This window comes from Salmo salar, chromosome 10 (assembly GCF_965601325.2).
Source record: "Salmo salar chromosome 10, fSalSal1, whole genome shotgun sequence".
Taxonomy (NCBI): Eukaryota; Metazoa; Chordata; class Actinopteri; order Salmoniformes; family Salmonidae; genus Salmo; species Salmo salar.
In genome coordinates this window covers 63,265,602-63,337,690 of record NC_138300.1, presented here as the reverse complement: position 1 = coordinate 63,337,690, position 72,089 = coordinate 63,265,602, and the positions used below count along the sequence as shown (strand labels likewise).

At 41.9% G+C, this 72,089-nt stretch overlaps 1 protein-coding gene across 1 annotated transcript; it reads right to left on the bottom strand.

The window, feature by feature from the left end:
• Window positions 1–38,942: 38,942 nt before the first annotated feature.
• rbm41 (RNA binding motif protein 41) lies at window positions 38,943–65,459 on the bottom strand. Its single transcript, XM_014123924.3, has 7 exons — window positions 65,353–65,459; window positions 58,732–58,848; window positions 56,785–56,986; window positions 56,076–56,280; window positions 44,248–44,780; window positions 42,229–42,376; window positions 38,943–39,372 (listed from the first exon to the last, which is right to left on the bottom strand). Exons 1-7 carry the CDS (start codon window positions 65,358–65,360, stop codon window positions 39,158–39,160), a joined length of 1,428 nt encoding a protein of 475 aa, XP_013979399.3. The 5' UTR covers window positions 65,361–65,459; the 3' UTR covers window positions 38,943–39,157.
• Between the last annotated feature and the right edge of the window lie 6,630 nt (window positions 65,460–72,089).

Below are 72,089 nucleotides of genomic sequence, written 5' to 3'. Positions count from 1 at the left end.
CAAACACCCTTCTATAATAACCCCATCTTACCCAAAGCCCTGAGAGATGGTATTACATGTTCTTGGTTCAACAAAGGAATTAAAACATCTGGTCATCTGTATAGAGAAGGTGAACTACCATCCTTTCAACAACTGGCATCTCATTTTCAGTTACTTCAAACTCATTTCTTCAAGTACCTACAGGTTAGGCATTATATTGCCACTCATCAGGGAGGTAGGATTCAGCCCATGAGTAAACATATAACTGATAAAATGTGGCTGGAAATGAAAGAGGTTAAAGGTTTTATTTCCTACATGTACTCTGGTCTTCAAGCTCTGTTAGGGAACGATGAATCTCTGAAGGCTTGCATGAAGTGGCATGATGACCTTGGTTGTCACAGGGGTCATAAAAGGGAGACCAAGACGCAGCGTGGATAGTTCTCATTTTCAATGATTTTAATGAACACTTGACAAAATAACAAAAATGACCAACACAGTCCCGTCAGGTACAAAGACTATAACGGAAAACAACTACCCACAACCCCCAAAGGAAAACAGGCTGCCTAAGTATGGCTTCCAATCAGAGACAACAAAAGACACCTGCCTCTGATTGGAAACCATGCCCGGCCAAAACATGGAAAACAAAACATAGAAATAGAATACTAGAAAAACCCACATAGAAACAGAAAACCCCAAATACATACAAAAAAATACATACAAAACAACCCCCCCGCCACGCCCTGACCATACTACTATGGCAAATTACCTCTTTCACTGGTCAGGACGTGACATTGGTCTCATTGTTGAGGATGAGAAATGGGGAAAGCTCTTTTTAGATGCTCAGCATCTTTCATTTAACACAAGGAACAAGTTGATGCAATTCAATACTTTACACAGGGTCTACTTTACACCAGAGAGACTGTACAAGATCAATTCTAAATATTCAACATTTTGCCCAAGGTGTAAAACGGGGCTGGGCACACTTATGCATGTGTTTTTGTCCTGACCTGAACTAGGCTATTATTGGGAAGACTTTATTCAGATCTTATCACAAGTCACTAATATGACTGTACCACTAGATCTTTCCCTTATTTTTCTTGGAGATGACTCTGTTCTACCAGTTAATATTGGTAGCAAAACCAGATTCATTAAATTGTCAGTCATTGCAGCCAATAAATGCACAGCTATTATATGGAAGAGTGACACTCCGCCAAGCAAGCAGATGTGGCTAAAATAACTAACTTCCTATATTCCATCTGAAAAAATAACACACAATTTACGTAACAAACCCTTTGAATTTACTGATGCCTGGGGGGACTTTCAGCAGGTTCTAGAGATGTCACCTTAGCTGTCTCATTACTACTTTCTTCATTAATGTATTATTATTATTTGTTTTTGCATTTAATTATTTATTTTCTGGCATGGAATGTGAAGGCCATTCTGTTTCTCTTTTTGTTGTTTATCAGTGAAGCTAAGGGAGGGGGGGGGGGGGGTTCATATGTTGGGGAGGGAAGGTGCCCCCATGTAGCTTGGTGTTTTGGTTAGGTGGATGGAATAACGGGGCATTATCTGATTGTTAAATTGTAAAAACAAATGCCAATAAATATATTGTACATTTGTTTTTTAATAAAATAAATAAATAAATAAAAAATACTTGTTCACAGGGGGGATTCTGAAAGAGGGGGATTAGAACCCCAAAGTAATAGTGGTCAGAAAGATCATAAAGGTCATTTCAGATTCAGGTTTAGGGGGGTATTAACATTATGGAAACCACTATTCACATTATGTGGATTATAAACATGTATAGACATAGAGAACCATTGCATCAAGAAGGTGTAACAGGGATGAATGGCTATTCAATGAACAACAGTAGTCTTCTGTAACAAGCAATACGTGTAAAATATGTTTACATACAAACATGACTGAATGGTTTCACAAACTCTTAAAGGTTTTGTAAGCAAGTTGTAACAGACCTGATTCAGCAGTCTGAATGATCCTAGTGACACCAAAACATCAATGTTTAGAGAAGCATGGAGATTATTACACAAGTAAGGGGCAAAGAGCTTATTTACCTAACTCTGTACACACCAAAGGTTTTTCCAGAGCTAGCAATCCCTGAGACTGTGTCGTCGGGATCCTTGTTGGAGAGTTTTTGTCCTGTTGGAGAGTTTTTGTCTGCGTTCTCTCTCTCTCGGTTAGAATGGATCTTTCAAAGCGACATTCATTAATGTCGTTATAGAATGGATGTTTCGTCGGTCTTCGCGTTCAATGATAGAATTTCTAGTTGCAGACTATTAATTAATATCAAAGACTTGTTATTATTCTGTCGGTATCGATAGCCTAAACGTTTAACCACGTGGTATGGTTAACCTGTTAGGGCTAGGGGGCAGTATTGACACGGCTGGATAAAAAACGTACCCGATTTAATCTGGTTACTACTCCTGCTCAGTAACTAGAATATGCATATAATTATTGGCTTTGGATAGAAAACACTCCAAAGTTTCTAAAACTGTTTGAATGGTGTCTGTGAGTATAACAGAACTCAAATGGCAGGTCAAAACCTGAGAGATTCCTTTACAGGAAGTGGCCTGTCTGACCATTTATTGTCTTTCTTTGACATCTCATTCAATTACAAAGGATCTCTGCGGTAACGTGACAATTCCCACGGCTCCAATAGGCTCTCAGAGCCCGGGAAAAACCTGAATGTCGTCATTTCAGCCCCAGGCTGAAACACATTATCGCCTTTCTCAAGTGGCCGATCAAGGGACTGTGGGCTTAGGCGCGTGCACTGGTTGCCCCCGTCTTTGTGTTTTTTCCTCTGTTTGCCGAAAAGGAAATTCCCGGTCGGAATATTATCGCTTTTTTACGAGATAAATTGCATAAAAATTGATTTTAAACAGCGGTTGACATGCTTCGAGGTACGGTATTGGAATATTTAGACATTTTTTGTCACGATTTGCGCCATGCGCACGACCCTGATTTACCATTTCGGATAGTGTCTGGGACGCACGAACAAAACGCCGCTATTCGGATATAACGATGGATTATTTTGGACCAAACCAACATTTGTTATTGAAGTAGCAGTCCTGGGAGTGCATTCTGACGAAGACAACAAAAGGTAATCAAACTTTTATAATAGTAAATCTGATTTTGGTGAAGGCTAAAGTTGCCGGGTTTCTAAATAGCTAGCCCGTGATGGCTGGGCTATGTACTTAGAATATTGCAAAATGTGCTTTCACCAAAAAGCTATTTTAAAATCGGACATATCGAGTGCATAGAGGAGTTCTGTATCTATAATTCTAAAAATAATTGTTATGCTTTTTGTGAACGTTTATCGTGAGTAATTTAGTAAATTGTTAGTAAATTCCCCGGAAGTTTGCGGGGGGTATGCTAGTTCTGAACGTCACATGCTAATGTAAAAAGCTGTTTTTTAATATAAATATGAACTTGATTGAACAAAACATGCATGTATTGTATAACATAATGTCCTAGGGTTGTCATCTGATGAAGATCATCAAAGGTTAGTGCTGCATTTAGCTGTCTTCTGGGTTTTTGTGACATTATATGCTAGCTTGAAAAATGGGTGTCTGATTATTTCTGGCTGGGTACTCTGCTGACATAATCTAATGTTTTCCTTTCGTTGTAAAGCCTTTTTGAAATCGGACAGTGTGGTTAGATTAACGAGAGTCTTGTCTTTAAATAGCTGTAAAATAGTCATATGTTTGAGAAATTGAAGTAATAGGATTTTTAAGGTATTTGAAAATCGCGCCACTGGATTACACTGGCTGTTACGTAGGTGGGACGATGACGTCCCGCCTAGCCCATAGAGGTTAAAGTTAAGTAGAGGGATGCAGGGTCAAACCTATTGGCCAACTCGTAATGGAGTGGAGGCCTGGTCTGGTGATAGAAATTCTGGGTGGGGGTTTTATACTGGACATAGCAAAGCTGTCACATGACGCCTTGTCCTGTCTGTGTCCCTGGGGGCGTGCCGATGACTGAGTTAAGCTTTGAACAGAAATACAATTCTATCACATTAACATCAGTACATAGCATCAACATATTCCAAATAGCTTTATCCTTATTCATACATTTTATACAACCAGTCAACCAGACATTTTAAACAACAAGTCTCATCGCTGAGGCTATTATATAAACCTTAGTATGGTAATATAGCATAATTGTTTCTAATGAGCCTCACAAAATTGTACCAAGCGGACCAGTTCGTAGATGGATTCTTCACCGATCTTTTATACCTTCTCCAGAACATAAATGTAGTTCGGTTCCCCAATTCTGTGAGTTGGAAGAATTTCCTTTGTCTCTCTATGAAACCCCTCTCTGTCTCAACTGGGCCATGCGGCAGGACATTCTCCTTTAGAATTTTACGACCGCCTTCACAGGGCCTGGGTAGGGAGAGGTAGTTAGGGGGATGGTGCAAGGGGGAGGGGGTCAACTGTGTTCTCTGTTCCCAGAGAGAGGGCAAAGTCATGACATACCCCCCTGGTGGTTTGGATCTTGTTTATCCTGCAAGTTACAAATCAACATAAAATTATGACCACGTGATGTCCCGTTTGTAGATCATCGTTGCAGTCCCCTCTGGTGGTTGAACTTGGTAGGCTCTCTGAAAGCGGAGCAGTCCACCACAAGGATGGGCAGTTGATGTCCGGTTGGTGATCGCCGTTGCGGTCTCCTCTAGTGGTGTACCTTGGTAGGCTCTCTGACAGCGGGCATGCCGCCACAAGGATAGGCCGTGGGTGTCCGGATTTGGGGTCGCCGTTCCGGACCCGTCATCCAGACTGGAAGATCTGGGCAGTAACTTAGGCAGATGTTAACAACGCACTCACACTCATGAAATATATATAATTACATTCATTCCCCAATGAGCGGCGTTGTGGCACTAAGTGATGGTTGTATGGGGACTTTGTTTATGGCTCTATCACTTCCTAAGTGTCAAAGGAACTGAACCGAAAAGGAATGAAAGCATAAACAAAAAAATATACAAAATATAGTTCTCACACAAAAGTCATCTAATTGGACTGTATTCTATATACGTCCAATGTTCTGGCAAAATGATTATCATGGCATTGTCTCTAATGCCATATCTAGGGTTTCCCTACTTGGTGTGTTGCTTAGGCACTATCCTAAGTTGATAACTATATGATAAGTCTACAGCTGTAATGCACTAGTTTTGAGCAGTCTACAGGGATGACCTATGGACTTCTGGGAAGAAAACCGCTGAGTGCTGTAGAGTCAAAGGCCTAGAAGTAAATGTTCAACTTTACTAAGGCTGGTATATTGCTTGGGCCCTTAAGTGGTCCTAGCATAAATCCTAATTGGATGTTCCGTTGTGCATGTGCGTTTATGCTTACACAATCGCATATGTCAAGGGAAGAAAACCAAGTATCCGGGCAGATTACAACTTGTTCAGAATGAGTCTGACGTTGTCAGGTAATTTTCAGGTCAATGCCTGGAGGTCAGTCAAAATTGGTGTCAAGGGAGTCTGTAGTAGTTTTTCTACAAGTCACTGTGTCTTCCACTATTGTAGTGGCGATAAGTATGAAGTCTATTTCATAGCTATGTTATCCACGGAGGAGCTAACCTCACGACGGAAGTACTCTTTAAGTATTGGACCAGTCATACGTAGGGTGATCATAGTTCATGACTTCTAATAATTTTCCTACTGAATGGAGGGTCCTATTTATTAGTGACATGTGTGTTAACCTCTCTGGGCTAGGCGGGACAAATTCGTCCCACCTACGCAACAGCCAGTTGAATCCCGTGGCGCGATTTTCAAATACCTTCGAAATGCTATTACTTCAATTTCTCAAACATATGACTATTTTACAGCATTTTAAAGACAAGATTCTCGTTAATCTAACCACACTGTCCGATTTCAAAAAGGCTTTACAACGAAAGAAAAACATTAGATTATGTCAGCAGAGTACCCAGCCAGAAATAATCAGACACCCATTTTTCAAGCTAGCATATAATGTCACAAAAACCCAGAAGACAGCTAAATGCAGCACTAACCTTTGATGATCTTCATCAGATGACACACCTAGGACATTATGTTATACAATACATGCATGTTTTGTTCAATCAAGTTCATATTTATATCAAAAACCAGCTTTTTACATTAGCATGTGACGTTCAGAACTAGCATACCCCCCCGCAAACTTCCGGGGAATTTACTAACAATTTACTAAATTACTCACGATAAACGTTCACAAAAAACATAACAATTATTTTAAGAATTATAGATACAGAACTCCTTTGTGCAATCGAGGTGTCCGATTTTAAAATAGCTTTTTGGTGAAAGCACATTTTGCAATATTCTCAGTAGATAGCCCAGCCATCACGGCTAGCCATTTAGACACCCACCAAGTTTAGCCCTGACCAAAGTCAGATTTACTATTACAAAAGTTTGATTACCTTTGTTGTCTTCGTCAGAATGCACTCCCAGGACTGCTACTTCAATAACAAATGTTGGTTTGGTCCAAAATAATCCATCGTTATATCCAAATAGCGTTTTGTTCGTGCGTTCAAGACACTATCCGAAGTGTAAATAAGGGTCACGAGCATGGCACAATTCGTGACAAAAGATATCTAAATATTCCATTACCGTACTTCGAAGCATGTCAACCGCTGTTTAAAATCCATTTTTATGCAATTTTTCTCGTAAAAAAGCGATAATATTCCGACCGGGAATCTGCGTTTAGGTAAACAGACGAAAGAAAACAAAGCATTCTGTCGACGCGGGCACGAGCCTGAGTCTATCAGTACTGTAACCAGCCACTACCCAAACGCGCTACTTTTTTTCAACCAGAGCCTGCAAAGCCACGATTCAGCTTTTTGCCGCCTTCTGAGAGCCCATGGGAGCCGTAGGAAGTGTCACGTAACAGCAAAGATCCTCTGTAATGGATAGAGATAATCAAGAAGGGCAAGAAATTGTCAGACAGGGCACTTCCTGCATGGAATCTTCTCAGGTTTTGGCCTGCCAAATGAGTTATGTTATACTCACAGGCACCATTCAAACAGTTTTAGAAACGTTGGAGTGTTTTCTATCCAAAGCTAATAATTATATGCATATTCTAGTTTCTGGGCAGGAGTAATAATCAGATTAAATCGGGTACGTTTTTTTATCCGGCTGTGAAAATACTGCCCCCTAGCCATAACAGGTTAACAAAGCATTTGACCTTTTTCTTTGCAACCTTTGTAGTCTATAGACAAAGCCCGGGGGCTTGTTTCTTGATCCAGCGGGGCCTGGATAGGGTCTTGAATGAGAGCGGGAGAATTTTTAACTTTAACGTCCTTGCTATGGGTGTTAATTCCTGCGGACCTGGTGTCCGGTAATTCCCCGCCTAGTCCTTGTGACTTATCTTTTACCCTTTTCTCAAATTTTTCTCGCTTAACCTGTTGGGGATAGGGGGCAGTATTTGCACGGCCGGATAAAAAACTTACCCGATTTAATCTGGTTACTACTCCTGCCCAGTAACTAGAATATGCATATAAGTGTTTGATTTGGATAGAAAACACCCTGAAGTTCCTAAAACTGTTTGAATGGTGTCTGTGAGTATAACAGAACTCATTTGGCAGGCCAAAACCTGAGAAGATTCCAAACAGGAAGCGCTCTCTCTGACCATTTCATGGCCTTCTTGATCATCTCTAACCAAAACAGGGGATCTCTGGCATAACGTGACATTTTCTAACGCTCCCATAGGCTCTCAGAAGGCGCCAGAAAGATGAATGGTGGCTTTGCAGGCCCTGGCTGAAAAACATTAGCGCATTTTGATAGTGGTCGATCTGAGGACAATGAGACTGGAGGCGCGTGCACGAGCCGACACCATGTTTACTTTCTCTCTCTTTGAACGAAAACAACGACTCCCGGTCGGAATATTAACGCTTTTTTACGAGAAAAATTGCATAAAAATTGATTTTAAACAGCGGTTGACATGCTTCAAAGTACGGTAATGGAATATTTAGAATTTTTTTGTCACGAAATGCGTCGGGCGCGTCACCCTTCTTTACCCTTTGGATAGTGTCTTGAACGCACTAACAAAACGCCGCTATTTGGATATAACTATGGATTATTTGGGACCAAACCAACATTTGTTATTGAAGTAGAAGTCCTGGGAGTGCATTCTGACGAAGAACAGCAAAGGTAATCAAACTTTTCTAATAGTAAATCGGAGTTTGGTGAGTACCACACTTGGTGGGTGTCAAAATAGCTAGCCTGTGATGGCCGGGCTATCTACTCAGAATATTGCAAAATGTGCTTTCACCGAAAAGCTATTTTAAAATCGGACATCGCGAGTGCATAAAGGAGTTCTGTATCTATAATTCTTAAAATAATTGTTAGGTTTTTTGTGAACGTTTATCGTGAGTAATTTAGTAAATTCACCGCAAGTGTTCGGTGGGAATGCTAGTCACATGCTAGTCACATGCTAATGTAAAAAGCTGGTTTTTGATATAAATATGAACTTGATTGAACAAAACATGCATGTATTGTATAACATAATGTCCTAGGATTGTCATCTGATGAAGATCATCAAAGGTTAGTGCTGCATTTAGCTGTGGTTTGGGTTTATGTGACATTATATGCAAGCTTGAAAAATGGGTGTCTGATTATTTCTTGGTGGGTACTCTGCTGACATAATCTAATGTTTTGCTTTCGTTGTAAAGCCTTTTTGAAATCGGACAGTGTGGTTAGATTAACGAGAGTCTTGTCTTTAAAATGGTGTATTAATAGTCATATGTTTGAGAAATTGAAGTAATAGCATTTCTAAGGTATTTGAATATCGCGCCATGGGATTCCACTGGCTGTTAACTAGGGTGGGACGTTTAGCCAGAGAGGTAAAGTTCGTCCCATAGTGGGACTTCTGGAGAACATTGGTCTACGTTTTGATCGTCCTTCAACCTTTTGTTACCCTTGTGCTCTGACACTTTTTGTGGGTTGGGTGCAGGAATGTAGCGAACGGGTCGATTGTAGCGGTAGTCATGTTGATAGCGACGTACTTTACAGTTATTTCGACCGCGGAGGTTATTGGAATCATGGTTTCGTGGTAGAAACTGTTGTTGTGCGTCATCTCTCGACGCTCCAATACCTGATAATGCACCCTCTAACTGGAGTGAGTGCTCCTGGACAATCTTCAAAAGCGAGTGGTCAGGGCTCTTAGCGTTGTGAACTTTTGATGCCTCAAAAGCTGTGCTTGCAAGCTCTCTGTGTTGTAAGATAGGCAAGCCAACGTGGGCAGCAGGGCACAAGTAGGTACTGAAGGTGGGATACATGTTCAACAGAAACATTTGTTTGAATGGTAACCGCTCTTCCATTCCTGTTTCGGTGAGTAGGCCATCATTTAGCACGTGTTGCTGTTGTAGACGAATGAACCTCGTCACGTGTCTATTCGACGTTCGCTTCAACAGGTAAACCCTGTCAGAAGCTGTAGCGTTCGGGAAGCCATCCAACGCGACCTCTATGTCAGCTAGGACCCTGATGACCCTGATGACCTAAACCTGGTCCCTGATGACCCTGCTGACCTGAACCTGGACCCTGATGACTCTGCGGACCTGAACCTGGACCTTGCTGACCCTGCGGACCTGAACCTGGACCCTGATGACCCTGTGGACCTGAACCTGGACCCTGATGACCCTGCGGACCTGAACCTGGACCCTGATGACCCTGCGGACCTGAACCTGGACCCTGATGACCCTGCGGACCTGAACCTGGACCCTGATGACCCTGTGGACCTGAACCTGGACCCTGTGGACCTGAACCTGGACCCTGATGACCCTGCGGACCTGAACCTGGACCCTGATGACCCTGTGGACCTGATCCTGGACCCTGATGACCCTGCGGCTCTGAACCTGGATCCTGATAACCCTGCGGACCTGAACCTGGACCCTGTGGACCTGAACCTGGACCCTGATGACCCTGATGACCTGAACCTGGACCCTGATGACCCTGTGGACCTGATCCTGGACCCTGCTGACCCTGTGGACCTGAACCTGGGCCCTGATGACCCTGCGGACCTGAACCTGGACCTTGGTGACCCTGCGGACCTGAACCTGGAACCTGCTGACCTGAACCTGGACCCTGATGACCCTGCGGACCTGAACCTGGACCTTGATGACCCTGTGGACCTGAACCTGGACACTGATGACCCTGTGAACCTGGACCCTGATGACCCTGTGGACCTGAACCTGGACCCTGCAGACCTGAACCTGGACCCTGCGGACCTGAACCTGGACCTTGATGACCCTGTGGACCTGAACCTGGACCCTGATGACCCTGTGGACCTGAACCTGGACCCTGATGACCCTATGGACCTGAACCTGGACCCTGCGGACCTGAACCTGGACCCTGATGACCCTGTGGACCTGAACCTGGACCCTGATGACCCTGTGGACCTGAAGCTGGACCCTGCGGACCTGAACCTGGACCCTGATGACCCTGTGGACCTGGACCCTGATGACCCTGTTGACCTGAACCTGGACCCTGATGACCCAATGGACCTGAACCTGGACCCTGTGGACCTGCACCTGGACCCTGATGACCTGGACCCTGATGACCCTGTGGACCTGAACCTGGACCCTGATGACCTGAACCTGGACCCTGATGACCCTGCGGACCTGAACCTGGACCCTGATGACCTGAACCTGGACCCTGATGACGCTGCGGACCTGAACCTGGACCTGATAGAAAAAAAAGAGGACATGAACATTATGCAACTTTGTTACAATTAGCTATTAATGTCTCTGTACTTCAGAATGTATCAGATTGTTGATGTTTTGGATTGTTACCAGACAGTGCTGAGACTATGCCATTAATAGCTATACCCCTCTGTACTTATGAAATATTGATGTTGACCAATGCAGGTAACCTTAGAGACAGAGAGCTTGATTGGGTGGAGGATGAGGTGTTTTAATGAGAAGATTTGATTTTAATAGTCCCACCTCTCTGCCCAAGCAACTCATCACCCTGGCCTACTCTTCACCCAGGTTATTTGTGTTATATAGAAAATGAAACAGGTCTCCAGTTGGGGGAAAGTCATTGTAAGTATAACCTTTCTGTCTGCAATAACATAACCCTGCCTTTACTGTTGAGAAATGGAACATTCCACCCTAACATGTCATTGGGAATACGTTATAAACTCAAGAATGTCAGTGTCTATGCTAAACCCACTTCCTCAGTAAGTGAAACAATGTGTGTGGGGGTAAAGCCTACTATTATCCGCCTTCAAATTGGTCAGGATCCTGCGATGCTGCCTATGTTGTTCCTGCTGTGTGTGCCACTCAAGTACACCCAAATCACCCTTTCTCCCACTTGTATAGGAGGACCATTGTAGCTGGCCCTCCAAAAGTTTTTTCTCTGCATTAATTCTCATTTGTGGCATGACAACGTGCTTGATTCCATTCGAGAAAGAATTGGTAATGCTACTGCTACTGCTTTGGAAGAATGAACTTCTGAACTTGTGGCTATACGTACCATGGTCTTACAAAAATAGAATGGCTTTGGATATTCTCCTAGTGGCTAAGGCATGGGTTTACTGAATACATTTCTTTAAACTGACAGTTCTGTGTCAATTCAAACTGTCTTGTGCAAGTTTTAAATTGACACAATACCGTTTTGCAACGGTGTCAGCTAGAGATGACGTGCAGGACTTGCAGGAATTTATAGTTTTGCATGATTTCTACGTTGATGCTAAACTTGTGATTTGTTGGGAGAGTTGTCTGTCTGAAGGGACCCTCTCCCGGAATTTTTTTCCTCCCCTTTATGAAGTTACCAATAGACTTTGAGACTACCCAGATGGTGACTTGCACTCTACTCAATCAATACTTTAAATAGCTTGGAGTACAAAGCAATAAGTTACTTTACATCTCATAATCATAACAAATTCCTTAGCGAAGCCACCATCACACCTAGCATGGGGGAGCCCGTGGAGTGACGCTTGGGGAAAGATACAGTGAGGGAAAAAAGTATTTGATCCCCTGCTAATTTTGTACGTTTGCCAACTGACGAAGAAATTATCAGTCTATAATTTTAATGGTAGGTTTATGTGAACAGTGAGAGACAGAATAACAGCAAAAAAATCCAGAAAAACGCATGTCAAAAATGTTATAAAATGATTTTCATTTTAATGAGGGAACTCACTGTATACAAAAACAACGATAGCCGACAACCCTGAATACAGGGCAAACTACACTGTGTACAAAACAAAACCTGCTCTTTCCATGACAGACTGACCAGGGGAATCCAGGTGAAAGCTATGGTCACTTATTGATGTCACTTGTTAAATCCACTTCAATCAGTGTAGATGAAGGGGAGAAGACAGATTAAAGAAGGATTTTTAAAGATGCACTATGAAGAAATTGCTCCGGCATTTCCTGGTTGCTAAATTCTAATAGTTTGCCTAATTTAGGTTAATGTGACAAAATAAGCAAGTATAGTGTAGAGCAGGGTTTCCCAAACTCGGTCCTGGGGTCCCCCATGGGTGCATGTTTTTGTTTATTCCCTAGCACTACACAGCTGATTCAAATAACCGACTCATTATCAAGCATAGATTATTTGAATCAGCTGTGTAAAGCTAGGGCAAAAACATGCACCCGGGGGTGGGGTGGTTGTGCACAAAACTGAATGTAAAAGATGCCAAAACTAAACTTAATGGGAAGCATAGAAATAGCGTACATAGAAAAGATCTACTGCTTCTTAGATTTGGCTTTCAATGGGAATTACAGATCTATTAAAAAGCATGAGCTGGCGCACACCCAGAGAAATTATTTTGTGTCATTAGCTGACAAAGTTAGTCAAAAATAGCTAGCAATGCTAATGGTGGCTAGCTAAAATCGGAGTTGGTCTCCCCTCAATTTTAGCTAGCTAACGTTATACTGCATCTTAAGTCAAACTGGTGACATCCAAATGATGACTAAAGGTTTTCCTACTAATTATTTGACTCCTTTTGCAATGTTGTTGTATTTCCAAGCCACTGTAATGCACTTTTGATGAAATCAGCGCTCATTGAGAATGCTCGATCAGTCGGACATGTTTCTCAGATAGGGGCGTACTTATTCTTGAGAATAGCCATAGCTAGCTAGCTAACATAGTGATCCCCTCAAGAGTATATAATTTCAGAGCATCATTCAGATATAGCTTGCTAGCTAACTAGTTGGTTGTGCTACAAAATATATAATCATGCTAGCTAATTGTTTCAATAGACCTTCCAAATGTGAAATTATAAGACAAAAAGGACACTTACAGTTGAAGTTGGAAGATAACATACACTTTGTTTGGGGTCAGTAAAACAAATTTTTCAACCACTCCACAAATTTCTTGTTAACAAACTATAGTTTTGGCAAGTCCGTTAGGATATCTACTTTGTGCATGACACAAGTAATTTATAGAGACAGATTATTTCACTTATAATTCACTGTATCACAATTACAGTGGGTCAGAAGTTTACATACACTAAGTTGACTGTGCCTTTAAACAGCTTGGAAAATTACAGAGAATTATGTCATGGCTTTAGAGGCTTCTGATAGGCTAACTGACATAATTTGGGTCAATTGGAGGTGTACCTGTGAATATATTTCAAGGCCTACCTTCAAACTCAGTGCCTCTGCTTGACATCATGGGAAAATCAAAAGAAATCAGCCAAGACCTCATAAAAAAAGTTGTAGACCTCCACAAGTCTGGTTCATCCTTGGGAGCAATTTCCAAATGCCTGAAGGTACCACGTTCATCTGTACAAACAATAGTACACAAGTATAAACAACATGGGCCCACGCAGCCATCATACCGCTCAGGAAGGAGACGTGTTCTGTCTCCTAGAGATGAATGTACTTTGGTGCGAAAAGTGCAAATCAATCCCAGAACAACAGCAAAGGACCTTGTGAAGATGGAGGAAACAGGTACAAAAGTATTTATATCCACAGTAAAACGAGTCCTATATCGACGTAACCTGAAAGGCCGCTCAGCAAGGAAGAAGCCACTGCTCCAAAATCGTCTTAAAAAAGCCAGACCACGGATTGCAACTGCACAAGGAGACAAAGATCGTACTTTTTGGAGAAATGTCCTCTGGTCTGATGAAACAAAAATAGAACTGTTTGGCCATAATGACCATCATTATGTTTGGAGGAAAAAGGGGGAGGCTTGCAAGCCGAAGAATACCATCCCAACCGTGAAGCACGGGGGTGGGAGCATCATGTTGTGGGGGTGCTTTGCTGCAGGAGGGACTGGTGCACTTCACAAAATAGATGGCATCATGAGGAGGAAAAAAATTATGTGGATATATTGAAAAAACATTTCAAGACATCAGTCAGGAAGTTAAAGCTTGGTCGCAAATGGGTCTTCCAAATGGACAATGACTCCAAGCATACTTCCAAAGTTGTGGCAAAATGGCTTAAGGACAACAAAGTCAAGGAATTGGAGTGGCCATCACAAAGCCCTGACCTCAATCCCATAGAAAATGTGTGGGCAGAACTGAAAAAGCATGAGCGAATAAGGAGGCCTACAAACCTGACTCAGTTACACCAGCTTCGTCAGGAGGAATGGGCCAACATTCACCCAACTTAATGTGGGAAGCTTGTGGAAGGCTACCAAAAACGTTTGACCCAAGTTAAACAATTTAAAGGCAATGCTACCAAATACTATATGAGTGTATGTAAACTTCTGACCCACTGGGAATGTGATGAAAGAAATAAAAGCTGAAATAAATCATTCTCTCTACTATTATTCTGTCTGACATTTCACATTCTTAAAATAAAGTGGTGATCCTAACTGACCTAAGACAGGGAATTTTTACTAGGATTACATGTCAGGAGTTGTGAAAAACTGAGTTGAAATGTATTTGGCAAAGGTGTATGTAAACTTCAACTGTACCTAAGCTGTTTCTTTATGTCCTCTTGGTGAAGGTCCCGTGTGGCTCAGTTGGTAGAGCATGGTGTTTGCAACGCCAGGGTTGTGTGTTCGATTCCCACGGGGGACCAGTACGAAAAAAAAGTATGAAATGTATGCATTCACGACTGTAAGTTGCTCTGGATAAGAATGTCTGCTAAATGACTAAAATGTAAATGTCAGCTAAGGTTGCTAGCTAATCTCCTTCCCAGAGACCGTTGCCCAAATGTGAAGTCCATGGCGGCCTAGAATATGAAGTGTTGGGTCACCACATTGCCCTTTCGGATGCATTTAAGATGCATTAGTTTGTGTCCTTGATGTTTCTCATGTCCACCCAGTTAATCAAGATGGAATAACGCTTTGTCAAGGAGGTCCGATTGTTTTTTCTATCTACTATAGAGCATAGTGAACTCCGATTTCTCTGCAATGTAGGTAAACTAAGGAAAACATAATCTATATTACTCAATGCCATTAATATCTCCCAATGCCTCAAACTGAAGAGAATAATACAAGTTGATCAACTCAAGCAAACTGGCCGTAATGTCAAACTGTGCACGAGAGGAAGCCAAGCTTGCCATGTAGCCTACCAAATATCACAATCCCAGCCACTACAGATAACGCACAAAACATTGTGAATGCTATCCGTGAAGCTGATGGGTTTTGGCCCCACATTGGATGTTTTGCACACATCCTGAACCTCGCAGCCAAGAGTGCTGTCTCTCTCAAGGCAGTGTCCCGACTCCTGGGGAAGGTCAGAAAAATGTTGACTTTTTTCACAAAAGCACCACCGCTCACCAAGTTTTGACAGTCAAGCAAGAGATGCTAGATACACCAAAACACAAATTAATCCATAATCCATGTGTCCCGTGTGGCTCAGTTGGTAGTGCATGGTGTTTGCAACGCCAGGGTTGTGGGTTCGATTCCCACGGGTGACCAGTACGGAGAATTTTTTTTAATGAAATGTATGCATTCACTACTGTAAGTTGCTCTGGGTAAGAGCGTCTGCTAAATGACTAAAATGTAAAATATAATGATGTCACAACCCTTTGGAATACCATACATGACATGCTGGAACGTTATGTGGAACAGCAACCGGCCAGCTACTCTGCTGTATTGGACAAGGCTGTGAAGAAGTCGGTCAAAGACATAGCCATGCTGACTGCCAGTGAACTGAAGCTGGCAGAAGAACTCATTCAATCAATCAATCAATCAATCCAATGTATGTACAATTCTTTAGTAAAGGTTGAATAGTCTATTGTTCAGCTAATAGCCCATCCTGCTACGCTTGTGAAAAACGAATAATAATACCTTTTCCCCTTTTCACATGTTAAAGATTCCAATAGATAAAGTGTTTTTAGCCACAATCGGCCCCAACCCCAATTAATACATTTGGGCACAGTCGATAGCATGCTGGACTTCAGGCTAGAGTTTTGAGGGTTTTAAACCTGCTCCCTGCTTGTTTCATTACATTATTATGCCGGTCTCAGAGCAAATAGCCTGGACAATTACTCCCATCTCGTTCTTTGCTCTCTTCCACGCGTCATTATCCACCTGAGTGGCTTGTGTGCTGGCAGGATGTGCTGTTTATACTGCATATATGAATTACAAATCAGCCTTTACTTAAATCATGTTTCTAGTCTATTGCATAGTTACAATGTGTAATAATTACTTACATTTGCTTCCACCATCATGTTTGGTCAGCCATCTTTGCTGAAGAAAGTCACCAGGGACGGGTGGCTTGTGTCAAATTTGTCATTGGAACCACTTGATATGATTGGTCATATAAAAACATTGGGACCCAAATGCATAATGAGTGCTCTAACTCCCCCTTGTGGTGGTCTGGAGCAATGAAGCCGTGATGCTGGGTACCTCTAAGTCCCGCGGTGTAAGCTCGCAACTTTTAAAGGAGGAACCACTATATGTCTTTCATTTTGGGGTCCGTCTAATTCAGTTTTTATGTCATACGCGGCACACTCCTTTTCTCCCATAGCAGTTCTGTTTAGTGTGATCGTCCCTTTAGTGCTGCCTAGTACTATCCTGCATTCTATATTACATAGTGGACTTTTATACTTTTTCTTATTACATCGGTCATTTTTCCATTTTGCACATTCCTCAAACATCGCAGGTTCAGGTACAGAACCCGTTTAGGATGGGGGGCAGTATTTTCACAGCCGGATAAAAAACATACCCGATTTAATCTGGTTATTACTCCTGCCCAGAAACTAGAATATGCATATAATTATTTGATTTGGATAGAAAACACCCTAAAGTTTCTAAAACTGTTTGAATGGTGTCTGTGAGTATAACAGAACTCATATGGCAGGCCAAAACCTGGGAAGATTCTATATGGGAAGTGCCATGTCTGACCATTTCTTGGCCTTCTGTAGCCTCTTTATCGAAAATAGAGGATCTCTGCTGTAACGTGACATTTTCTAAGGCTCCCATAGGCTCTCAGAAGGCGCCAGAACGTTGAATGATAACTCTGCAGTCCCTGGGCGAAAAACAGTAGGGGTTTTGGAAAGTGGTCGTTCGGAGAACAATGACACTGGTGCGCGCGTGCATGTGAAGACTCCATTTTCTATTTTCAGTGTTTGAACGAAAACAAGGTCTCCCGGTTGGAATATTATCGCTATTTTACGAGAAAAATTGCATAAAAATTGATTTTAAACAGCGTTTGACATGCTTCGAAGTACGGTAATGGAATATTTATGATGTCCCACTCAGACCTTCTGGGAGAAAAGCATCTGGCATTGAACTTGGTAGTACATTTACATTTACGTCATTCAGCAGACACTCTAATCCAGAGCGACTTACAAATTGGTGCATTCACCTTATGATATCCAGTGGAACAACCACTTTACAATAGTACATCTATATATTTTGGGGGTGGGGGGGGGGGGGGGGGGGTTAGAAGGATTACTTAATCCTATCGCAGGTATTCCTTAACCTCTATGGGCTAGGCGGGACGTAATCGTCCCACCTACGTAACAGCCAGTGTAATCCAGTGGCGCGATTTTCAAATACCTTAAAAATCCTATTACTTCAATTTCTCAAACATATGACTATTTTACAGCTATTTAAAGACAAGACTCTCGTTAATCTAAACACACTGTCCGATTTCAAAAAGGCTTTACAACGAAAGCAAAACATTAGATTCTGTCAGCAGAGTACCCAGCCAGAAATAATCAGACACCCATTTTTCAAGCTTGCATATAATGTCACAAAAACCCAGAAGACAGCTAAATGCAGCACTAACCTTTGATGATCTTCATCAGATGACAACCCGAGGACATTGTGTTATACAATACATGCATGTTTTGTTCAATCAAGTTCATATTTATATCAAAAAACAGCTTTTTACATTAGCATGTGACGTTCAGAACTAGCATACCCCACGCAAACTTCCGGGGAATTTGCTAACAATTTACTCAATTACTCACGATAAACGTTCACAAAAAGCATAACAATTATTTTAAGAATTATAGATACAGAACTCCTCTATGCACTCGATATGTCCGATTTTAAAATAGCTTTTTGGTGAAAGCACATTTTGCAATATTCTAAGTACATAGCCCAGCCATCACGGGCTAGCTATTTAGACACCTGGCAAGTTTAGCCTTCATCAAAATCAGATTTACTATTACAAAAGTTTGATTACCTTTTGTTGTCTTCCTCAGAATGCACTCCCAGGACTGCTATTTCAATAACAAATGTTGGTTTGGTCCAAAATAATCCATCGTTATATCCGAATAGCGGCGTTTTGTTCGTGCGTCCCAGACACTATCCGAAATGGTAAATCAGGGTCGCGCGCGTGGCGCAATTCGTGACAAAACATTTCAAAATATTCCATTACCGTACTTTGAAGCATGTCAACCGCTGTTTAAAATCAATTTTTATGCAATTTATCTCGTAAAAAAGCGATAATATTCCGACCGGGAATCTCCTTTTCGGCAAACAGAGGAAAAAACACAAAGACGGGGGCGGCCACTGCACGCGCCTAAGCCCACAGTCCCTTGATCGGCCACTTGACAAAGGCAATAATGTGTTTCAGCCTGGGGCTGAAATGACGACATTCAGGTTTTTCCCGGGCTCTGAGAGCCTATTGGAGCAGTGGGAAGTGTCACGTTACCGCAGAGATCCTTTGTATTTGAATGAGATGTCAAAGAAAGACAATAAATGGTCAGACAGGCCACTTCCTGTAAAGGAATCTCTCAGGTTTTGACCTGCCATTTGAGTTCTGTTATACTCACAGACACCATTCAAACAGTTTTAGAAACTTTGGAGTGTTTTCTATCCAAAGCCAATAATTATATGCATATTCTAGTGACTGGGCAGGAGTAGTAACCAGATTAAATCGGGTACGTTTTTTATCCAGCCGTGTCAATACTGCCCCCTATCCCCAACAGGATTTATAGAGGTGGGGTTTCAGGTGTCTCCGGAAGGTGGCGATTGACTCCGCTGTCCTGGTGTCATGAGGGAGCTTGTTCCACCATTGGGGTGCCAGAGCAGCGAACAGTTTTGACTGGGCTGAGCGGAAACTGTGCTTCCACAGAGGTAGGGAGGCGAGCAGGCCAGAGGTGGATGAACACAGTGCCCTTGTTTGGGTGTAGGGACTGATCAGAGCCTGAAGGTATGGAGCTGCCGTTCCCCTCACCATGGTCTTGTAGCAGATGCGAGCTTCAACTGGAAGCCAGTGGAGTGTGTGGAGGAGCGGGGTGACGTGAGAGAACTTGGGAAGGTTGAACACCAGACGGGCTGCGAAGTTCTGGATGAGTTGTTGGGGTTTGATGGCACAGGCAGGGAGCCCCGCCAACAGGGAGTTGCAGTAATCGAGACTGGAGATGACAAGTGCCTGGATTAGGACCTGCGCCGCTTCCTGTGTGAGGCAGGGTCGTAGTCTGCGAATGTTGTAGAGCATGAACCTACAGGATCGGGTCACCGCCTTGATGTTAGCGGAGAATGACAGGGTGTTGTCCAGGGTCACACCAAGGCTCTTAGCACTTTGGGTGGAGGACACAATGGAGTTGTCAACCGTGATGGCGAGATCATGGAACGGGCAGTCCTTCCCCGGGAGGAAGAGCAGCTCCGTCTTGACGAGGTTCAGCTTGAGTTGGTGATCCGTCATCCACACTGATATGTCTGCCATACATGCAGAGATGCGATTCGCCACCTGGTTATCAGAAGGGGGAAAGGAGAAGATTAATTGTGTGTCGTCTGCGTAGCAATGATAGGAGAGACCATGTGAGGATATGACAGAGCCAAGTGACTTGGTGTATAGTGAGAATAGGAGAGAGCCTAGAACTGAGCCCTGGGGGACACCAGTGGTGAGAGCACGTGGTGCGGAGACGGATTCTCGCCATGCCAGCTGGTAGGAGCGACCTGTCAGGTAGGACGCAATCCAAGATTGAGCCGCGCCGGAGATGCCCAACTCAGAGAGGGTGGAGAGGAGGATCTGATGGTTCACAGTATCAAAGGCAGCAGATAGGTCTAGAAGGTTGAGAGCAGAGGAGAGCGAGTTAGCTTTAGCAGTGCGGAGAGACTCCGTGACACAGAGAAGAGCAGTCTCAGTTGAATGACCAGTCTTGAAACCTGACTGATTTGGATCAAGAAGGTCATTCTGAGAGAGATAGCAAGAGAGCTGGCCAAGGACGGCACGCTCAAGAGTTTTGGAGAGGAAAGAAAGAAGGGATACTGGTCTGTAGTTGTTGACATCGGAGGGATCGAGTGTAGGTTTTTTGAGAAGGGGTGCAACTCTCGCTCTCTTGAAGACGGAAGGGACATAGCCAGTGGTCAAGGATGAGTTGATGAGTGAGGTGAGGAAAGGGATAATGTCTCCGGAAATGGTCTGGAGAAGAGAGGAGGGAATAGGGTCAAGCGGGCAGGTTGTTGGGCGGCCGGCCGTCACACGTCGCAAGATTTCATCTGGAGAGAGAGGGGAGAAAGAGGTCAAAGCATAGGGTAGGGCAATGTGAGCAGGACCAGCGGTGTCGTTTCACTGAACAAACGAGGATCGGATGTCGTCAACGTTCTTTTCAAAATGGTTGACAAAGTCGTCCGCAGAGAGGGAGGAGGGGGGGGGGGAGGGGGAGGAGGATTCAGGAGGGAGGAGAAGGTGGCAAAGAGCTTCCTAGGGTTAGAGGCAGATGCTTGGAATTTAGAGGAGAGAGTAGCAGGAGAGAGAGAGTGAAGGTTGCGACGGCGCAATACCATCTGAGTAGGGGCAGAGTGAGTAGTGTTGGAGGAGAGCGAGAGGGAAAAGGATACAAGGTAGTGGTCGGAGACTTGGAGGGGAGTTGCAGTGAGATTGGTAGAAGAACAGCATCTAGTAAAGATGAGGTCAAGCGTATTGCCTGCCTTGTGAGTAGGGGGGACGGTGAGAGGGTGAGGCCAAAAGAGGAGAGGAGTGGAAAGAGGGAGGCAGAGAGAAATGAGTCAAAGGTAGACGTAGGGAGGTTAAAGTCACCCAGAATTGTGAGGGGTGAGCCATCCTCAGGAAAGGAACTTATCAAGGCATCAAGCTCATTGATGAACTCTCCAAGGGAACCTGGAGGGCGATAAATGATAAGGATGTTAAGGTTGAATGGGCTAGTGATTGTGACAGCATGGAATTCAAAGGAGGAGATAGACAGATGGGTCAGGGGAGAAAGAGAGAATGTCCACTTGGGAGAGATGAGGATTCCAGTCCCGCCACCCAGCTGACCAGATGCTCTCGGGGTATGCGAGAACACGTGGTCAGACGAGGAGAGAGCAGTAGGAGTAGCAGTGTTTTCTGTGGTAATCCATGTTTCCGTCAGCGCCAAGAAGTCGAGGGACTGGAGGGTAGCATAGGCTGAGATGAACTCTGCCTTGTTGGCCGCAGACCGGCAGTTCCAGAGGCTGCCTGAGACCTGGAACTGCACGTGGGTCGTGCGCGCTGGGACCACCAGGTTAGAGTGGCAGCGGCCATGCGGTGTGAAGCGTTTGTGTGGCCTGTGCAGAGAGGAGAGAACAGGGATAGACAGACACATAGTTGACAGGCTACAGGAGAGGCTACGCTAATGCAAAGGAGATTGGAATGAAAATTAACTAAACAACTGGGGAAGCAAGAGAGCAGGGCCTCCCTCACTAACCATTCGCTGAAACACTCAAATATAACTATTCCAACTTCCACTTAGAAATTATAATTGATGTAAACTACAGTGGTTCAATGTTTCCAGGAATAGGCTCAAACTTAGTTTATTCAGCTAGATAACTTGGTACAGTAAACCCACCTAGTGCACCGTGTCTTATGATGCCGTAGCTAACTAGCATGCTAGCATCCAATAACACACGGTTAGCACCAATACTTGGTTACAACAAACTACCAATGGATCATTCGTGTCCGTGTCTAGTTCCTTTCAAAACACAGAAGTAATTAAACATTGGCTAGCTAACACAAAGTCAGTCCTGCTAGCTACACAAGTGGACTACACAACTCGAAAGCTTACATTGCAAAAATCTTATTGCCTAAAAATGATACAGTACTGCTAGCTGGTAGCGTTGGCTAGCTAGCAGTGGCTGCGTTTACCTTTATCTTTGATACAAAGACAACTATGTAGCTAGCTAACGTTACATTAATCAAATCGTTCCGTTGTAATGTATTTAGTTTCTACAGTACCGCTAGTTGGTAAAGTTGGCTAGCTAGCAGTGGCTGTGGTGTTGTGATGTTGACGCCGTTTGGAAAACGGCGCAAACGAATGAATACAGCTGGCTAGCTGGCTAGCTAACCTTGTTAGTTTCTCAAAGCTACACCTACACCTTTAGCTACACCTTTATCCTTGATGCAAAGACAACTATGTAGCTAACTAGTAGTAGTACTGGTAGTAGTAGTTGTGTATGTTTAAAGCTAAGGATCCCATCATATCCTGCTTCCAGACAATTCACCATCTAGATTACAAGGGTTGGATTTGCACTAAACAATTGATGATATTACTAGTTTATCTAACGTGTCCTGCGTTGCATATAATCGATGCGGTGCCTATTCATTTCTCTTCGAATCACAGCCTATTTCGACAAACGGGTGATGATTTAACAAGCGTATTTGCCAAAAAGCACTGTCGTTGCATCAATGTACCTAACCATAAACATCAATCAATGCCTTTCTTTAAAATCAATACACAAGTATATATTTTTAAACCTGCATATTTAGTTAATATTGCTGCTAACATGAATTTCTTATAACTAGGGGAGTTGTGTCACTTCTCTTGCGTTCCGTGCAAGCAGTCCGGGTTTATACAGCAGTTTGGGCCACCTGGCTCATTGCGAACTGTGTGAAGTCCATTTATTCCTAACAAAGGCCGTAATTAATTTGCCAGAATTGTACATAATTATGACATAACATTGAAGGTTGTGCAATGTAACAGGAATATTTAGACTTAGGGATGCCACCCGTTAGATAAAATATGGAACGGTTCCGTATTTCACTGAAATAATAAACGTTTCGTTTTTGAAATGATAGTTTCCAGATTCGACCATATTAATGACCAAAGGATTGTATTTCTGTGTGTTATTATGTTATAATTAAGTCTATGATTTGATATTTGATAGAGCAGTCTGACTGAGCGATGGTAGGCAGCAGCAGGCTCGTAAGCATTCATTCAAACAGCTCCTTCGTGTGTTTGCCAGCAGCTCTTCGCAATTCTTCTAGCATTGCGCTGTTCATGACTTCAAGCCTATCAACCCCCGAGATTAGGCTGGTGTAACCGATGTGAAATGGCTAGCTAGTTAGCGGATGTGCGCTAATAGCGTTTCAAACGTCACTCGCTTTGAGACTTGGGAGTTGTTCTTCCCCTTGCTCTACATGGGTAACGCTGCTTCGAGGGTGGCTGTTGTCGATGTGTTCCTGGTTCGAGCCCAGGTAGGAGCGAGGAGAGGGACGGAAGCTATACTGTTACACTGTCAATACTAAAGTGACTATAAGAACATCCAATAGTCAAAGGTATATGAAATACAAATCGTATAGAGAGAAATAGTCCTATAATTCCTATAATAACTACAACCTAAAACTTCTTACCTGGGAATATTGAAGACTCATGTTAAAAGGAACCACCAGCTTTCATATGTTCTCATGTTCTGAGCAAGTAACTTAAACGTTAGCTTTTTTACATGGCACATATTGCACTTTTACTTTCATTATACACTGCTCAAAAAAATAAAGGGAACACTTAAACAACACAATGTAAATCCAAGTCAATCACACTTCTGTGAAATCAAACTGTCCACTTAGGAAGCAACACTGATTGACAATAAATGTCACATGCTGTTGTGCAAATGGAATAGACAACAGGTGGAAATTATAGGCAATTAGCAAGACACCCCCAATAAAGGAGTGGTTCTGCAGGTGGGGACCACAGACCACTTCTCAGTTCCTATACTTCCTGGCTGATGTTTTGGTCACTTTTGAATGCTGGCGGTGCTTTCACTCTAGTGGTAGCATGAGACGGAGTCTACAACCCACACAAGTGGCTCAGGTAGTGCAGCTCATCCAGGATGGCACATCAATGCGAGCTGTGGCAAGAAGGTTTGCTGTGTCTGTCAGCGTAGTGTCCAGAGCATGGAGGCGCTACCAGGAGACAGGCCAGTACATCAGGAGACGTGGAGGAGGCCGTAGGAGGGCAACAACCTAGCAGCAGGACCGCTACCTCCGCCTTTGTGCAAGGAGGAGCAGGAGGAGCACTGCCAGAGCCCTGCAAAATGACCTCCAGCAGGCCACAAATGTCCATGTGTCTGCTCAAACGGTCAGAAACAGACTCCATGAGGGTGGTATGAGGGCCCGACGTCCACAGGTGGGGGTTGTGCTTACAGCCCAACACCGTGCAGGACGTTTGGCATTTGCCAGAGAACACCAAGAGTGGCAAATTCGCCACTGGCGCCCTGTGCTCTTCACAGATGAAAGCAGGTTCCCACTGAGCACGTGACAGACGTGACAGAGTCTGGAGACGCCGTGGAGAACATTCTGCTGCCTGCAAACATCCTCCAGCATGACCGTTTTGGCGGTGGGTCAGTCATGGTGTGGGGTGGCATTTCTTTGGGGGGCCGCACAGCCCTCCATGTGCTCGCCAGAGGTAGCCTGACTGCCATTAGGTACCGAGATGAGATCCTCAGACCCCTTGTGAGACCATATGCTGGTGCGGTTGGCCCTGGTTTCCTCCTAATGCAAGACAATGCTAGACCTCATGTGGCTGGAGTGTGTCAGCAGTTCCTGCAAGAGGAAGGCATTGATGCTACGGACTGGCCCGCCCGTTCCCCAGACCTGAATCCAATTGAGCACATCTGGGACATCATGTCTCGCTCCATCCACCAACGCCACGTTGCACCACAGACTGTTCTGGAGTTGGTGGATGCTTTAGTCCAGGTCTGGGAGGAGATCCCTCAGGAGACCATCCGCCACCTCATCAGGAGCATGCCCAGGCGTTGTAGGGAGGTCATACTGGCACGGTGAGGCCACACACACTACTGAGCCTCATTTTGACTTGTTTTATGGACATTACATCAAAATTGGATCAGCCTGTAGTGTGGTTTTCCACTTTAATTTTGAGTGTGACTCCAAATCCAGACCTCCATTGGTTGATAAATTGGATTTCCATTGATTATTTTTGTGTGATTTTGTTGTCAGCACATTCAACTATGTAAAGAAAAAAGTATTTAATAAGATTATTTCATTCATTCAGATCTAGGATGTGTTATTTTAGTGTTTCCTTTATTTTTTTGAGCAGTATAGTTTCATTATTTATTTGAGGCTAAATTGATAGAAAAGAAGCGTTCATTCAGTATTGTTGTAATTGTCATTAGTACAAAAAAATTATAATAATTTTTTAAAAAGCGGCCGATTAATCGTTAGCGATTTTTTTCTGGGTCCTCCAATAATCGGTATCGGTGTTGAAAAATCATAATTGGTCAACCTCTAATCCCCGGACAAACACACCTGATTCAACTTGTCAACTAATCATCTGGCCCTCTGAGTTGAATCAGGTATGTTTGTCCGGGGAGAGCTTATGACTGAACAAAAAGGTTATGTTCGTTTGAGAATACAACACAGAAACAGACAAAGTAGAGACAGATTCCCTTCCCCTCTTCATTGCAGGATTGTGATCCGTGATTAATCAACATAGACACTAGTTCATCTTGAATAATAGTTAAGTTAACAATTAAAAGAAGTATAAACACTTAACTTCAAAGAATCAACATCATTTCATATAATTTCAAAGTGTACAAGTAAGCTAACTCATATGTAAAGTTTAGACATCTTAGTAACAAGTACGCTATTATTACTAAATCATAATTTTAGGTGAGCAAAGTTGTCCAACATCGCTCCACTGATCTACTGGGTGAGCAGACTTCTGTCTTGATTATTAACTAATTAGGTTTGATACATTGAATCAGGTGTGTTAGTGCTGGGCTGGAACAGAAGCCTGCACACACAGCAGGGTTGGTCTGCTCCAACTGTAATAGGTTTATACATTGTGTGTGACTTTTAAACTGTATTTTGTTCACAAAATGTGCTAACATACTATAGGTACACATATAATCCATGGTATACAAGGATATATCCTTATTCTCCTGGGACATTCATTGGGACCTCTTCATCTGCAGACAGTGTTTTACGCCTCTCTGTATCTGAGGACAGAAAACATCACAAAGAAACAGGCAGAATTATACTCAAATTAGACAGCACTGAATATTATGTTGCTATGTCTCTCTGTCCTCAGTTCTTCTCACTAGGGACTGGAACTGGAGAATCTTTTAATACTTTTCTTCCCACAAAGGTACCTTCCCTATCCAGAGTAGCCTCATCTCTCTTCTCTGACACCTGGAACTGATAGCTAATCCTTCCCCCTCTTCCATGGCTGTTAGCTAGCTACCTAGCTACAAATGCATTTATAGTTACACATTTGTTTACATCCCCAGTTTTGAGGGAGTGTGAAATTGGCATGCTGACTGCAGGAATGTCCATCAGAGCTGTTGCCAGAGAATTGAATGTTAGAGAATTTGGTAGTATGTCCAACCGGCCTCACAACTGCAGACCACGTGTAACCATGCCAGCCCAGGTCCTCCATATCCGGCTTCTTGACCTGAGACCAGCTACCCGGACAGCTGATGAAACTGAGGAGTATTTCAGTCTGTAATGAAGCCCTTTTGTGGGGAAAAGCTCATTCTGATTGGCTGGGCCTTGCTCCCCAGTCCTCCTCGGCCCACCCCAGGCTGTGCCCCTGCCCAGTCATGTGAAATCCATAGATTAGGTCCTAATGAATTTATTTCAATTGACTGATTTCCTTATATGAACAGTAACTCAGTAAAATTGTTCCATGTTGATTTTATATTTTTGTTCAGTATATATATGGCAATTTTCATGTACTACATGCTTAAGACAGACGTGTCTCAACATACTGCAAATACTCTTTAGACCTGGTGAAATCGAAAATGTATCTTGAAACAACGAACCATCTTTCAGGTCTCTGGGTCAGAGCAGGCATTCAATACATTTCTGAAATCACTATCTTGTGAAGAAAGAGTAAGGGGAGGGAATTATTGTGTCATCACAGGGCTATGGACCGGGTTGAGGGACAAACGTTGCCATGCTACTCAATGACGTTGTTTGCTATGGGGAATGCTAAGAGAAACGCGTTTGTAAACAAATTATGGAGAATTTGCTTGGCCTTTTCATAGAATTAGACCTCCAATCGATGTCAATTGATTACTAGACCATATTTATGATATTTAAACATTTAAATACTGTGTATTTGATTACATTTAATCACATTTGTACGTCAAATGTGTAGCCAGGTTATTGCAAATTGTGAATGAAATGTGTGTCAAAACAAACGCAAGAAATCGTACAGATTGAGAATCTATTTTAGCTAATGATTGATAGCTAGCTAGAACATACAGTATTTATTCTATTCTAGCTATTTATGGAATTGTAATATAACTAGCTTGACTTTTAGTTAATAATGAGCATAGGCATTTATTCACATTCACAAAGTATACATTCTTCTACAACCCTTTCCTGTCCTCCCCGTTGTGTCCTTCAACACCATTACACTAGGGCATCACATATCCCCTTTTCTTAATTAAGCAACATGCTTACATAGCACAACAACAACATAATGTGATGCTTTGGCTAATAACACAACTGGGACCTACATTACTGTGGTGTATAACAAAACACTAGCTATGTATCCCCCAGTTACTCAACCACCTGCAATGACAAGAATAGACTCTGCCCACATAACTATTATACTGAACAAAAATATAAACCAAACATGCAACAATTTCAAAGATTTTACTGAGTTACAATTCATATAAGGAAATCAGTCAATTGAAATACATTCATAAGGCTCTAATCAATGGATTTCACATGACTGGAAATAAAGATATGCATCTGTTAGTCACAGATACCTTAAAAAAAAGGGTAGGGAGTGGATCAGAAAACCTGTCAGTATCTGTTGTGACCCCCATTTGCCTCATTCAGCGTGACACATCTCCTTCACATAGAGTTGATCAGGCTATTGATTGTGGCCTGTGGAATATTGTCCCACTCCTCGATAATGTCTGTGTGAAGTTGCTGGATATTGGCAGGAACTGGAACACGCGGTCGTACACGTCAATCCAAACCATCCCAAACATGCTCAATGGGTGACATGTCTGGTGAGTATGCAGGCCATGGAAGAACTGTGACATTTTCAGCTTCCAAGAATTGTGTACAGATCCTTACGACATGGGGTCGTGCATTATCATGCTGAAATATGAGGTGATGGCGACGGATGAATGGCATGACAATGGTCCTTAGGATCTCGCCACGGTATCTCTATGCATTCAAATTGCATAAAATGCAATTGTGTTCATTGTCCGTAGCTTATGCCTGCCCCTACCATAACCCCACCGCCACCATGGGGCACTCTGTTCACAACGTTAACATCAGCAAACCACTCGCCCACACGACACCATACACGTGGTCTGTGGTTGTCAGGCCAGTTGGATGTACTGCCAAATTCTTTAAAACGACGTTGGCGGCTTCTTATGGTAGAGAAATGAACATTAAATTATTGGCAACAACTCTAGTGGACATTCCTGCAGTCAGCATGCCAATTGCACACTCCCTCAAAACTTGAGACATCTGTGGCATTGTGTTGTGTGACAAAACTGCACATTTTAAAGAGGACTAATATTGTCTCCAGCACAAGGTGCACCTGTGTAATGATCATGTTTACAGTTTTTCTCAATTGCTAAAACACAATTTCTGAAACCTTGCTCCATTTCCTGAAAACATTAAACACAAAACCTCATCTTCAAGCACTATTTACATAACCTCTGGCTCCTCTCGCAAAATGAAACATTTGCCTCAAAACAGTTTTACCTGTGTTCAAAATAAAACACTGCTCTCAAATCATAAACAAAGTGATCAAAATGATATACACTCTCAAGCAGTCAGTTAACAATACACCGAAAAATAGAAAACACATTGTTCAAAACATACAAAAATGCATATTTTTCCGTCATTGTCTTTTGATGAACGAAAACATGTTCTATCATAGTAGCTCAAAATTGATCAGAAATTACTACTCTGCTTTGCTCTTTGCAATTTTGTTTTTTGTTCTTCCTCCTCCTTGTACCCCTATTTTTACAGTACTGTACCCTGCATCTCACAAACTTGTCCTTTGTCTCTGTGATACTCTAATTCTTGTTCTTTGTTGATATGAACCTGCAACCAGTCAAAATCTATTGAGCAGTCAGTACTGTTAATAAATGGAAAGCACAATGTTCAGGGCCATTGTGATGTTAAACCATTCCCTTACCTGAGCAGCTCGGTGGAAACTGACATTGTCCCACACTATCACATAGTTGGGAATGGGATTCTCATTTAGCTCTTGACCCTGCTGCTCTTGAACCTGCTGCTCAAATAAAATATCTCTTAGATTGGCAATAAATCTTAGAAGGTGCTGAGTGTTATATGGCCCGAGTGTAACATGGTGATGTAGAACACCATGGTTGCTGATAGCAGCACAGATTGTGACATTGCCACCTCGTTGACCAGGGACTTCAACAATGGCCCGCTGTCCAATCATGTTTTGGCCTCTCCTTCTCCTCTTTGTTAGATTGAAGCCTGTTTCATCAACAAAGATGAACTCATGGGGTCTGTCCAAGGATTCCAAGTCAAATATTGTCTGTGTAGAAATACAATATACTGTATGTAGGATTTTGTAAGTCGAACAGAGACAGTACTATACTGTAGAGTACAATTAGGCCTACTGTATGCACTTCTGATTCACATACATTGTATGTACTGAAGAGTAATGTCATTCACATAGTATGTGTTAGTACTGTAGACAATCTGGATTACAGTAAACGTTTCTGAATGTACACTTACTTGCACATACTGAGCTCGCAGTTCTTTCTCACACTGTCGATTCCCTGGAAGTGTGTGTTGTCTTGTATCACTCGTTCCTGGATTTCTCTGAATCGTATTGCATTATCTTGAAGGACCATGCCAACTATAACGGCCTCCTGCTCCCGAGTGAATATAGCTGTCCTTCCACCTGCATGTGGCAGCCTTGCAATTCTACAAAAAGTAGTTGTGTAGTTACAAAACATATTCATGCAGTACAATACATACAATAACTTCCCTGGGCTAGTCCCACCTAGTCAACAGCCGGTGGAATCGCGTGGCGCGAAATACAAATACCTCAAAAATGCTATAACGTCAATTTCTCAAACATATGACTATTTTACACCATTTTAAAGACAAGACTCGCGTTAATCTAACCACATTGTCAGATTTCAAAAAGGCTTTACAGCGAAAGCAAAACATTAGATTATGTCAGGAGAGTACCCAAAAATAATCACACAGCCATTTTCAAGCAAGCATATATGTCACAAAAAACAAAACCTTCAGCTAAATGCAGCACTAACCTTTGATGATCTTCATCAGATGACACTCCTAGGACATTATGTTATACAATACATGCATGTTTTGTTCAATCAAGTTCATATTTATATCAAAAACCAGCTTTTTACATTAGCATGTGATGTTCAGAACTAGCATACCCACCGCAAAATTCCGGTGATTTTACTAAATTACTCACGATTAACGTTCACAAAATATATTTTAAGAATTATAGATACAGCACTCCTTTATGCAATCGCGGTGTCAGATTTTAAAATAGCTTTTCGGCGAAAGCACATTTTGCAATATTCTGAGTAAATAGCTCGGCCATCACAGGCTAGCTCATTTGACAGCCACCAAGTTTGGCGCTCACTAAACTCAGAATTACTATTAGAAAAAATTGGATTACCTTTGCTGTTCTTCATCAGAATGCACTCACAGGACTTCTACTTCAACAACAAATTTTGTTTTGGTTCCAAATAATCCATAGTTATATTCAAATAGCTACGTTTTGTTCGTGCATTCAGGTCTCGAAGGGTGATGCGCGAGCCCATTTCGTGACAATTTTTTTCTAAATATTCCATTACCGTACTTCGAAGCATGTCAAACGCTGTTTAAAATCAATTTTTATGCTATTTTTCTCGTAAAATAGCGATAATATTCCAACCGGGCGACGTTGTATTCATTCAAAGGCTGAAAGAAAAAAATTGAGAATTCTCATGAACGCGCATCTCCAATGTCACTGTTCCCAGCCTGACCACTCACAAAATCTCCTGCTGTTCTTCACCCAGAGACAGGAGACACGTCATTCCCCTTTCTGGCGCCTTCTGAGAGTCAATGCAAGCCTTAGAAAATGTCACGTTACAGCAGAGATGCTGTATTTTCGATAGAGATGCAACAGAAGGACAAGAAATTGTCAGACAGGGCACTTCCTGTGTGGAATCTTCTCAGGTTTTGGCCTGCCATATGAGTTCTGTTATACTCACAGACACCATTCAAACAGTTTTAGAAACTTTAGAGTGTTTTCTATCCAAATCTACTAATTATATGCATATTCTAATTTCTGGGCAAGAGTAGTAACCAGTTTAAATCGGGTACATTTTTTATCCGGCTGTGCAAATACTGCCCCCTAGCCCCAACAGGTTAACTTTACAAATGTCTATTGAAACAGCTGCATATAGTGTAGTACAGTAAATTTGCAATTACAAAAATACAGTAGTATACTGTACCTGTTCTCTTCTCTGAATGTCCTTACTATGGTGGACACAGAAAATCGTCTCAAATTGGGTTGCACTCTAAGTCCTGCTTCCCTCATTGTCAGTCCATGGACAAGAACATGGTCTATAACTGTTGCTCGATTTTCATCAGATATTTCCACTCTTTGTCTTCTTTTTCCTCTTCGTCCTCCTCTTCCTCTTTCTTGCCCTCCTCCTCCTCTTCCTCCTCGTCGGCCACTTCGCATACGCACTCGTCCTCTCACATTGTTTCTTCTATCCATTCTCACTTTCTCCTCCCTACCTTCAACAACCTGTTTGCTTTCTGAACTGGCTTATATTGGTTGTGTCGCATCATTTGAAACAGGTTAAATCAATTTTGAGTGGTTGTGTTCTATCAATGACATGTGTTCTGTATTTGTATTTGATTGTTGCCACTTGTGTTTACCAGTATGGATGACATGTGCATTAGAGTGCAGAATGTGTTTTGAGAATGAGAATGTGTTTAGAGTTTTGCTGAAAAGTCTAAGTGAGATCTGCAAATTGTGTTTTACCATGTGAAATGGTTTAAGGTATTGACAACAGACTGCATAATTAGCTAAATGAGTTCAGGCAACTGAGAACTTTGTTCAGCCAATGGATTTTAGTGTTTTAGCAATTGAGAAAAACGAATCAGCTTCTTGATATGCCACACCAGTCAGAGGGATGGATTATCTTGGGAAAAGAGAAATGCTCACTAACAGGGATGTAAACGAATTTGTGCACAAAAGTTGAGAGAAATAATATTAATACATTTCAGGGATCTTTTATTTCAGCTCATGAAACATGGGACCAACAATTACAGTTGAAGTCGGAAGTTTACATACACCTAGCCAAAAACATGTAATCTAAGTTTTTCACAATTCCTGACATTTAATTCTACTAAAAATTCCCGGTCTTAGGTCAGTTAGGATCACCACTTTATTTTAAGAATGTGAAATGTCAGAATAAAAGTAGAGAATGATTTATTTCAGCTTTTATTTCTTTCATCACATTCCCAGTGGGTCAGACATTTACATACACTCAATTATTATTTGGTAGCATTGCCTTTAAATTGTTTAACTTGGGTCAAACGTTTGGGTAGCCTTCCACAAGAAGTTGGGTGAATTTCAGCCCATTCTTCGTGAGATAACTATTTATTTTTTACCTTTATTTAACTAGGCAAGTCAGTTAAGAACAGTACTACCTGTGACCTGAGTCCGAGCCATCAGCCTGGGTATGAGCGGCAGGAGTGTGCCATGAGTCCTGAGACCGCGCATGTGGAGTGAGCAGAAAAAAAGAGAGATGGGGAGGGAGGGGAGGAAGAGTGCAGTTGAAAGGTTTATCATTAACAACTGACACAATTCTATAATAAATACATATTACACAACAAGTAGTGCCCCAAGGTTGGATCGAACCTTGTCTCAAAAGCAGCAGAAAAGGTCAAATAAGGTCACCAAAATTTCCGTTACGGCAAAACACGACTGGCTCTCGCGTGAAAAAAAAACTATAGAGGTCCGTAAGGGCTCTTCCCTCGTCTGGCATACCATATTGTTACTTAAATGGTGGCTATAGTGCTGACAAGTTATTATGCACAGGACGGTGGGTCGGCCGTGTGAAAAATGTTGGAGTGTTGGGAGTTAACCCTAACCGTTCTCACAAAAACATCCGTAGTGACTGAATGGTTTGAACTATTGTGACTCATCTATGGACAGCTGAGACTCTCACGGACACGTACATGTTATCGCTTTTGCTCCATGCTGCTCACGAGCCACACAAAAGCAGTTAGAATTTAAGGCATTGTTCTACATAGAACATTTGTTGTCACAAACTCAAAACTCAACAGTTGTCACTGACGAGTTGGATATTAGTTTCCCATTTCAAAAACTAAAGCCTTGCACAAAGTAAATCAAGTCACACACTGGAAATCTACAATGGATTCACAAAAGTCTACCCCTGGTCTCCCGGGGTTCAATTGATTAATGATTAATTTATTATACATTTTTTATTAATTTATTCATACTATTTCATCTTTCCACAAGATATAGTCCCAACACAAATCTAGGGTTGCTACCCAAGCTGGCTGGTCGTTCGTTCTTTCGGATCGGTTACTAGAGCCGCTACCCAGTCGTTCAGTGTTTTTGTTCTGTATGTACAGTTGAAGTCGGTTCACATACACCTTAGCCAAATACATTTTAACTCAGTTTTTCACAATCCCTGACATTTAATCGAAGTAAAAATTCCCTGTTTTAAGTCAGTTAAGATCACCACTTTATTTTAAGAATGTGAAATGTCAGAAAAATAGTTGAGAATAATTTAATTCAGATGTTATTTCTTTCATCACATTTTCAATAGGATTGAGGTCAGGGCTTTGTGATGGCCACTCCAATACATTGACTTTGTTGTCCTTAACCTGTTATGGCTAGGGGGCAGTATTTTCACAGCCGGATAAAAAACGTACCCGATTTAATCTGATTATTACTCCTGCCCAGAAACTAGAATATGCATATAATTATTAGCTTTGGATAGAAAACACTCCAAAGTTTCTAAAACTGTTTGAATGGTGTCTGTGAGTATAACAGAACTCATTTGGCAGGCCAAAACCTGAGAAGATTCCATGCAGGAAGTGCCCTGTCTGACAATTTCTTGCCCTTCTTGATTATCTCTATCCATTACAGAGGATCTCTGCTGTTACGTGACACTTCCTACGGCTCCCATGGGCTCTCAGAAGGCGGCAAAAAGCTGAATCGTGGCTTTGCAGGCTCTGGCTGAAAAAAAGTAGCGCGTTTGGGTAGTGGCTGGTTACAGTACTGTGAGACTCAGGCGCGTACCCGCGTCGACCGAATGCTTTGTTTTCTTTCCTCTGTTTACCTAAACGCAGATTCCCGGTCGGAATATTATCGCTTTTTTACGAGAAAAATGGCATAAAAATGGATTTTAAATAGCGGTTGACATGCTTCGAAGTACGGTAATGGAATATTTAGAAATCTTTTGTCATGAATTGCGCCATGCTCGTGACCCTTATTTACACTTCGGATAGTGTCTTGAACGCACGAACAAAACACCGCTATTTGGATATAACGATGGATTATTTTGGACCAAACCAACATTTGTTATTGAAGTAGCAGTTCTGGGAGTGCATTCTGACGAAGACAACAAAGGTAATCAAACTTTTGTAATAGTAAATCGGAGTTTGGTCAGGGCTAAACTTGGTCGGTGTCTAAATGGCTAGCCGTGATGGCTGGGCTATCTACTGAGAATATTGCAAAATGTGCTTTCACCGAAAAGCTATTTTAAAATCGGACATATCGAGTGCATAGAGGAGTTCTGTATCTATAATTCTTAAAATAATTGTTATGTTTTTTGTGAACGTTTATCGTGAGTAATTTAGTAAATTCACCGGATGTTTGCAGGGGGTATGCTAGTTCTGAACGTCACATGCTAATGTAAAAAAGCTGGTTTTTGATATAAATATGAACTTGATTGAACAAAACATGCATGCATTGTATAACATAATGTCCTAGGGTTGTCATCTGATGAAGATCATCAAAGGTTAGTGCTGCATTTAGCTGTGGTTTTGTTTTTTGTGACATTATATGCTAGCTTGAAAAATGGGTGTCTGATTATTTCTGGCTGGGTACTCTGCTGACATAATCTAATGTTTTGCTTTCGCTGTAAAGCCTTTTTGAAATCGGACAGTGTGGTTAGATTAACGAGAGTCTTGTCTTTAAAATGCTGTAAAATAGTCATATGTTTGAAAAATGTACGTTTTCGGATTTTAGAGGAGTTTGTATTTCACGCCACGCCCATCATTGGATATTGGAGCAGGTGTTCCGCTAGCGGAACGTTTAGATGTAAGAATTAAGCCATTTTACCACAACTTTGGAAGTATGCTTGGGGTCATTGTCCATTTGGAAGACCCATTTGTGACCAAGCTTTAACTTCCTGACTGATGTCTTGAGATGTTGCTTCAATATATCCACATACTTTTCCTTTCTCATGATGCCATCTATTTTGTGATGTGCACCAGCCCCTCCCGCAGGAAAGCACCCCCACAACATGATGCTGCCACCCACATGCTTCACGGTTGGGATGGTGTCTTAGGCTTGCAAGCCTCCCCCTTTTTCTTCCAAACATAATGATGGTCATTATGGCCAAACAGTTCTATTTTTGTTTCATCAGACCAGAGGATATTTCTCCAGAAAGTACAATCTTTGTCCCCATGTGCAGTTGCAAACCGTAGTCTGGCTTTTTTTTATGGCGGTTTTGGAGCAGTGGTTTTTAGGACTCGTTTTACTGTGGATGTAGATACTTTTGTACCCGTTTCCTCCAGCATCTTCACAAATCAAATCAAAGTTTATTTGTCACGTGCGCGGAATACAACAGGTGTAGACCTTACAGTGAAATGCTTACTTACAGGCTCAAACCAATAGTGCAAAAAAGGTGTTAGGTAAGTAAATAAATAAAACACCAGTAAAAAGACAGGCTATAAAAGCGAGGCTATAAAAGGAAAATAGTGAGTCTACATACAGACACCGGTTAGTCAGGCTGATTGAGGTAGTATGTACATGTAGATATGGTTAAAGTGACTATGCTTATATGATGAACAGAGTAGTAGTAGCGTAACAGAGTGGTGGGACACAATGCAGATAGCCCGGTTAGCCAATGTGCGGGAGCACTGGTTGGTCGGCCCAATTGAGGTAGTATGTACATGAATGTATAGTTAAAGTGACTATGCATATATGATAAACAGAGAGTAGCAACAGCGTAAAAAGAGGGGTTCGGGGGCACACAATGCAAATAGTCCGGGTAGCCATTTGATTACCTGTTCAGGAGTCTTATGGCTTAGGGGTCAAAACTGTTGAGAAGCCTTTTTGTCCTAGACTTGGCACTCCGGTACCGCTTGCCATGCGGTAGTAGAGAGAACAGTCTATGACTGGGGTGGCTGGGGTCTTTGACATTTTTAGGGCCTTCCTCTGACACCGCCTGGTGTAGAGGTCCTGGGTGACAGGCAGCTTAGCCCCAGTGATGTACTGGGTCGTACGCACTACCCTCTGTAGTGCCTTGTGGTCAGAGGCCAAGCAATTGCCGTACCAGGCAGTGATGCAACCAGTCAGGATGCTCTCGATGTTGCAGCTGTAGAACCTTTTGAGGATCTCAGGACCCATGCCAAATTTTTTTAGTTTCCTGAGGGGGAATAGGCTTTGTCATGCCCTTTCACGACTGTCTTGGTGTGTTTGGACCATTTGAGATTGCATCATCTGTGGATCTGTTTGGGCGGTATGCAAATTGGAGTGGGTCTAGGGTTTCTGGGATAATGTTGTTGATGTGAGCCATTACCAACCTTTCAAAGCACTTCATGGCTACGGACGTGAGTGCTACGGGTCTGTAGTCATTTAGGCAGGTTGCCTTTGTGTTCTTGGGCACAGGGACTATGGTGGTCTGCTTGAAACATGTTGGTATTACAGACTCAAATCAGGGACATGTTGAAAATGTCAGTGAAGACACTTGAGAGGTGGTCAGCACATGCGCAGGCACACGTCCTGGTAATCTGTCTGGCCTCGCAGCCTTGTGTATGTTGACCTGTTCAAAGGTCTTACATCGGCAACGGAGAGCGTGATCACACAGTCGTCCGGAACAGCTCATGCATGCCTCGGTGATGCTTGCCTCGAAGTGAGCACAAGGTCCTTTGCTGTTGTTCTGGGATTGATTTGCACTTTTCGCACCAAAGTACGTTCATATCTAGGAGACAGAACGCGTCTCCCTCATGAGCGGTATGACGGCTGCTTGGTCCCATAGTGTTTATACTTGCGTGCTATTGTTTGTACAGATGAACGTGGTACCTTCAGGCGTTTGGAAATTGCTCCCAAGGATGAACCAATCTTGTGGAGGTCTACAATTTATTTTTCTGAGGTCTTGGCTGATTTATTTTGTTTTTCCCATGATGTCAAGCAAAGAGGCACTGAGTTTGAAGGTAGGCCTTGAAATACATCCACAGGTACAGCTCCAATTGACTCAAATGATGTCAAATAGCCTATCAGAAGCTTCTAAAGCCATGACATCATTTTCTGGAATTTTCCAAGCTTTTTAAAGGCACAGTCAACTTAGTGTATGTAAACTTCTGACCCACTGGAATTGTGATACAGTGAGTTATAAGTGAAATAATCTGTCTGTAAACAATTGTTGGAACAAATTACTTGTGTCATGCACAAAGTAGATGTCCTAACCGACTTGCCAAAACTATAGTTTGTTAACAAGAAATGTGTGGAGTGGTTTAAACGAGTTTTAATGGCTTAGGACAACAAAGTCAAGGTATTGGAGTGGTCATCACAAAGCCCTGACCTCGATCCTATAGAACATTTGTGGGCAGAACTGAAAAAGCGTGTGCGAGCAAGGAGGCCTACAAACCTGACTCAGTTACACCAACTCTGTCAGGAGGAATGGGCCAAAATTCACCCAACTTATTGTGGGAGGCTACCCGAAACTTTTGACCCAAGTTAAACAATTTGAAAGTAATGCTACCAAATACTAATTGAGTGTATGTAAACTTCTGACCCACTGGGAATGTGATGAAAGAAATAAAAGCTGAAATAAATCCTTCTCTCTACTATGATTCTGACATTTCACATTCTTAAAATAAAGTGGTGAACCTAACTGACCTAAAACAGGGAATTTTTACTAGGATTAAATGTCAGGTATTGTGAAAAACTGAGTTTAAATATATTTGGCTAAGGTGTATGTAAACTTCCGACTTCAACTGTATCAATATAATATGTTGTCATCCCTACTGTCGCTGATCTGGGAGACTCATTAAACCCAAATACTGTATTTTACTTGGTGACTTTCACGAGTAATTTTTTATTAACGTACATTAAACTTTTCCTCAACTATGACCATTTTTCACCACTGGACCCCCAGAGGAATGCCCATTTGAATGAAATGCAACAGAGAACAGATTTTTAATACTTCACATTCCAAACACAGCCTATGATCATACATAAAAAACACTAACATCCAGGACAAAAATACTAATTAATCCACGTTTATCGACCTTCACACAACAAACGTTACAAGGACCAGAAATGTCAAACCTCAGTCATTGAAGAGTTACATATGTGCTCAAAGGAGGAGAGTATGTGGTCGGTCTGTTTCTGTCTCTTATCTGTGTGTTGAAGTCCTGTTGTAGTATTTAGTGTTTGTAGTACTGGGGTTGGGTAGAGATGGTACACTACATTCTCTCATTTTCTCCTCGTCCTGTTCCGTTTTTGGTTTCTTCTCATCCCTCCGCTCTAGGCCAAACTCGATCACCAAAGGTTTCCCTAGCAACCGGTACCCGTTCACCATCTCCAAGGCTCTCTGGGACGTTTCGGTGTCTAGAAAATGGTATAACACTACAATATTAGTGATGGGGAAAATGAGAAATAAATCAATACAGTTACATAGGATGTTATTTTTGGACGATATAATATACAGTACCAGTCAAAAGTTTGGACACAACTACTCATTCAAGGGTTTTTCTTTATTTTTACTATTTTCTACATTGTAGAATAATAGTGAAGATGTCAAAACTATGGAATAACACATGGTAAACAAAAAGGTGTTAAACAAATGAAAATATATTTGAGATTCTTCAAATTAGCCACCCTTCGCCTTGATGACAGCTTTGCGCACTCTTGACATTCTCTCAACCAGCTTCACCTGGAATGCTTTTCCAACAGTCTTGAAGGAATTCCCACACATGCTGAGCACTTTTTTGCTGCTTTTCCTTCACTCTGCGGTCCAACTCATCCCAAACCATCTCAATTAGGTTGAGTGATTGTGGAAGCCCGGTCATTTGATGCAGCACTGCATCACTCTCCTTCTTGGTCAAATAGCCCTTACACAGCCTGGGGGTGTGTTGGGTCATTGTCCTGTGGATAAAACAAATGATAGTCCCACTAAGCCCAAACCAGATGGGATTGCATATTGCTGCAGAATGCTGTGGTAGCCATGCTGGTTAAGTGTGCAACGAATTCTAAATAAATCACTGACAGTGTCACCAGCAAAGCACCCCCACGCTTCACGGTGGGAACCACACATGCGGAGATCATCCGTTCACCTACTCTGCGTCTCACAAAGACACGGCAGTTGGAACCAAAAATCTCAAATTTAGACTGATCAGACCAAAGGACAGATTTCCACTGGTCTTCTTCGCAGCAATTCGACCATGAAGGCCTGATTAACGCAGTCTCCTCTTAACAGTTGATGTTGAGATGTGTCTGTTACTTGAACTCTGTGACGCATTTATTTGGGCTGCAATCTGAGGTACAGTTAACTCTAATGAACTTATCCTCTGCATTAGGAGGTAACTCTGGGCCTTCCTTTCCTGTGGCGGTCCTCATGAGAGCCAGTTTCATCATAGCGCTTGATGGTTTTTGCGACTGCACTTGAAGAAACTTTCAAAGTTCTTGAAATTTTCCAGATTAATTGACCTTCATGTCTTAAAGTAATGATGGACTGTCGTTTCTCTTTGCTTATTTGAGCCGTTCTTGCCATAATATGGACTTCGTATTTTACCAAAAAGGACTATCTTCTGTATACCACTTCTACCTTGTCACAACATAACTGTGACAAGCTCAAACGCATTAAGAAGGAAAGAAATCCCAAAAATTAACTTTTAACAAGGCAAACCTGTTAATTGAAATGCATTCCAGGTGACTACCTCATGAAGCTGGCTGAGAGAATGCCAAGAGTGTGCAAAGCTGTCAAGGCAAAGGGTGGCTACTTTGAAGAATATGAAATATAAATTATATTTTGATTTGTTTAACAATTTTTTGGCTACTAAATTATTCCATAAGTGCCATTTCATTAGTTTTGATGTCTTCACTATTATTCTACAGTGTAGAAAATAGTAAAAATAAAGAAAAACCCTGGAATGAGTAGGTATTCTGAAACTTTTGACTGGTACTGTATATAATGTATATGGTGAATTCTGAATACTTTCCGACCCCTTCCCCCACATTTTGTTACATTACAGCCCTATTCTAAAATTGATCAAATCTCTTTTTCCCCCAGATCCTCTCAAGATCTGTCATGTTGGATAGGTAGCATCGCTGCGCAGCTATTTTCAGGTCTCTCCACAGATGTTCGTTTGGGTTCAAGTCCGGGTTCTGGCTGGGCCACTCGAGGACATTCAGAGACTCTACCATAAAGGCCTGATTGGTGGAGTGCTGCAGAGATGGTTGTCCTCTGGAAAGTTATCCTGTCTCCACAGAGGAACTCTCGAGCTCTGTCTGTCCGAGTGACCATCGGGTTCTTGGTCACCTCCCTGACCGAGGCCCTTCTCCCCCGATTGCTCAGTTTTGCCAGGCGGCCAGCTCTAGGAAGAGTCTTGATGGCTCCAAACTTCCTCCATTTAAGAATGCTGGAGGCCACTGTGTTCTTGGGGACCTTCAATGCTGCACACATTTTTTGGTACCCTTCCCCAGATCTGTGCCTAGACACAATCCTGTCTCGGAGCTCTATGGACAATTCCTCCGACCTCACAGCTTGGTTTTTGCTCTGACATGCACTGTCAACTGTGGGACCTTATATAGACAGTGTGCCTTTCCAAATCATGTCCAATCAATTGAATTTACCACAGGTGAACTCCAAGTTGTAGAAACATCAAGGATGATCAATGGAAACAGGATGCACCAGCGCTCAATTTTGAGTCTCATAGCAAAGGGTCTGAATACATTTACATTTTAGTAATTTAGCAGACGCTCTTATCCAGAGCGACTTACAGTAGTGAATACATACATTTCATGCATTTTTTTAAAAAAATATTTGTTTTTGTACTGGCCCCCCATGGGAATCGAACCCACAACCCTGGCGTTGCACACACACCATGCTGGCGTTGCAAACACCATGCTCTACCAACTGAGCCAGATGGAATTTACTTATGTAAATAAAGTATTTCTGTTTTAAAAAAACCTGTATTCGCCTTGTCATTATGGGGCATTCTGTGTAGATTCATTATTACAGCACGTGTTACGTGCAATAAATACACATAGCAAGCACATTTGAATTGGTGTGTTGCTTAGAGATAGAGCGAGGGAGTGCGTGTGTGTATGAGCTCAGTTAGTCAGTCACCTTAAATACAGAGGAGTGTATGCATGCGTGTAATCTGAGCCTACAGGGAGAACTTGTGTGTGAGAGTAAACTCAGTCATCTGATAAAGTTTGAGTGTGTGCACACGTCAGTGTTACCTGAAAGTGTGATGAAGGCGTGTCCCTTCAGTCTGCCAGTGAGTAGTCGGTAGACTACCGGCTGGGTGATGTCACAATCAAACCTGGAGAATAGCGCCACCAGCTGGGCCACAGAGGCACGGGCACTCAGGTTCTTCACACACAGCACCTACGGACAACCACAGGGACCAGATAACAGCAAGGTGGTGTGGCAGATCTCAAAGCCATGAGACTGAACTCACAGTTAACAGTTTTTTCATTCTTAGTCTGTAATATGAGTAGCTTTTATATATATATATATATATATATATATATATATATATAATATATATATATGCACACTGCTCAAAAAAATAAAGGGAACACTTAAACAACACAATGTGACTCCAAGTCAATCACATTTCTGTGAAATCAAACAGTCCACTTAGGAAGCAACACTGATTGACAATACATTTCACATGCTGTTGTGCAAATGGAATAGACAACAGGTGGAAATTATAGGCAATTAGCAAGACACCCCCAATAAAGGAGTGGTTCTGCAGGTGGTGACCACAGACCACTTCTCAGTTCCTATGCTTCCTGGCTGATGTTTTGGTCACTTTTGAATGCTGGCGGTGCTTTCACTCTAGTGGTAGCATGAGACGGAGTCTACAACCCACAGAAGTGGCTCAGGTAGTGCAGCTCATCCAGGATGGCACATCAATGCGAGCTGTGGCAAGAAGGTTTGCTGTGTCTGTCAGCGTAGTGTCCAGAACATGGAGGCGCAACCAGGAGACAGGCCAGTACATCAGGAGACGTGGAGGAGGCCGTAGGAGGGCAACAACCCAGCAGCAGGACCGCTACCTCCGCCTTTGTGCAAGGAGGAGCAGGAGGACCACTGCCAGAGCCCTGCAAAATGACCTCCAGCAGGCCACAAATGTGCATGTGTCTGCTCAAACGGTCAGAAACAGACTCCATGAGGGTGGTATGAGGGCCCGACGTCCACAGGTGGGGGTTGTGCTTACAGCCCAACACCGTGCAGGGCGTTTGGCATTTGCCAGAGAACACCAAGACTGGCAAATTCGCCACTGGCGCCCTGTGCTCTTCACAGATGAAAGCAGGTTCACACTGAGCACATGTGACAGAGTCTGGAGATGCCGTGGAGAACGTTCTGCTGCCTGCAACATCCTCCAGCATGGCCGGTTTGGCGGTGGGTCAGTCATGGTGTGGGGTGGCATTTCTTTGGGGGGCCGCACAGCCCTCCATGTGCTCGCCAGAGGTAGCCTGACTGCCATTAGGTACCGAGATGAGATCCTCAGACCCCTTGTGAGACCATATGCTGGTGCGGTTGGCCCTGGGTTCCTCCTAATGCAAGACAATGCTAGACCTCATGTGGCTGGAGTGTGTCAGCAGTTCCTGCAAGAGGAAGGCATTGATGCCATGGACTGGCCCGCCCGTTCCCCAGACCTGAATCCAATTGAGCACATCTGGGACATCATGTCTCGCTCCATCCACCAACGCCACGTTGCACCACAGACTGTCCAGGAGTTGGCGGATGCTTTAGTCCAGGTCTGGGAGGAGATCCCTCAGGAGACCATCCGCCACCTCATCAGGAGCATGCCCAGGCGTTGTAGCGAGGTCATACAGGCAGGTGGAGGCCACACACACTACTGAGCCTCATTTTGACTTGTTTTAAGGACATTACATCAAAGTTGGATCAGCCTGTAGTGTGGTTTTCCACTTTAATTTTGAGTGCGACTCCAAATCCAGACCTCCATGGGTTGATAAATTGGATTTCCATTGATTATTTTTGTGTGATTGTTGTCAGCACATTCAACTATGTAAAGAAAAAAGTATTTAATAAGATTATTTCATTCATTCAGATCTAGGATGTGTTATTTTAGTGTTCCCTTTATTTTTGGAGCAGCACACACACACATCTCAGACATGTAACCGAGTCTGGTTAATTTCATTACAACAAGTGAGTGATACTCTTATCTCTCAGGGAAACACGGTTACTAAAACACAATTAGTTTGATGTTACGTTGAGGAAGGTTCTACCTTTGATGGTTTCCCTGGCTGGTAGTTGTGGAACCGTGGTATGCTCCGGATCCCTTCCTCTGTTTCGCGGTTCTGCTGAATCTCTTCCTCTGTAACCTCCTCTACCTCGCCCTGCACCAGCACCGGACCCCCAGGCCCCGCCTTTGCCGCACCACACAGACTACCAATTGGCTGGCTCACATTTATCTTCTTTGGAGCTGACAATTGCTTGTGTACAGGTCTGTCCTGATCTTGTGATTGGCCAGAAGTGTCCAGTGTAGCTGATTGGTCAGAGTCCTTTATCCCACTTCTCAATGGATCAGATTTAAGGTCAAGCTGGACTTGTGATTGGTCAGTGCTTTTCCATGAGCTCTGCGATTGCTCAAAGTCAGTTTGTGGTTCAGGCTGAGGTAGAGATGAGTGTCCTGTGGTTTTCAGCTCAGAGTTCTCTGATACAGACGTGTGTTTTCGCCTATCACTTAGGACATCTCTGTACAGGGAGTCCAGGGGGTTTGAGGAAGATGCCCCCTGCTGGTCAGCTTGTGTATCTTCCTCTAAGGGAAAGACCAAAATTGTGAGCACATAAGTGTTAATAGTCCATGACAGCTTGTAGCCAACTTTTTTTTTAAACATATTGGCCATTTAGCAGACACTCTTATCCAAAGAGGCAATTAGGGCTCAAGGGCACATCAAGTGCTAGGCTACCTGCCACCCTACTTACTTACTTACTAGGTAGTTACAGGGTAATTGCTTGCTGTCTGATTTCAAAATTGCCAATGACAAACAGGAAGATGGACAGCTGAATTCCTTTCATTTTATATTTTCAATACATGACAGTCACCAACAACCAGAGATGGGACCAAGTCACTATTATTCGAGTCACAAGCGAGTCTCAAGGTCCGAGTCTCAAGTCGAGTCCCAAGTAGAACGATACAAGTCGAGTCCAAGTTGCGCATTCTAAGAGTGAGTCAAGTTGGGTCACAAGTTTTTTCAAGTCATCTCAAGTCAAGAGAATTTACATGTTGCGTTTCTATTTTTGTTCAGTATAAGTACATACAGTGGGGTCTAAAATTGACACCCTTGATAAAGATGAGCAATAATGACTGTATAAAATAAATAATTTAAATAGTGAGCTATATTGTACGCTCAAAAACAGGGGGAAATGATATTGCTCTATACTAATACAATCAGAGAAAGAGATTTTGTTTAATGAGTAATAAAAAAGACAACTTTTAAAGTAGGGGTTATTGGTAATGTAGTCAAGTTTAGTATTTGATCCCATATTCCTAGCACGCAATGACTACATCCAGCTTGTGACTACAGACTTGTTGGAAGCATTTGCAGTTTGTTTTGCTTGTGTTTCAGATTATTTTGTGCCCTATAGAAATCAATGGTAAACAATGTATCGTGTAATTTTAGAGTCACTTTAATTGTAAATAAGAATATAATATGTTTCTAAACACTTCTACATTAATGTGGAGGCTACCGTGATTACAGATAATCCTGAATGAATCGTGAATAATGATTAATGAGAAAGTTAGAGGGTCAAACATCAAACCCCTAAGACATGCTAACTAACCTCACCATTACCAACAACAGGAGAGGTTCGCATATCTTGGGGGTATGATTTTTGACCCTCTAACTTTCCATCTCATCATGATTCATTGAGGATTATCTGTAAATTGTTAGACAAAATCTCTTACCAGTGTGCCACATCTCCTTTGCATAGAGTTGATCGGGCTGTTGATTGTGGCCTGTGAATGTTGTCTAACTCCTCATGTGGCCTCATGTTCAATGGCTGTGTGAAATTGCTGGATATTAGCGGGAACTGGAACACGCTGTCTTACACGTCAATCCCAACGTACCCCAAACATGCTCAATGGGTGACTGGTGACTATGCAGGCCATGGAAGAAGTGGGACATTTTCAGCTTCCAGGAATTGCGTACAGATTGTCGCGACAATAAGCCTCAGGATCTCGTTATGGTATCTCTGTGCATTAAAATTGTCATTGATAAAATGCAGTTGTGTTCATTGTCCGTAGCTTATGCCTGTCCATAACATAACCCTACCGCCACCATGGGGCACTCTTCACAACGTTGGCATCATCAAACCGCTCGCGATACAGTTGAAACCGGCATTCATCCATGAAGAGCACACTTCTCCAGCGTGCTAGTCATCGAATGTAAGAATTTGCCCACTGAAGTAGGTTACGATGCCGAACTGCAGTCAGATCAAGACCCTGGTAAAGACGACGAGCACGCAGATGAGCTTCCCGGAGACGGTTTCTGACAGTTTGTGCAGAAATTCTTTGGTTGTGTAAACTCACAATTTCATCAGTTGTCCGGGTTGCTGGTTTCAGACAATCCCTTCAGGTGGAGAAGCCGGATGTAGTGGTCCTGGGCTGGCGTGGTTGCACAGTCTGCGGTTGTGAGGCTCGTTGGATGTACTGCCAAATTTTCTAAAACAACATTGGAGGCAGCTTAACCTCTTGGGGCTAGGTGGGACGCTAGCGTGCCACCTGTGGTGCACTCCATCAACAGCAGGTGCATTTCAAGAGCGGCAAATTTGAATCCAAATAAATGTCAAAATTCAAATTTTTCAAAAATACAACTATGTTACACCATTTGAAAGATAAACATCTCCTTAATCTAACCACGTTTTACGATTTCAAAAAGGTTTTACGGCGAAAGCATAAATTTAGAGTATGTTAGGACAGTACATTTACAAGAGTTGTGTGTAATGTTTTGTCAAGTCAAAGACAGGGTCACCAAAACCATAAAACCAGCTAAAATGATACACTAACCTTTTACAATCTCCATCAGATGACACTCCTAGGACATTATGTTAGACAATGCATGCATTTTTAGTTCTATCAAGTTCATATTTATATACAAAAACAGCGTTTTACTATGGCATTGATGTTGAGGAAATCGTTTCCCTCCAATAACCGGCAGTCAAGTCAGCGTCACAAATTAAATAATTAAAATTAGAAAACATTGGTAAAATATTATATTGTCATTTAAAGAATTATAGATTTACATCTTTTGAACGCAATCAACTTGCCAGATTTAAAAATAACCTTACTGGGAAATCACACTTTGCAATAATCTGAGCACTGTGCCCAGAAAAATACGCGTTGCGATACAGACTAGACGTCATGTTGGGGAGATCTAAAATCGAAAATACTATGTAAATAATCCATTACCTTTGATTCTCTTCATCAGATGTCACTTCCAGGTATCACAGGTCCATAACGAATGTAGTTTTGTTCAAAAAAGCTCATCATTTATGTCCAAAAATCTCCGTCTCGTTAGCACATGATGTAAGCCAGCCGGACTTCTCGTCATGAACGAGGGGAAAAAATATATTTCCGTTCGTTCAAACATGTCAAACGTTGTATAGCATAAATCATTAGGGCCTTTTTTAACCAGAACATGAATAATATTCAAGGTGGACGAATGCATAGCCTTTTATAACGTATTGGAACGAGGGTACCCAACATGAAGTAGCGCGCCAGGTGTCTAATGGGACATCACCGTTCCATGGCTCTTGTTCGGTCAGATCTCCCTCCAGAAGACTCAAAACACTTTGTAAAGGCTGGTGACATCTAGTGGAAGCAATAGGAAGTGCCAAAATATTCCTAAACCCCTGTGTTTTTCAATGGGATAGGTTTAAAATCAATACAACACATCAGGTATCCACTTCCTGTCAGAAAATGTCTCAGGGTTTTGCCTGCCAAATGAGTTCTGTTATACTCACAGACACCATTCAAACAGTTTTGGAAACTTTAGAGTGTTTTCTATCCATATATAATAAGTATATGCATATTCTAGTTACTGGGTAGGATTAGTAACCAGATTAAATCGGGTACATTTTTTTTATCCAGACGTGCAAATGCTGCCCCCTAGACCCAACAGGTTAAGGTAGAGAAATTAACATTCAATTCTCTGGCAACAGCTCTGGTGGAGATTCCTGCAGTCAGCATGCCAATTGCATGCTCCCTCAAAACATGAGACATCTGTGACACAAAACTGCACATTTTAGAGTGGCCTTTTATTGCCCTGGCACAAGGTGCACCTGTGTAATGATCATGCTGTTTAATCAGCTTCTTGATATGGCACACCTGTAAGGTGGATGGATTATCTTAGCAAAGAAAAACAAATTCACTAACAGAGAGCATTTTTTTTTTTTATTCTCCAAAGCTCAGTTGTCCTGAGTCAGCAGCGGCTCTCTATCCACCAGATGTGTAGCAAACTCACTAAAAGTGGCAATAAGAAAGCCTCTTGAAAAAGCCAAACCTTGACCCAGAAAATATAAAAAAAACGATCAGCCTATATCGAATCTTCTATTCCTCTCAACATTTTTAGAAAAAGCTGTTGCACAGCAACTCACTGCCTTCCTTAAGACAAACAATGCATACAAAACACTTCGGTCTGGTTTAAGACCCCATCATAGCACTGAGACAGCACTGGTGAAGGTGGTAAATTACCTTTTAATGGCTTCAGACCAAGGCTCTGCATTTGTCCTCGTGCTCCTAGACCTTAGTGCTGCATTTGATACCATCAATCACCACATTCTTTTGGAGAAATTGGAAACACACGGAAAGATATCAGTTTGTCTCTGTGGATGGTTTGTCCTCTGACAAATCAACTGTAAATGTCGGTGTTACTCAAGGTTCCGTTTTAGGATCACTATTGTTTTCACTATATATTTTACCTCTTGATGTCTTTCGGAAAAATAATGTTAACTTTCACTGCTATGCGGACGATACACAGATGTACATTTCGATGAAACATGGTGAAGACGCCAAAATTGCCCTCCCTGCAAGCCTGTTTCTCTGACATAAGGAAATGGATGGCAGATTTTTTAAAACTCGGACAAAACAGAGACGCTAGTTCAAGGTCCCAAGAAACAAAGATCTTCTGTTGGATCTGACAATTAATCTTGATGGTTGTACAGTTGTCTCAAATAAAACTGTGAAGGACCCTGATCTCTCTTTTGACGAACATATCAAGACTGTTTCAAGGACAGCTTTTTTCTATTTACGTAACATTGCAAAAATCTAAAACTTTCTATCCAAAAATGATAAAGAAAAATGTATCCATGCTTTTGTCAGTTCTAGATTAGACTACTGCAATGCTCTACTTTCCGGCTACCCGGATAAAGCACTAAATAACCTTCAGTTAGTGCTAAACACGGCTGCTAGAATCTTGACTAGAACCAAAACATTTGATCATATTACTCCAGTGCTAGCCTCTCTACACTGGCTTCCTGTTGAGGGCTGATTGAGGCTTTCCTGTTAACCTACAAAGCAATGCTCATACCCATCTTTCCAATTTGGTCCCGCCGTATATACCTACAAGTACACTACGGTCACAAGACGCAGGCCTCCTTATTGTCCCTAAAATTTCTTAGCAAACAGCTGGAGGCAGGGCTTTCTCCTATAGAGCTACATTTTTATGGAATGGTCTGCCTATCCATGTGAGAGACGCAGTCTCGGTCTCGACCTTTAAGTCTTTATTGAAGACTCATCTCTTCAGTAGGTCCTATGATTGAGTGTAGTCTGGCGCAGGGGTGTGAAGGTGAACGGAAAGGCACTGGAGCAACGAACTGCCCTTGCTGTCTCCGCCTGGCCGGTTCCCCTCGCTCCACTGGGATTCTCTGCCTCTAACCCTATTACAGGGGCTGAGTCACTGGCTTACTGGTTCTCTTCCATGCCGTCCCTAGGATGGGTGTGTCACTTGAGTGGGTTGAATCACTGACATGATCTTCCTGTCGGGGTTGGCGCCCCCTCAGGTTCGTGCTGTGGGGGAGATCTTTGTGGGCTATACTCGGCCTTGTCTCAAGGTAGTAAGTTTGTGGTTTGAAAATATCCCTCTAGTGGTGTGGGGCTGTGCTTTGGCAAAGTGGGTGGGATTATATCCTGCCTGGTTGGCCCTGTCCGGGGGTATTGTCGGACGAGGCCACAGTGTCTCCCGACCCCTCCTGTCTCAGCCTCCAGTATTTATGCTGCAATAGTTTGTGTCGGGGGGCTAGGGTCAGTCTTATATCTGTAGTATTTCTCCTGTCTTATCCTGTGTCCTGTATGAATTTAAGTATGCTCACTGTTCACTGGACGTGCTACCTTGTCCCGGACCTGCTGTTTTCAACTCGCTCTCTCTACAGCACCTGCTGTCTCTAACTCTGAATGATCGGCTATGAAAAGCCAACTGACATTTACTCCTGAGGTGCTGACCTGTTGCACCATCTATAACCACTGTGATTATTATTATTTGACCCTGCTGGTCATCTATGAATGTTTGAACATCTTGGCCATGTATTGTTATAAGCTCCACCCGGCACAGCCAGAAGAGGACTGGCCACCCCTCATAGCCTGGTTCCTCTCTCGGTTTCTTCCTAGGTTCCGGCCTTTCTAGGGAGTTTTTCCTAGCCACCATGCTTCTACACCTGCATTGATTGCTGTTTTGGGTTTTAGGCTGGGTTTCTGTACAGCACTTTGTGACATCGGCTGAACTAAAAAGGGCTTTATAAATACATTTGATTGATTGGATGTAAACACATTTGTGTACACATGGAACATTTCTGGGATCTCAGCTCATGAAATATGGGACCAATACTTTACATGTTGCGTTTATATTTTTGTTCAGTATATATATATAGATGTATGCTATATCGTTTATGTGGCTATTACATTGTACTTCACTGTTCATTGTGTCGTTGTAGCCCTGTACTGAAGATGGCTGCACTATGCTTTGTAGTACATGGCACCCCTTTGATCTCTAATTAGTGGAGTCACGTTGTATGATGCTGTATTGTCTTGTATAAAATTAAGCCATGTTATTATTACATGCATATTGTTTATGGTGAATTACAGATTGTATTATGTATATCTGTCATTCACTATCGTATATTTATTTATCTTTACTTGCAGACCACACACACACTCTCTCTCGGCTATTTACAAGCTATCAAAGCCTTAAAGTGCACTAGCCCATGTACTACATAGTACAGGCACAGCACAATGTATGAATATTCAGCATTATTAACCTCTCTTGGGTAGGGGGCAGTATTTTCACGGCCGGATGAAAAACGTACCAAAATTAAAAACGGCCTACTACTCGGGCCCAGGAACTAGAATATGCATATTATTAGTAGATTTGGATAGAAAACACTCTCAAACAGTTTCTAAAAATGTTTGAATGATGTCTGAGTATAACAGAACTCATATGGCAGGCAAAAACCTGAGAAAAATCCAACCAGGAAGTGGGAAATCTGGTTCTTGTAGTCTTTTCAAGTCATTGCCTATCTAACGCACTGTGACTTAGGGTTCATTTTGCACTTCCTAAGGCTTCCACTAGATATCAACAGTCTTTACAACCTAGTTTCAGGCTTTTGCAGTGAACAGAGAGCGAACAAGAAGACCGGGAAGTTGGTGACTCAGAAAATGACGTGAGTTTTGTGGCGCGCGTTCACATGATGAGGTAGCTGTGTTCCAAAACGGTTTTCAAGACATTGGAATCGTCCGGTTGGAATATTATTGAAGTTTTATGTTAAAAAGGCACTAAAGATTGATGCTATACGTTTGACATGTTTCAACGAACGTAAATATAACTATTTTTTTTACTTTTCATTGCGAAATTTTGGGCGCACTTCCTACATTTGGAGTAGCTTATTGAACGCGCAAACAACAAGGAGGTATATGGACATAAATTATGGACTTTATCGAACAAAACATTTATTGTGGACCTGGGATTCCTGGAAGTGCCTTCTGATGAAGATCAAAGATAAGTTAATATTTATAATGCTATTTATGATTTTAGATGACTCCAAAATGGCGGGTATCTGTATTGCCTGCTGTATGTTTGAGCGCCGTACTCAGATTATTGCAAAGTGTGCTTTCCTCGTGAAGCTTTTTTGAAATCTTTCATAGCGTTTGCATAAAGGAGATGTTTATCTATAATTCTTTGAATAACAGTTTAATATTTTATCAACGTTTATGATGAGTATTTTTGTAAATTGTGGTGCTGATTCACCAGCAGTATTGGAGGCAAAATATTTTCTGAACATCACGCGCCAATGTAAAATGCTGTTTTTGGATATAAATATGAACTTTATCGAACAAAACATACATGTTTTGTCTAACATTGAGTCCTAGGAGGGTCATCTGATGAAGATCGTCAAAGGTTAGTGAATATTTTAGCTGAATTTCTGCTTTTTGTGACCCCTCTCCTGCTTGGAAAATGGCTGTGTGGTTTTTCTTGTGTTGTCCCTGTCCTAACATAATCTAACTTTATGCTTTCGCCGTAAAGCCTTTTTGAAATCGGACAATGTGGTTACATTAAGGAGAAGTGTATCTTTACAATGATGTAAAATAGTCGTATGTTTGAGAACTTTGAATTATGACATTTTGTTGTTTTGAATTTGGCGCTCTGATTTTTCACTGGCTGTTGAATAGTGTGAACCGTGGGTGGGACGCTAGCGTCCCACCTGCCCAAGAGAGGTTAAACCACCGTAATCCTCTGTCTTGTCATCTGTGACCTTAGCACACAGGAGCGTACACAAAGTAAAACAAAACTTAAAGAATATACAGTCCACCAAGTCCTCATTTACACTAACAGGAGCTCAAACCGGTACACATAAGCAGTTGGCCCCTCCAAGGACCATATAATTATCCAAATGGCAATTACAACCAATAAACTGGTTCAACAATGTAAAAGGCAATTTCCACATCCATTGTTACATTCATCTTAAATCAGACTTAATGATTATTAGCCTAATGATATTTCATCACCATTCATCTATGGAACAATCATTTTCTCTTATTCAACGTACTGACTCCAAAGCGTGGTGCGCAGCCCACGTAGCCTATTTCTATGGGCACGGAGGTGTGCACAATCCTTTACGCAAAACCAGAATGATACAGACACACGGAACTCTGACATAACCCAGGAAATATGAACAAACCATACATTGAATTAAATAAACAGAACTTATACCTCATCAGTCTTGTGAACGTTCATGTGCATAATAAACATTGCTCCCACTCAGAGGGTAAGAAATGGTAAATGAAAATGTATTGTATCAAACATGAAACAACAAACGATATGGAGATGGAATGATGAAACGGTAACAATTGTGGGATTAGATGGAATACAGATTTTCCACATATGCATTTAAACGTGTGAAAGTAACAGTAAACATTTCAACAAGAGAACAAAGCTCTCTCCAGTGGCGGGAGTTTGGAGAGCACAAGTGGAGATGGTGCGTCTTCGCCACTGTAGGCTAATAATTCATTTTAACAACTAATTACAAATGCAAGTTTCAAAAGTGAATTATCAATTTCAAGAAATGTTGACATACCAAAAGACCAGTAGGCCTAAAAACTAAGCTAGTCGTTTTTGCTTGATGCCCAATTGCAAGTGAGCTTACAAACAAGTAATATTCTTGATCACTCCAAATTTTTTGGAGCTGCATATTTATTTATTTATTTACTGTTGATTGACAGTTTGCTGTTCCAATCAAAGGGCCGAGTGCACATTTTTTTCCAAGGGAAATGCTGCATTTTTATAGTTTACTTCGCTACTTGAGTCATCTCTCTCCGCTCTCTCTCTCTATTGCGCTTTCCACATAGACCTAGCCCCGCCCCATCACTCAAGGAGCGCATTTGTCGTTCCTCGACCATGAGACACTTGCGTTCAGTCTGCATGGTCAATACAGCACATACAACAATACTGAAGACAACGATGCTGTTTTCACTTTGTTTCTCAATATAAATCCACTAGCGTTCTATAATTACACTATTAGTTTGTGTTTCTTACATCTGCAAATAGCTAGTGTCATAACAGTCCTGTGAGGATCACAATGGGACAGATCAGCTTGACAATGATTGACAATAACCAGACCTTCTCTCACCCATAGAAGAGGGGAGGAGGGAACTGGGCCGTTTGACAGTTCACACCTTGTTGTAAATTACAGGAGAAGGGGGCTCTTTCTTCCCCTCCAGTAAAATCCACCAAGGAATGGTCTTTGTTAACAGACTTTTTCCCGCCGAGTCTCTAACACAGTCAAAAGTGGATACTGGAACAATATTTCTATCATTAGAATGTGGGGAAGGGTCAGTGTGGAGCTATAGAAAACTAATTTCATATTGGTTTTTATTTTGTGAGGGCATTAAAAATGGTATGGACGAAATACTGTAACTTGGAAAGTATACCCCCTTTATCTGTCAAGTTTCCATCCAATACGTTGTGCATATAATATGAACAAATATTTTTGTTAAGATATGAATGTGATTTTAGGAGTCATAAGAGATAACTTGCTATCATATACCTTTGCGCAGTAAGTAGCCGTGCCCCGAGTGAGGTCAGAGAGCGTGTCAGACTGACGGAACCATCCCCTTCGGAGCATAAAAGGATTGCCAACAGAGATTAACATTAGACCAAGAAACGTGAGGCGGGAGCTACACATTTGAAATGGTTGGAACTTTGAACCTCAACTCGAAGTGAAAAAACCCTCACCTTCATTTAGACCAGAACATTGCCAGATTGCAGCTGTGCGTGTAAAGTGGTCTGAGCCCTGAACCCTGAATAATCAACACGAGGTGTAGGCGAGAAGCTCTCCTCCCAGACAATCACTGGTACATCTAATTAGCTGTCTTAAGTCAGATATCGAGAAAAGCGAATCTAAGGGGGACCATCCTACTACGAGTGTCAAATCACCGTATTCTCCTACCATCATCACCAATGGGAACCGTCAACATGGCTGGTTATCTTCCAGAGTGAACAACAGTAGGAGAGACGGTCCGGACCCTTTCGGACAATCAGAGCCTTACAAGCTGAAAGGCCAAACCACATCCTTCCTAAGGCGGCCTGGTGCCGACAGAGATAAAAGGCGAACAAAGGCACTCACACGTAAATACATTCATGGTTTCTTATTCCAAACGGGCGGTGGTTCGTGTGCAAAGTACATGATAATTGTGAGAATAGTTCTGAAATGTGTCAAAAATAAATGTCCCTTTTCCCTCTCCCCCACCCCTCTTTATTTTCGGTGTGACAAGCCGCCATATTCGTCAGTCCACGAGGGACTGTTGTCTCATGTAAAGGGTGTATGTTTATTATGTGCTATTATTTAGTTAACTAGTAAATAAATAATTAAACCAATGTGTAGTACTGAATCATGAGTAAGACTGGGGCGTTTGCAGATCCAAGGTGGTTACGGCTGTTCAGAACGATAATATGATACAAGGTAATGATTAATAAGTTGACTGTTATATATATATATATCTTCTAGAGTTTCATTCAGGAGATGGTAACTTAACAACCTCTACCGTGTTGCCCCAGATCCTAATGAGTTCATTGTTACATGATTCATTTAAATTGGGTAACAAACATAGTTAGTTGGTTAAATAAATAACAGTCATCAGATTAATGAAGGTAAAGTCACAACACTAGTTTGTCTTTTCTTAGCAAGTTGTGCCTACATCTTGTTAGCCGCTAATTGTTAGCCTGTAATGCTAATCGATAGCTAATAAATGTACTGAGTCAATGCGAACATAATTAGCTATAAAGCCAGGTAATACCAGTGATGGTGTACACTTAAATCAGCATGTTGTTTGTGCAGCAAAATCAAAGAGGAAGACGCGAAGCAAGAATATGTTAGCCACATGAAGTAGCTAAGAGAAAACATTCAAATGCAGCCAAAGATTATAAGGTCCCCTAGGAAACACTTATCAACACTTTGGTTCCAACCCAGTCACAATAACTCCCCTCTGCATTTTCATTAGTTATGTTAAACAACACTGTATTAAAAGTGCCCACTATTATTTTTGGTGTTAGTTGAATCATCCCACCTTGATGATAGAGTGCAGTGAGGAAGCCCAGGCGGTCGTTGCCCTGGAACAGGGCCTTCTCTATCTCCATCTCTCTGCGGGACAGGGGTAGGCTGGCTGAGAAGCGCTGTGGGCGGGAAATGAGCTCTGACCTGGCATCCATCTTGTCCTGGATCACCAGAAGACGCTGCTGCCGCGCCCCGGGGGCCACACACACCCCATGACCCTGTAGGGCAGAACACACAACATGGCTGCCTGTAGAAAACACACCATAGCCCTGAACCACCACCCACGTACCTGCCTGCTTGACCATGTTGTTTGAAGTCAAGAGATTTTCTCAATGAGACTAAGCAATATAAATAAAGGTTGAATAATAATAGAATCCTTTCCTCAGTAAGTATTGAAGTAAATAGAGTTGAGGTAAGTTCATCCCTCATCTCTTACAGTTTGGATGGATGCCTGAGTTACCACAGAGACCCATGGTAGGTCAAACAATCAATATCTATATCAGGCTACACCACCAGGAGGTTTTGGCGTCTGAAAAAACTCACAGTTGACATTATTACAATCTGGTTGTACTGACATCATTTCAACCAGTTTTGCACACTGGAAAGCAACAACCACCTGCTCTTCGATATTATTACCTACTTTTCTCAACAGGATGTAGGTGTCCAATAACTGTACCGTCTCTTGTTATATAATATCAATGATATATCTAAATAACATTCACCTTCTCAGTGTTCTCTGGCTGGTCTCTTTTGAGCCACAGTTCTACCTCCATGTCTGTGAGCCCCAGCTCCCTGAGACTGGCCAGCTCACTCTCCCCGTCCTGTAGAGCCTGGAACTGGGATAGACTCCTCACCCCGGCAGCCTGCTCCCCAAACGGCTTGTACAGCGCAGCAGGGGCAAAACACTTCCTCTTGGCAACACATCTGAGACAACACATGAGAGATCTCTACGTCCATGTCTCTCTGAATGTGGTCTGAATGAGAGGTTTGAGTCATTCTCTAAGTAGATAATAAGATTTAATTTCGGGAGCAGCAATTCTTAATCATTTAGTTCTCATGCATTGATCATTTCAGGGTTAACATGCAGTAATGTAGCCTAAATTAAGTGTAGGCCTATTATTTTGCTCAATCGCGTATAGGGAACTCCCATAAGCCCGCAAAAGTTGTGAAATATAAACACGAGTCTCACATCCTTTTGAAATTATAGATTGCTATTATTTTCTATCGGCAGGCGATCATGATTAAGATACTCCCAATTTAACACCAGACGCTCGTTAACAAAGCGAAGGGAGGGTATAGAAAAAAATAAACATGGATCAAAAAAGTGACTTTTTCAAATCATTGCAGAGGTTCATCGAGATCAGATTTTTTTATTTCTTTACTTTATCGGAAAGAACAGATACAACAGTTTTGAAAGCACAGTCACTTTGGGCTCTGTTTGAAAATATAACTTTTTGTTATATGACAGCGGTTCCACACGTTCCCATGAGACACTGAAGTTGTGGCAAAAATAATTTTTTTATATTTTATTCTATTATATTCTTTCTATAAAACATATGTTTGTTGACTGTGCTTACGGCAGGGGAATGTAAAGTTCTCTTGTCTGTTTAATGAACAAACTAACAAACTTGATTTTATTTCATAGGCTGCGCAGAGAAGTAACAAACTCAATATGCTATTCTTCTGAAAATACATTGTATTAGTCTTATGTTTTCTAAGGGCCTGCCTCAACGAATTAATAACAGATTTTTGTGATGGTGTATATTCAATGGATTTATTCAAATAAACGCCTACCCACATCTTCACAGCTCTACTCCAGCTCTATCACCGGTGCTGGCATGTGCACGGGAGGTATAATAGGCTTATAATGGCAAAAAGGTGGTAAAAATGGGCTGGTTTGAAAGGTAGTCATAGCAATATTACCTCATTGTCTTTTACAGGCGACATACCATAAATCCTATGTGAAAAGTGAACTGTCAGTCCTGACCTAGGGTGTAATAAAATATGTAAATAGTGTGGCTGTTGCAACTTGCTATTGTAATGCTGTATAAGAAAAGAAACAGTATGATGAGGTGAGTTTCCCCTTTACTATGTAAAGTGCTTTCAGCTTTCAGTTGGAAGAAACACTCTATAAATCCAATCTAGGCTACGTCACAGTGCCAGCTGTGCCACTAGAGATTCTGGGTTCGAGTCAAGGCTCTGTCGCAGCCGGCCACGACCGGGAGACTCATGGGGCAGCGCACAATTGGCCCAGCGTCGTCCGGGTTAGGTTGGGAGGGATATTCCTGTCCCATCGCGCACTAGCGACTCCTGTGGCGGGCCGGGCGCAGTGCATGCTGACACGGTTGCCAGGTGTACGGTGTTTCCTCCAACACATTGGTGCGGCTGGCTTCCGGGTTAAGCGGGCATTGTGTCAAGAAGCAGTGCAGCTTGGCTGGGTTGTGTTTCGGAGGGCGCACGGCTCTCGACCTTTGCCTCTCGAGTCCGTACGGGAGTTGTAGCGATGGGACAGGACTGTAACTACCAATTGGATACCACAAAATTGAGGAGAAATGGGGGTGTAAAAAAAGTTATATATTATTATTAGAATTAGGTAGAAGTGTAGGTTATTGTATCTGAACTGTGTGGTAAAAGCTATTGTAATTCTGTGTGTGTGTAGAGAGGCTCACCTGTCTATGTTGACGTCTGTGTCTAACTGCTGTAGGAGGAGACTGTGGAGCTGTCTCTGTCCCTCTGTCTCCTGTTCCTCCAAGACTGGGCCGTCCTCACACGCATGACGGGTCATACTGTAACACACACAGGGTCAAAAAGTATACACGTTGGTCTCATACACATACAGCACAACTGTCGTTAGCAACCGATTATTGGGCAAACCCGTTAAACCAAAAACGTGCTGTGGTTTATTTAAGTACAATACCATTGGATATTAATGTTGAAAGTTTGATTTATATTCCTATAATTTAAGTTGAAAATTATGCTGTCTCTGCTTCCAGTTGACAAGACATTTTGATAAATATCCCAATGTCAAAACAGTTAACGTGCCAAAATCAATAACCAATATGCAGAAACAGTTTGTGATATTGAAAACCTTAAGATAAAATGTACCATCTACACATACAGTGACTTGAGAAAGTATTCATACCCCTTGACTTTTTCCACATTTTGTTGTCTACCAGCCTGAATTTAAAATGGATTAAATTGAGATTGTGTCACTGGCCTACACACACACACACACACACAACCCCATAATGGCAAAGTGAAGTTATGTTTTTAGAAATGTAGCATTCAATAAGTCAATAAGCATTCAACCCCTTTGTTATGGCGAGCCTAAATAAGTTCAGGTGTAGAAATGTGCATAGCAAGTCACATAATAAGTTGCATGTTTAACATGATTTTTGTACCCCACACATAATTATAAGGTCCCTCAGTCGAGCAGTGAATTTCAAACACAGATTCAATCACAAAGACCTGGGAGGTTTTCCAATGCCCAGCAAAAAAGGGCACCAATTGGTAAACATAAAAAAGCAGACATTGAATACCCCTTTGAGCATGGTGAAGTTATTACACTTTGGATGGTGTATCAATAGACCCAGTCAGTACAAAGATACAGGTGTCCTTCCTAACTCAGTTGCCGGAGAGGAAGGAAACCGCTCAGCGATTTCACCATGAGGCCAATGGTGATTTTAATGACAGAGTGAAAAGATGGAAGCCTGTACAGAATAAAACATTTCTAAACATGCATCCTGTTTGAAATATGGCACTGAAGTAAAACCACAAAAAAAATGTGGCAAAGAAATGAACTTTATGTCCTGAATACAAAGTGTTATGTTTGGGGGCAAATCCAACACAACACATCAGAGTACCACTCTTCATATTTTCAAGTATGGTGGTGGCGGCATCATGTTATGGGTCTGCTTGTCATCGGCATAACAAATGGAATAGAGCTAAGCACAGGCAAAATCCTAGAAAACCTGGCTCAGTCTGCTTTCCAACAGACAATGGAAAACAAATTCCCCTTTCAGCAGGACAATAACCTAAAACACAAGGGCAAATATACACTGGAGTTGCTTACCAAGACGACATTGAATGCTCCGGAGTGGCCTTGTTACAATTTTTACTTAAATTGGCTTGAAAATGTCTGTTTAACAATGACAACTTGACAAAGCTTGAATAATTTTTTTAAGACTCATTTGCAAATATTGTGCAATCCAGGTACGCAAAGCTCTTACAGACTTACCCAGAAAGACTCACAGCTGTAATTGCTGCCAAAGGTGATTCTAACATGTTTTTTATTTTTACCTTTATTTAACTAGGCAAGTCAGTTCAGAACAAATTCTTATTTTCAATGACGGCCTAGGAACAGTGGGTTAACTGCCTGTTCAGGGGCAGAGCGACAGATTTGTACCTTGTCAGCTCGGGGATTTGAACTTGCAACCTTTCGGTTACTAGTCCAACACTCTGAATACTTATGTAAATTAGATTTCTCCATTTGATTTTCAATAAATTTGCTAAAATGTAAAAACCAAACATGTTTTCACTGTCATTATGGGGTAATTTTTTGTAGACGGTTGAAAAAAATTAAGATTTGACACGGCCGGATAAAAAACGTACCCGATTTAATCTGGTTACTACTCCTGCCCAGTAACTAGAATATGCATATAATTATTGGCTTTGGATAGAAAACACCCTAAAGTTTCTAAAACTGTTTGAGTGGTGTCTGAGTATAACAGAACTCAAATGGCAGGCCAAAACCTGAGAAGATTCCATGCAGGAAGTGGTGTTTCATCTTGGCTCTTTTTATTGAAGACTGAGGATCTTTGCTCTAACGTGACACTTCCTACGGCTCCCATAGGCTCTCAGAGTCCGGGAAAAAGCTGAACGATATCGAGGCAGCCTCTGGCTGAAACACATTATCGCTTTTGGCAAGTGGCCGATCAGAGTACTATGGGCTTAGGCGCGTGCCCAAGTCGACCCCATGCTTTATTTTCTTTCGTCTGTTTACCTAAACGCAGATTCCCGGTCGGAATATTATCGCTTTATGAGAAAAATGGCATAAAAAATTAATTTAAACAGCGGTTGACATGCTTCGAAGTACGGTAATGGAATATTTAGATTTTTTTTGTCACGAATTGCGCCATGCTCGTCACCCTTATTTACCCTTTCGGATAGTGTCTTGAACGCACGAACAAAACGCCGCTGTTTGGATATAACTATGGATTATTTTGAACCAAACCAACATTTGTTATTGAAGTAGAAGTCCTGGGAGTGCATTCTGACGAAGACAGCAAAGGTAATAACATTTTTCTTATAGTAAATCTGACTTTGGTGAGTGCTAAACTTGCTGGGTGTCTAAATAGCTAGCCCTGTGATGCCGGGCTATCTACTGAGAATATTGCAAAATGTGCTTTCACCGAAAAGCTATTTTAAAATCGGACATATCGAGTGCATAGAGGAGTTCTGTATCTATAATTCTTAAAATAATTGTTATGCTTTTTGTGAACGTTTATCGTGAGTAATTTAGTAAATTCACCGGCAGTGTTCGGTAGGAATGCTAGTCACATGCTAGTCACATGCTAATGTAAAAAGCTGTTTTTTGATATAAATATGAACTTGATTGAACAAAACATGCATGTATTGTATAACATAATGTCCTAGGGTTGTCATCTGATGAAGATCAAAGGTTAGTGCTGCATTTAGCTGTGGTTTGGGTTTATGTGACAGTATATGCTAGCTTGAAAAATGGGTGTCTGATTATTTCTGGCTGGGTACTCTGCTGACATAATCTAATGTTTTGCTTTCGTTGTAAAGCCTTTTTGAAATCGGACAGTGTGGTTAGATCAACGAGAGTCTTGTCTTTAAAATGGTATAAAATAGTCATATGTTTGAAAAATTGAAGTTTTTGCATTTGAGGTTTTTGAATAACACGCCACGGGATTACACTGGCTGTTACGTAGGTGGGACGATTTGGTGCCACCTACCCTAGAGAGGTTAAGGTAATTGGGTGATGGTGTCCTGTAATCAGTGGGTGATTGTGCTGGTAGGTCAAAGTTCAATTAATTCATTGGGGTTGTGTATACCTACATTCAGCTATAGATCTCTCTGTTCAATATCACTTATCCTTCCATTTCTTGACCAGTTGTCTGGGACAGGGATGTTGTTTCGACGTGCCAATTTGTAAGGATGTTCTCTGCATTTGAGGCCATGAAACTGATCCGCAATATTCTTAACGTTGAGCAAGCTCAGAGTCCATATCATCAGATAAGACCTTGTTTGCCTCTGCTACTCTATCATAGCCTCTCTTTCACACAGGTACTTGTTCTTTTTTGTCAACGTACATCTTCAGTGTCATAAGTAAATGTGTTTATCCCTTGCTGCAGCTCAAATGGACTTCCCTTCTCTCACATCCTTGACTAGTCTCAAGAATCTCAAGTGGGGATAGTTCCCTGCTTGTTTAACATTTGTATGCAGGGGACATGATGTTCATATGCATGACATATTGCAAAAATACTATGCATTAAACTGACAAAATAGAATCAGTATTTGTATGGGGTATAGTGGCCATTGGCTCAACTTACCCAAAGGCAAACATTTACACTATATTTGCCCACACAGCTACAAGGAAACACTTTCATGCTAGGTTTAGGACCTCATATTGTAGCTTATAGAGACCCCAGCTGATGTAAAAAAAAATAATCTTAAAACGATGTACTTTGGTTAAGATATAAGCATCATGAAACCTATAAGTGTCACGCCCTGACCATAGAGAGCCCTCGGTTCTCTATGGTGTTTAGGTCAGAGCGTGACTAGGGGGGTGTTCTAGTCATTCATTTTCTATGTTGCTGGTTTGTATGGTTCCCAATTAGAGGCAGCTGGTAATCATTGCCTCTAATTGGGGATCATATTTAGGAAGCCCTTTCTCCCTCCTGCATTTGTGGGATATTGTTTTGAGTGAGTGCATGTAGCACTATGGTACTTCACGGTCGTCGTTTGTTTCCTGGTTTGTTTAAGTTTCACTAAAATAAAGATGTGGAACCCCAATCACGCTGCGCCTTGGTCCACTCTGTACGACGATCGTGACAATAAGACAAATTCACCTAACTTGCTTACCACTTTTTCCATGTGGTTTCCTTCTTCACCAGACTCCATGAAATGACAACCTCTTCCTAAATATTTGGTAAAATGTTTAATTGTGTGTATGGTTTCCTAGAAACAAGTGTGGCTCAATTCACCACACTCTGCCCTACTTGTATATACAGTACCAGTCAAATGTTTGGACACATACTCATTCAAGGGTTTTTCATAATTTTGACTATTTTGTACAATAAGTGACATCAAAACTATGAAATAACACATATGGAATCATGTAGTAAGGCAAAAGTATTAACATTTTTCTTTTTAGATTAAAAAGATTTTAGATTTTTCAAAGTAGCCACCCTTCGCCTTGACAGCTTTGCACACTTGGCATTCTCTAAACCAGCTTCACCTGGAATGCTTTTCCAACAGTCTTGAAGGAGTTCCCTCATATGCTGAGCACTTGTTGACTGCTTTTCCTTCACTGTGGTCCAATTCATCCAAAACCATCAACATGCGGAGATCATCCGTTCACCTACTCTGCGTCTCACAAAGACACAGTGGTTGGAACCAAAAATCTCAAATTTGAACTCAGACCAAAGATTTCCACCGGTCTAATGTCCATTGCTCGTGTTTTTTGGCCCAAGCAATGTCCTTTAGTAGTGGTTTCTTTGCAGCAATTCGACAAGGCCTGATTAACGAAGTCTCCTTTTAACAGTTGATGTTGAGATGTGTGTTACTTGAACTCTATGAAGCATTTATTTGGGTTGCAATTTCTGAGGCTGGTAACTGTAACTTATCCTCTGCAGCAGAGGAAACTCTGGGTCTTCCTTTCCTGTGGCGGTCCTCATGAGAGTCAGTTTCATCAAAGCGCTTGATGGTTTTTGCGACTGCACTTGAAGAAAGTTTCAACGTTTTTGAAATGTTCCGTATTGACTGACCTTCATGTCTTAAAGGAATGATGGACTGTTGTTTCTCTTTGCTTATTTGAGCTGTTCTTGCCATAATACGGACTTGGTCTTTTACCAAATAGGGCTATCTTCTGTATACCACCCCTGCCTTGTCACAACACATCTGAGTGGCTCAAATTAACTTTTAACAAGGGACACCTGTTAATTTAAATGCATTCCAGGTAACTACCTTATGAAGCTGGTTGAGAGAATGCCAAGAGTGTGCAAAGCTGAAATCAAGGCAAAGGGTGTCTACTTTGAAGAATCTCAAATATAAAATATATTTAGATTTGTTTAACACTTTTTTGGTTTCTACATGATTCCATGTGTTATTTCATAGTTCGGATGTCTTCACTAGTATTATACAATGTAGAAAATAGTTTAAGAAAATAAAAATAAAAAACCCTGGAATGAGAAGGTGTGTCGAAACGTTTGACTAATATATATATATATATATATTATTAACTACTATCTTATAAACTCCACAGCATCAAAAACCCTGGTGTTTTGACAAGTGGCAACAATTTACTCATATCGATTAGGAGGTAAATTACTTTGCAAGCTCTGTTGAAACTACCACAACTCAAAACCCACATGGAAACTGGAGTTTTTTTGTTTTTTTTACATCACTAGTTAGAGAACAACCTGCAGAAGAGTGTCAGCAGATTTTTGGAATGTTGCATTTTTAAAACGGGGGTCACCAACAGAATAACAAACGCAACACTATTTTGTAAATTACAGATATCGATTATCACGCTGAAATCAATAGTACGTCCAGCTAAAACTATCACAGCTCAAAAACCACACGGAATATGGGAATAATATGTACATCAATGGTTAGACGACAACTTGTAAAACACGCCTAGCTAGCTACATTTTGAATCAAGTGTGTCGCCAACGCAGTAAGTGTAAAGCAACTGTTTTTTGGTGAATGACTTTAATCGATATCACGTTGAAATCAATAGAATCGGGGTAAACGTTATGGGTGTATGCGCTATTTAAACTAACACTTTTGAAAGACCACACGGAATATGAGAATGCAACCGTGCAGCGCTCTAGACTAGAGCTTCCATAGAGCTTGTGCGGCAGTCTGACCCTTTGACGTCCCAACAATGATCACCTCTAACTAACTTTAGTACATCGCATTCCAGCTTCACATAATTCATTCGGTGACATACACGTATAGTTATTGGCTACAAGATTGCATGCATGTATATCATACAGTAAACTGTTGAAATGAATATAACCGTAGCATATAATGTTGTTTACCGTCGCATATTTCCGTGTTCTTCTGAGGTTTAATGGCAGACTACAACCTACTGGTGTATTGAGTACCACAGTAGGAGACATAATACCCATAAACCCTAGCGGTACAACCCGGAACTGTTTCTTCACCATTCTTTTTTCTGTCGGGGATGTTAGAACCACTTCATATAAGGTCTGTGTTTCGTGTAGGCTTCCCTACAGGCTTGACGTTTTGATAACCGCGCAAGTAACGATAGGAATAAACTGAAACATTATGTAATTCATTTCATTATTCTTTTGGCCAAATTTCATATTCACAAATGTAAATTTACAAACAAAAAAAACACATTTTGTTACCCTACAAAAACAAATTGAACTGTATTTTAAGACAATTAAATAATCTACTAACAAAAAAGCTGTTAGAATTATAAGTGTATGTATGTCCCTTAAGGTCCGTGTGTAATGTGATATTGTACCCCCTAGTCCATTGTATATAATCTATATATACACACTTGTGTTCCCTCATGTACTTTCTGTATTGATTTGTTGTTAATAAAAAGAACCGCGCAAATATATTTCGGATAAGGTAACTTTCATCAATATATTCGCCTGTCCAGAGACAGCACATCTACATCTCGCCGACGTCGGCCGGCAGCGGTATATCGTTTGTAAATCGTGTTCGGTTTAGAACGTCGGCGGGAGGGCGGCTGTGAGTGTGGTGGGTCGAAACGCATGCGCGCTGCACGGTCACAGTCGGCGGTAGATCGTTCAGACATCGAAATTGGGACGAGTGTCAATGCTTGAATTGCTGCCTTCTCATTCCTTACCTGCGGGGGGCGCGTTTCACATATTTTAGGGATTGCCTACCCATGGACAGTCAAACATTTTCAGGTAGTTGCTGGCAATAATTTTATCTGAAAATATGTATAAAGCCTATTGGCTTAAATAAATGAATTTAAGCACAGGTGTCAATTTGGCAAATCATAAACCAATTGGCCACCTCTACTGCACTGTGTAGAAGATAAGAAAACCGAAAATAGGAGTTGGCAATGTGAAATTAAATTACTGAGCCATCCATCCACATTGGTTCTCGTAACATTGCTTAACACTTTGGAGAAGTCAATGGGTTCTCAAACGGGATTCTCAAGCGAGAGACCACAGTTGACATCCACCAGTTGCCCATTTTACTCATACACTTTTTTTAAATGATCATGCAAATCTTAAAATTACTAAAAGATGCTGTGATGCCAAATGTTTTAAAAATAAATCTAACTAATCAATAAAAAGTAGGCTACATTCAGACATCAAAGATTATGTTCTCTGTAATATATAAGGGGTAGGGTATTGGCCTACATGAGGGGATTTGATGGAGGAAGAAATGTAATCAATAAATGGGGCGATCTGGACTAGGATTAATAAAGCAATTTTACAAAATAGGCTTTACAAACTGACCCTGTATAGTATGCATGCAGCAACCACTTTAAATCATCCAGTCATTTAATTCCAATAAAAAAATTTAAATAATTGAGGGTTGTTATCTACAGGTAAATAGAAGACTATCAGACAAAGTGCAGTACAGCCGTGATCAAAGCTCATGTGAGAGACTAAAGTTACATGGATCATAGCAAGCATGCAAAACCTTAATTATATCTAGCGCGTGCACACTGGCAAGGCTCAGAACTATTTGACCGTTGGTTTGCCTGTGTTGCCAGTAGCTACTTGTTGAAGCTGAAGAAGCTAACGTTAACTGTCAAATTGGGTAATTATCAATTATTATTACATCTAATTGTCACTGAATTTAACATTTGTAAATGCTAACCAATATTAAAGTTAAAATATCATAGCTAACGTTATATCATCTGCTGTAGCTAGCTAGCTTCCGTACCGTCGGTCACCTATAGCTAACAATAACGTTAGTTTAGCTGTAGCTGCAAATTAATCTGTTAGCTAACTTTAGCTAGCTAGAAAACTATTGTATAGATTGATTTAACGTAATTGCATTTTAATCTAATACTATCAGACTGCAGAGTTGTAATGGTAACATTAATTTAACCCCTGGTCGACATCCAGCGAAAAATCCTATCGCCATTAGCATAACAAAATATATATATATATTTTTTCAAATATAGGACTATGTTATATCGTTTTATAGATACACCTCTCCTGAATCGAACCACGTTGTCCGATTTCAAAAAGGCTTTACAGCAAAAGCAAAACATTAGATTATGTTAGAGGAGTATATCGTAAAAGTAGCCACATAGCAATTTTCCGACCAACCACATGCATCACAAATAACCAAAAAACAGCTAAATGCAGCACTAACCTTTGGCAATCTTCATCAGATGACACTCCTAGGACATCATGTTACACAATACATGCATTCTTTTGTTCGATAAAGTTCATATTTATATATAAAAACAGCATTTTACATCGGCGCATGACGTTGACTAACTATTTTCCCTCAAATGCGTCCGGTGAAACAGCACTATAATTTACTAAATTACTATTCGAAAACATTTTTAAAATGTAATATTCTCATTCTAAGATTTATAGATGAATATCTCTTGAAAGCACCTGTAATGCCAGATTTAAAAATAACTTTACTGGGTAATCACACTTTGCGATAAAAGGGGATGCGATACTCGTTCAAACATGTCAAACGTTGTATAACATAAATCTTTAGGGCGTTTTTCAACCAGAGCTCCAATAAGATTCAAGGGGGACGATTGCATTGTCTTTCAAAACGTTTCGAAAGGGGAGGGTAGCCAGGGGCGCCGGCGTCATAATGGTGATGGCCCTCCTCATGTGACCACTTTCCACAGCATCTCATTCAGTCAGTTTTCACAGTAGAAGGCTCAAACCACTTTGTAAAGACTGGGGACATCTAGTGGAAGCAATAGGAAGTGCTCAATGAACCATTGCTCACGGTGTGATTTATAGGCAAAGTGATGAAGTTGAGTCCGCAATTCAGAGTTCCACATCCTGTTACGATCGGTCCCGGGGTTGACTGCCATATGAGTTCTGTTATACGCACAGACACCATTCAAACAGTTTTAGAAACTTTAGGGTGTTTTCTAACCACAAGTATTAGTTATATGCATATCCTAGCTTCTGAGTTTGAGTAGGAGGCCGTTTAAAATGGGCACAAGTTTTTTTCAAAAATCGCTGTAGCGCCCCCTATCCTAGGCGACCGTCAAGAGGTTAAGGACGGTTGCTAGCTACAGTAGTAACATTAGCTATCTAAAACATTGGACTGGAGAACACTCACTTGAAGAAGGCGCCGGAAGAGATGGCTGCCGTTTTACGGGCTCCAAACCAATTGTGCTATTGTGTTTTTTTTCTCTCATTATTTGTAACCTATTTTGTACATAATGCTTCTGGCACCGTCTCTTATGACTGAAAAGAGCTTCTGGATATTTGGACAGTGATTACTCACCTCGTACTGGACGAAGATTTTTTTCTTCAACTAGTCGGATGCGAAGGATTTACTTCAGACACCCGACAAGACCCAAATCCATGTCATTCGCATGAAGAAGAGACTGAGATTTCAGGGATATAGGTAGGGTGGAGCCTTGGAAGGATCCGACAGCAAGTGTGTAACGGTCGTCGTAGTAATTGGACCAAGGCGCAGCGGGTTGAGTGCTCATCTTAACTTTTATTGTGACCACGACTAATAAACGACCGAACAGTCTTGTACGCTCACACAGCAGTACAAAGAACAACTTCCCACAAACCCCAAACAAAACACACCCCTCTATATAGGACCTTCAATCAGAGGCAATGTGGAGCAGCTGCCTCCAATTGAAGGCCAAATCAAAAAACTAAACATAGAACTACAAAGACTAGAACACAGAAATATACTAACATAGAACATAGCCCAAAAACCCAGGAAAACACTAACCAAACACCCCTCTACATAAACACACACCCCGAACCACATAAAACAAATACCCCCCTGCCACGTCCTGACCAAACTACAATAACAAATAACCCCTTTACTGGTCAGAACGTGACAGAGTGAGTAATCCGCCTTTACCATCAGTCCTATTAGCCAACATGCAGTCATTAGATAATAAAATGGATGAGCTCCGATCCAGACTATCCTACCAACGGGACATTAAAAACTTGAATATCTTATGTTTCACCAAGTCGTGGCTGAATGACGACATGGGTAACATACAGCTGGCTGGGTGTTCGGACCATTGGCAAGATAGAACAGCTGCCTCCGGTAAGACAAGTAGTGGCGGTCTGTGTCTATTTGTAAATAACAGCTGGTGCACAAAATGTAATATTAAGGAAGTCTCAAGATTTTGCTCGCCTGAGGTACAGTATCTCATGATAAGCTGTAGACCACACTATTTAGAGAGTTTTCGTCTATATTTTTTGTAGCTGTCTATTTACCACAAGTCGATGCTGGCATTAAGTTGTAAACGGCCATAAGCAAACAGGAAAATGCTCATCCAGAAGGGGCACTCCTAGTGGCCGGGGACCTTAATGCAGGGAAACTTAAATCCGTTTCACCTCATTTCAACCAGCATGATACATGTGCAACCAGAGGATAAAAAAAAATAGACCACCTTTACTCCACACACAGAGACGCGTACATAGCTCTCCCTCGCCCTCCATTTGGCAAATCTGACCATAACTCTATCCTCCTGATTCCTGCTTATAAGCAAAAACTGAAGCAGGAAGTACCAATGACTCGCTGAATAAGTAAGTGATCAGATGTCGCAGATGCTAAGCTACAGGACTGTTTTGCTAGCACAGACTGGAATATATTCCGGGATTCTTCCGATGGCATTGAGGAGTACACCACATCAGTCACTGGCTTCATCAATAAGTGCATCGATGATGTCCCCACAGTGACTGTACGTGTATACCCCAACCAGAAGCCATGGATTACAGGCAACATCCGCACTGAGCTAAAGAGTAGAGCTGCCGCTTTCAAGGAGCGGGTCTAACCCGGAAGCTTATAAGAAATCCCGCTATGCCCTCCAACAAACCATCTAACAGGCAAAGCGTCAATACAGGACTAAGATTGAATCATACTACACAGGCTCTGATGCTTGTAAGATGTGGCAGGGCTTGAAAACTATTACGGACTACAAAGGGAAGCACAGCCGAGAGCTGTTCAGTGACACGAGCCTACTAGACGAGCTAAATAACTTCTATGCTCGATTCGAAGCAAACAACACTGAAGCATGCGTGAGAGCATCAGCTGTTCCAGACGACTGTGTGATCACGCTCTCACATCACCATTATCCCAGAAACCCTAGACACACTCCAATTTGCATACCGCCCCAACAGATCCACAGATGATGCAATCTCTATTGCACTCCACACTGCCCTTTCCCACCTGGACAAAAGGAACACCTACGTGAGAATGCTATTCATTGACTACAGCTCAGCGTTCAATGCCATAGTGCCCTCAAAGCTCATCACTAAGCTAAGGACCCTGGCACTAAGCACCTCCCTCTGCAACTGGATCCTGGACTTCCTGACGGGCCACCCCCAGTTGGTAAGGTAGGTAACAACACATCCGCCACGCTGATCCTCAACACAGGGGCCCCTCAGGGGTGCTTGCTCAGTTCCCTCCTGTACTCTCTCTTCACTCATGACTGCACGGCCAGGCACAACTCCAACACCATCATTAAGTTTGCCGACGACACATCAGTGGTAGGCCTGATCACCGACAACGATGAGACAGCCTATAGGGAGGAGATCAGAGACCTGGCAGTGTGGTGCCAGGATAACAACCTAAGCAACAACGTGATCAAGACAAAAGAGATGATTGTCTCATCGACGGGGCTGTAGTGGAGCAGGTTGAGAGGTTCAAGTTCCTTGGTGTCCACATCACCAACAAACTAACATGGTCCAAGCACACCAATACAGTCGTAAAGAGGGCACGACAAAGCCTATTCCCCCTCAGGAGACTGAAAAGACTTGGCTTGGGTCCTCAGACCCTCAAAATGTTCTACAGCTGCACCATCGAGAGCATCCTGACAGATCTCATCACTGCCTGGTATGGCAACTGCTCAGTCTCCGACCACAAGTCACTACAGAGGGTACTACGTACTGCCCAGTACATCACTGGGGCCAAGCTTCCTGCCATCCAGGACCTCTATACCAGACGGTGTTGTCAAAGACTCCAGCCACCCTAGTCATACAGTAGTTTGTCCTTTAAAAGTTGCAGCGTACTGCAGCACAGCTTGCATGGTCCCGCAGAATTCTATGGCACATTATTTAAGTGCCAACCACTGGTACCATTAATGTTAGTTAGTGCTAGTTTGACCACCAGAGGGCATCTTTGAGAGGCATTTGATAGCCTTCAATGTTGGCTGTACTAGAGAATGTAAAACCTTTTTTGTAAGAACATAGTATATGGGACTGATTTTAAGAAATGTTGTTTAATTAATTTGATTCATATTATGGTGTTTCTTTTCCAAGAAAAACTAAAAACCCTCTAGGTTTCCGTTAGGATGGAATGGAAAATATGTCGCTGTACAACGTAAAGGTTGGGAGTACAGTACTGGGCTATTTAGCTAAAGAATCCCCGTGTCGTGCGGGCACGCAGGAGACCGGGGTTCAATTCCCCCATGGGGAGGAAGGAGTAGGCTGTCCTTGTAAATAAGAATTTGTTCTTAACTTACTTGCCTTATATATATACACTGCTCAAAAAAAGAAAGGGAACACTAAAATAACACATCCTAGATCTGAATGAATGAAATAATCTTATTAAATACTTTTTTCTTTACATAGTT

Bases quoted from the DNA above. Each gene is read 5' to 3' on its own strand.
- rbm41 (XM_014123924.3), bottom strand. The intron at 56,987-58,731 runs GTGAGCCTCTCT...GTGTTGTCTCAG, and splicing joins ACAGACGTCAACATAGACAG to ATGTGTTGCCAAGAGGAAGT. The intron at 44,781-56,075 runs GTGGGATGATTC...TCTTTCCCTTAG, and splicing joins CACTGCACTCTATCATCAAG to AGGAAGATACACAAGCTGAC.